The sequence below is a fragment of the Lycium barbarum genome, chromosome 6 (assembly GCF_019175385.1).
Source record: "Lycium barbarum isolate Lr01 chromosome 6, ASM1917538v2, whole genome shotgun sequence".
Classification (NCBI taxonomy): domain Eukaryota; kingdom Viridiplantae; phylum Streptophyta; class Magnoliopsida; order Solanales; family Solanaceae; genus Lycium; species Lycium barbarum.
Window position 1 is genome coordinate 94,280,447 of NC_083342.1, and position 72,089 is coordinate 94,352,535.

A 72,089-nucleotide genomic window follows, 5' to 3' on the forward strand; every position below is an offset into this window, starting at 1 on the left:
ACTTAGAAAAAACTTAAGCTATAAATAACTTAAGTTATAATATATAAGTTATAAGTATACATATAACTTAAACATATATATATATATATATATAACCTAAGTATATTGATATATATAAGTATATTCTTAGTATATTTTAGGTATATGTAGTATAACTTAAGCATATAACTTAATATATATACGTATATGCTGTATTGCTGTTAGTCAGTAAATATATAAACTTTACTTATAAACTTATATAACTTATGTAAATATACCTACAATATACTAATAAATACTATAATATATATATACTATACAAAAAAAAAGAGGTTTTGGACAGTTTCAAACCGGACCGGTCCGGTTTCCATTTTAAAACCGGTGGACGGTTCCGGTTTTTAAACCGGAAACTGCCGGTCTATTAACCGGTTACCGGTCCAGTCCGGTTCAAACCGGTTGACGGGCTTAGTTGTGCATCATAATGGTGCGTTTAACGACTTGGTTACGAGCGTAATGGAAAGCGGGAAGTTAAAATGTGAGCCTAGTGACTTGCGTATTAGTTATATGATTAATGCTCTGTCCATTAGGGGGAAATCCATCCTTCTTTTATAACGAATGATTGACAAATGGGATTATACATGCTTGTAATTGTTGCTGATCATTCTAGACTTGTTTTAAAAATAAATGTTGTCGAGCGGTCTCAAAAGGATTCCACTTCAGCAGCACCAACCCCACCCCACCCTCACCACATCCACAGCTGCCAGCCGATGACAATTCAATACAACATGAGGGCATAGGTGATCATTTAATGAATATGGGTGATCCTGATAGTGATGATAAAGATGTGATGGAGGTGAATGTCACGCCCCGAATCATGGCCTGGGCGTAACACAATACTCAGTGCCTGACTGCATGTGACAGAGCGAACTACATGGCTGGCTGAATCAACAAGAGACATGTACTATCATGGAATATGACTTAAAACATAAAAATTTGAATAAAGCATAGGGTTTAAATATAATGCTCACTACTGAAAATACTGTCTAAAAGTATAAATACGGAATTTGTTTGAAACATAATAAGTACGAAGCCAACACGGATATACGATATTGAACATCTGACATAACATGGTAGACCAGTCTATGAAACCTCTGAACATGAGTCTGTATACTAAACTGTTTACCGTGACAAGACCTCTGGCATACCTCTACTACCTAATATGACATGAACATGAAATAGAAATGTAACGACCCGTTTGGTCGTTATTGCATCTCCAACACTTTTGACCCTTTCCCGAGCTTGGTTAGCTCACTTTTGACCCGAGAGGACCGTTGACACGCTTCCCGAGGTGTTTAAATTTGATTCAGGTGACTGTTTCTGAAAATTGAGCTTAAAGCAAAAAAATGGTTGACTCAAGGTTGACTCAAAGTTGACTTTTGGGTAAACGGACCTTTTTCAAAAATTCATTGATTCCGAGAGGTCCGGATGGTCATTTAGAACTTGTGTGCATAATTCGTTTGGTTCCCAATACACTCGGGTGCATTTTGGGACCTGGGTTGGAAAGTTAGTTTTGAGGTATTGGGGGTTGACTCGGTCAATGAGACATCCAATGGAAATTCCGAGGCCACGAGTGCGTTCGTAGCGCGTTTTTATGTATATCTACATATTTGGTTTGTGTCCGGGAGGTTCCGGGATGGTTCCGAGAGTCGATTTCAATTTTTGAAGACACCAGATTTTTCTGGTGTCTGGTGACCACCGAAGCGGTGGCCGAACCGCCGAAGCGATGCGCGAAAATGATGGCCGAACCGCTGAAGCGGAGGCTTAACCGCCGAAGCGGTCGACGGGCCAGATTTTTCATTTAAATGCCTTATGAAACCCACCTTCCTCCCATTCCAAAAATTACATTTCCATAGTATCTTGGAGGCGATTTGAGGGGGATTTGGTCAGATTTATCATGAGGGTAAGTTCCCTAATCTTATAATCTCTTTCTTTTACCTTCCCTAGTAAGAATCCATGGTAGAAAATCCATAAAACTTGAAGAATGAAAGTGGGTTTAATAGGTATTCCTTCTAGGCTTTTAAATCTTGATTTTTTGGTTGGGTTAGCTCTATTAAGCATGGATTTGATGACTAGAATTTATTATTGCATGATTTTAACCTAGTAATAACTAGAATCAAAGAGGGTTTTCATGGGTTTTGGGAGAAAAAGTGTTAAAAACGAAATTGATGAATAGATGGAGTTAAATGATGAAATTGTTGATGTTTATGATAGATTATCATGTTTCCATACTTAGTAATCAATAATTCATGATTATTTCATAGAAATTCTTGAATAAAAAATTAGGGTTCTTAGATCCAAATTGGGGGTTTTTCATATAAAAAGGATTTTGAGAATTAGTTGAACATTCCTTTAATTTTAATGATGGGTTTGGGTTAATTGGTGTTGAAATTGGTATTTTGATCATAAAATTCCCGTTTTGCCCTTAAGTCCCGTTTTCCTATATTAAAGAGCGGGTTTGACCCGAATAGAATATAACCAATATGGTGTTGTTCTTCTCGTATTCTTACATAGAATCTCTATTTGATTAGAGTTTGATTGTGTGGATACTCACTGTGAGGGCAAGGAATTAGCTTGTGGTCCGTGATTTGCTGTTCGGCGTTCCAGGTAGGTTATGGCTTACCTTTGTGGTGAGACTTCAACTAGCGAAGCGTATATTTAGATAATATTGTCGGAGATTCATGTAAACCTTCGGGTATGAAGTTTGGGTTGGATGTTGCCTTAGGGTTTGGTATTGCTTGTGACTTGTTTGATCGGGCTTGTGGCCTGTAGACTCCATAGGACCTTGTTTGGTACGTTGTGTATAAATTGGTGGATTGTTTGTGAATTGAGAGTCAAACGGAAGGACGAAATTACTTGATATTGATACTAGTACTTAGTGTACACCTTGTTATTGGTATAGAAATCTTGCGATATTTAATCCTTATTGTTATGGAAATTGGAGATTCATTATGATTACTCTGTGGATCATTGTTGATGATATTGGTGCGCTTTGTATGGCACAGTGGTATATCATTTGTGATATTGGTGCGCTATGTTTGGCAGGACTTGAACTTGAGATCATTCACGGATCGTACTTGCATGGTTCCATATTCATACTCATATTCATGGCATATAGATTATTGAGTCATCCTAGGCTTGTGACACGGAATGACCAAGATGGAAATACTGATACTAAATTGTTAGGCTTTGTGATTGGTACTGATCATAGAAATGAGAAGGAAACATTGATGACTATGATATTGTGAGGCTTGATTATTAGTAAAATTGAGAGTTGTGACTCCATTGTGGTTTATCTTATTGCCTTGATGATGATATTACTTGTGCACCCCTGCGTGGCATGGTTGGTTGATACGATTCATTGATATTATACTTGCATCATATTCATACTGCATACATTATTTCATTAGACACTGAGTCATCTCTGGGCTGTGTGCGGAGTGACCTATATTCTTTTGAGACATATTTGATATTGAGTCATCTCTGGGCTGTGTGAGGAGTGACTGATATGGAACACTGATATTATAAGACTTTCAGATACTTGGTCCTCTGAGCTGTGTGTGGATTGACGGTGCTTGGACTTCGCGAGTCCCCCGTGGGTTGTGCTGCCGAGGTGTGGAGGTATTCCGCTATCGGAGTACAAGAGTACAGGCATTGCATTGCATCGCATTTCATTCATACCTCATATTGCATTGCTTTGATTATACTTCTTGGTTGATTATGACTTGGTTATAGTGTTGGTTATATTTCTTGGTTGTTTATGAGTTAGACTACGTTGGTTGGATCGTACTAGTAGACTTGTTTGATATATGTGAATAGTTGGGACAATTGAGATTAGTTGCTATAACACAAGGTTGGATATGAACGGTAATTACGTGGAAAAGCATAACTTGTACTCTATCGTTTACTTGTCTTCTTTTACTTTATTGTCTTTATATATGTCAACTAGTCTTAGTCGGCTTATGATACCTACCAGTACCGTTATTTTGTACTGACCTTCGCTTGCTGCATTCTTTTATGGATGCAGAGTATTAGACAGGTTCACTCTTTTCCATCGCGGCTGATCGGCGAGGCTGTTGTAGATTCATTCTAGGGTGAGCACGATGACGGCCGCTGCCCGGATGTTCTTTCTCTTACTTACTTGTCTTACTCTTATTTCGAGACAATTGTATTATGAGACTTTTTCATCTTCAGACTTTTAGTATTTAGTTAGTGCTCTTGTATGGCCATACCAGATACTGGGGTGGTTTATGATTACTTCCGCATTTATTGTATATTCAAATAACAGGCTTCGTTGCTTTATTTTCTTTCGCTATATATATACTGGGTTTGTGAATGTCGAATTAAGGGTTCTCCTACCGAGGTGGGATAGGTAGGTGCCCGCGCGACCTTGTGAAATTAGGTAGTGACAAAAAATAACACCACGAATGTAGTGAGCCTCACCCATGGCAGATACGTGTGAGATCCTAACGAGCAGTCTTGTCATCCGGTAAATCAGAATCTGCATCGTGAAATGCAGATCCCTGATGTCAGGGACGTAAGTACACTGGAATTGTACTTGTATGTAAGACAACTGAATGAATAAACTTGGACACATGAAATAATAAGAACTAATTGTAACTGTAAAGCTGGACATGAACATGAACATAATCTGACCAAGAATATAATAGAATATGAATAAATCATTTTAAGTGGGAGATCCTTAGTATAACCAACATGTAACCACCATGTGAGCACGTGGCGTCTGATCTCTGCCCGATCAGCTAATCCATCTCATATCTTGCGGGATACGAGACATGAACATGACATGACTGGATCCATAAAATAACCCGAACTGGGTAATATGAAGGAATCATCCTAACTGGGCGGAGCAATCCTTATCCTACGCTAGCATACATAGTTTCAGGTATTAAACCTTCTCGGTAATATGTGCAACTCCCAAAAACATGAACATAAGCATGGTTGGTTGAAAAGCCCATGACTTGTACAACATGACTTGTAAATTTTATGTATAATCTAACATGTATATAGATATATAATATAACTTGTATGAGGCATGGAAACATATAAAATCTATAGAACAAAATAATATTGGTTCCTGACTTGTATTTGAGAACCCATGGAGTTCAAAACATGATTATTCATGGATTACGGACATATTCATGGTAATCTAAATGATATTCATGAATACAAATAACGGGAACATGATTGAGCACGATAACATGTAAATATTGACATGTATCTAGGGTTTATCATGAATTGAGACATAATTTCATATCTCTAGAAATCGTGTTTTATGAATTAAACGTGGTGTGGGGAAGAACAATGATGTTCCCTCATGTGGATAGAAGCCTTACATACTTTAATTTCTCTAAAACACCCAAAGAAGAATCCAAACTTTGAAGATGAATCCCAAAAATTTGAACTTGAATCCTTGAGAAAGGTTTTCTTGAAAACCCTAGGATTGTAGAGTAAAATCTTATTAATAATCCATGTATAATCATTAGAATTACTTAGAAATATTTAGGAGGGACTTATCTTGATGTGGGCGGATGAGGAGAGGAGAGAAAATTCGTGGTAGAGTCTGAAGAAGTGAATAATAGAATGAAAAATTAAGAAAACAATGCACTTAAAAAGGTTGCAGGGATCGCACGCCATGGAGGACGCATTGCATGCCCAGCATGCAGCATGCGCTGCCTTTCCTGCTCAAGATTGTGATCGCACTTGCACAATAGGCACAAGAGCATAGCCAACGGTGTTTCCAGAATTTTTAAGCATGCTCATCATGGACTTTGCATGAAGCATCTTGGTGCATCATTGGATAACCTTTGAAAAAATTTCCAATGTGGAGAGTCTTTTTATGTATACTATGATGCAGCAAAGGCATATGGTTACTAGGAATTTCAGTTACCATTTTCATCAATCAGGAATAAATGCCCTGAAGCAGCTAATTGACTCGAGTTTGATATTGGATTTGACAAGTGGAGCAGGGCACATTTTCCAGCAAACAGGTACGATGTGCTGACCACAAATATTGTCGAGTTTCTAAGCTCAATGTTGAGGGATGAAAGAGAGTACCATGTGACTACCGTATTAAATTCCATTTCTAGGAGGTTTGTTGAAATTTTCAGGCAGAGGTGTGCAGATATCAACAGTTCAATCAATTTATTGGTGCCTTCAGCTGAAAAGACGATAAAGGAAAAGATGAATGAGGGTGACTCCTTGTTTTTCCATAATATAAATGAGGATGCCAACTAGTTCACTGTAGTCGGCAGTAGCCCAACTACCAAAGTCAATCTATTGAAAAAACATGTTCTTGTAGAGAGTGTGACTTAATGAAATTACTATGCGCTCACGCGATGACAACTTTGAGATTGAAATACGGAGCTGGATATGAGTATTCTTCACCCATGTATAAAGTTCAATCTTACATTCTTGCGTTTGCTGAAACTATTTATGTAGTCCCTCTTGAATCAGAATGTGTTGTCCTAGAGAAGTTTCCAAACATGTACATTCCTCCACCCTTTTATAAGCCCAAACTTGAAAGAAAGAGAATGAAGCGTAATCTTGGCATCGCAGAATCTTTCAAGTCCAAAAGAAGTAGAAAGGGGAAGAGAAACAAGTGCTCGATTTGCAAGGGAAGTGGCCACAAGAAAACAATGTGCCGATATTTCAGAGAGCATCATACTTGATTGCTTTCCATTTCAATGTATTTTTTGTTGTATTTTGAATTTTTTCCTCTGCTTATGTATTAATTTTTGCCTCTGATTTTCTAGTTCAATATTGATCAACTTTGCTTTAGTCTATCGTAGAAAAGAATGGGATTATAATATTCCAAACCGTTATTCTATAATACCACAAGTGTCGGTTTTCAATCGACTTTTTAGGAGGTCTATAACCCCCAAGCAAAACCCTTATGCATTTTGAAATGAGAAATGTAATAATTAAATTTTCAAAAAGCTACAGAATTACGTCTAATCACTCCAATATGAAATGCTACGTTCATGCGCCAATCCACTCGTCGATCATCCGTTGGGGGACCTTTCACTTACCCCATGAAACAGTCTATATATCAGCGGTTGTCTCTTGTCTCTTCTCACATTTGAAATATACTCAAACTCAAACTCCATCACTATTCAAAAAACCTTCAACCCTCCAATGGCATAGAAGAATCAGTGGTCATGCAGCAAGACACGCACGCTTCAAAACACCATCACCAGAGGTCCTCCTTCTCCGCAGTGATTTTGAGAGGCTCTTCAGTGGTCTTGGAGAAGATAGGGAGAGGACTGACCGGGTTCTCTGTAGGATCATGTGCCTTTTGCGTGTGATCTTGCAGATGAACAATGTTGATCTTGGTGCCATCATCACCCCCGCAACCCCCTACTTTTTTTAGTTTTTTAGGGTTTAATCTTTTAGTTTATTTTTATTTCATGGTAAGTTTTTCCAAAGCTTTCATTTATGAAAGTAGTAGATGAAAGTTTTTAGACTTTCATATATGAAAGCTTTTGGATATATTTGATGTTTTTGTTTGGGTTAAAATGAAATGAAATGTTGGGGCCAGTTTTGCTATACATCTTTCTTGTGATTTCTGCATTTTGTGCATGTGTTTCACTTCTGTCCTCTTTTGATTTCTACATTTATCTTTCTCTTCAGTTTCTGCAAAAAATGAGCCCTTCAATGTTAGATCACTCTTGCTTGTCAACCACGATCCGGTCTTTTCAAAAGCATGGTTCGAGTTAAGCGCTTGAATCCAAAATGATTCTCCCACTGCTTTTCATACCGCTCATGGAAAATCTTTCTAGGATTACATTGTGGAAGAAGAACCCAGAGTACTAGATGGTATTTTCGACGATGCATTAGCTAGTGACTCGAGGTTCAATACCAATGTGCTTATTATAGAGTGTAAACATGTATTTGAGGGGTTAACGTCGTTGGTGGACGTTGGTGGTGGCACTGGTACCGTGTCAATAGCTATATAGCTAAAGCTTTTCCTAATATAAAGTGCACTGTACTTGATCTTCCTCATGTTATAGGCGACCTCAAAGGAAGTGGGAATTTGGACTTTGTTGGAGGAGATATGTTCAATAAGATCCCACATGCTAATTCCATCTTACTCAAGGTACAGTTTAGCTACAAGAACCATTTGCTTGTCCGTGTAATTAATTTAACTGTCCTTACTCGAAACTGCCCTACACAAATTATTTACTATTATTCACTCCCATAGTGCTTATTTAGCTTGTATTTAGGGATAATATTTTCTACTTACCAAAACTAGAAGAAAATAATCAAGTAAGAAGACGGTTCCCTATCATGGAAAATATTCTCCTTTCAAACCAAACACACCCTAAATCTAGCTATAGTAATTTTCCTTTTAACATTTTGCATCTCTTTTTTCTTGATCGATCGTTCGAGACTTGCAAAAAATTCACCTATTGACTTTTGAATTGACCATTCCACCTCACCTTTTCAATCATTTTCTGCTCAACTTAATTCTTCAATATTGTTGAAACAGTGCGTGGAGGGACGAAGATTGTGTGAAGATACTGAAGAAATGCAAAGAGTCAATTCCAAATAAGGAAAAAGGAGGAAAAGTGATAATTATAGACACAGTGATGGAAGCTGATTCGAAGCAGAATAATGAATTTGTTGTTAACATAGCCCAAAGTTTGTCACCTGATGATCCAGGCCCAAGTCTACAGAATCAGGATACAGGCCCACATTATAAATAATTGTATTTTGCAGTTTAGTCCTTGTATTTCATTATGTTTTGAACCATGTAGATAGTCAAGTGAAGGTTCTAATTGTAATATCAAGAACTCATAATTCTCATTTTGGGATTCTGAATATATGAAAATCCTCTCTCTTCCTCTTCTCTATTCTAGGGTTCATTTCATTATATTTCCACATAAATGTCGATTCTCTGTATATTAACATGGTATCACAACGGGTTTTTGAGACGATCTCGATCTCCTCTATTGTCCGGTGTTACCCGTGAAGCATTTCGCCAGAAAATTTTCGTTGATCTGAAGTTTTTGCCGGAAATTTTTTAGAGTTTTTTTTGTGCTTTTCAACTGTTCTTTGAGAATCTAGAGGCAGCGTATATAATAGAAGACCTTGCTTCTTCAGGTTGCGAAGAAGGATGGTAAATCTATTTCTTCTATATTGATAGTTGATAGATCTAGGGTTTGTTCACATTCCCTTGAATTTTGCTTGAAATCGAAGTAGTTTTGTTTGAAATAGAAGTAGTTTTGAGTATTTTGTACCAATAACTGAGTATGGGAACCTCGACTACAACTAGCGGTTTCGAAGAGTTTACGATTTGCACAACTCACCCTTTCTATGTTCATCCTTCGGATAGTCCTGGAACTCACCTGGTTTCTCCTAAATTCGATGGATCTGGCTATGTGGTTTGGCGTGAAAATTTGTTAACTGCACTCTCAGCTAAGAACAAATTAGGTATTGTGAATGTAGCTGTAGTTGTGCCGACGTCCGATTCCCCTTTGTTTTCATTCTATGAGAGGTGCAATGATATGGTTATAGCTTGGATAACCAATTCACTTTCCCCAGAAATAGCTTCTACTGTTATGTGCTTTGATTCTGCAAAGGATATATGGGATGATGTGAATGAACGGTTTGGATCATCAAATGGTTTTAAGTATATACAGATTCAAAGGGAAATAAGTGCAACTTCTTAAGGATCTTCAAATATTGCTACATGTTTTACTAAAATGCGTGGTTTGTGGGATGAACTTAGCACAGCCTATGTAGGACCAGTGTGTACTTGTGGTGCATTGTCAAAATTCATAGAGGAACAAGAACAATTTCAATTTCTTAGTGTTTTGAATGAATCCTACTCCACATGTAAGAGCAATATATTGATGATGTCCACCCTTCCATCACTAAGCAAATCCTATAATATGCTTTAACATGATGAGAAACAAAAGGAAACTTCTGCACCTGTGTCAAGTTTCTCAAATGAATCAGCATCTTTTCATGCTTCTACTTCTCACAACCATAATAATAATAGGAATTCCACTCAGAGGTTTCAGTTTGATCCAACGAAACCACTTCCACCTCATTCCACACCTTATTTTGATCCAAAAAGGGGATACACACCTACTCCTACACCAAATTTTAACCTTTTTTGCTAATATTGTAAAATTATTGGGCACCTTATGGAGAAATATTACAGATTGCATGGGTACCCACTAGATTTTAAGTTTACCAAAAACAAGAGATCTGTTGCCTGTGTTCAGAGTGACATTCCTCCTCCAGAGCCAAGTTTCTTTCCTCCTAAGACTGAAAATGCTAGTCCAAGTTTTACCAAGGAGCAATATCAGCAGCTTCAACACATGTTCCAACATCATCATCTCAACCACACTCCTAATTCTGATGGCATAGATGCTGAGCACTCTGCATTTGCAACTTTTGCAGGTGTGTTCAACCATCCCCAAGTTCATTCTACTGCTTTTCATGCATGTGCAGTGTCAACTTTAGGAATTAACCCTTGGATAATTGATTCAGGTGCCACAAATCATATGACACCACATGAACACCTCCTCCACAATCTTACACCACTAGCCACACCCTTTTTAATTACCTTACCTAATGGATATAGAGTGAAGATCATATCTACTGGTTCCTTGCATCTTAGGCCAGATATGACCTTACACAAAGTTCTATTAGTTCCTTATTTTCATTTTAATCTTATATCTGTCCACAAACTTCTCATTCAATTTAACTGTATTGCAGTTTTTAGTCAAACTAATTGTGTCTTACAGGGCCATTCTCTGAGGAAGCAATTGGAAATTGGTAAAGCTGCAAATGGGTTATACTTCCTGAACACAAATTCCACACCTACCTCAAATGTTTCTGTTTTGCCATCTTTTAATTCTGATTATTGTCATATTTCCACTTCTGTTCCCTCAACTACCTCACATGTTTCACATTTTGCTCATTGTAATGCTTCTGCATCAGATGTAAATTTTCATTGTTCTCCTTGTATTTCATTAACTGATGCTAATAAAACTTATGTGTTTTGGCACCAAAGACTAGGACATATGCCTTTCAATAAGATGAAATACATTCCTGTATTATCTGGTAGGTTATCCTCTAAACAACAATTTATGTGTGCTGTGTGTCATAAAGCTAGACAACAAAGGTCACCCTTCCCAACAAGTAATATCAAATCTTCTGCCCCTTTCCAACTAGTTCATATTGATATTTGGGGTCCCTACAACACTCAAACTTACAATGGTTTTAGGTTCTTCTTAACCTTAGTTGATGACTTCTCTAGGATTACTTGGGATCATCTCTTATCATCTAAGAGTAATTCCCTTTTATTTATTAAAGCCTTCATTACCACGGTCAAGGTCCATTATCAAGTTCCTGTTAAGTCTTTTAGATCTGATAATGCATATGAGCTGGGCAGTAGTATTGAATTCCAACAATTTTCTCTAACAATGGAATATTGCACCAAACAAACATTCCACACACCCCTCAACAAAATGGGGTTGTGGAAAGAAAACACAAACACCTTCTAGAGGTGTCTAGGGCATTATTATTCTAGTCTAAATTTCCTATGAAGTATTGGGGGGATTGTGTCTTGCTTAATCTTTCCACACATTCCATTTTTTTCTCTAGGGATGTGGTATTTCATGAACACATTTTCCCATATCACACACCTTCCCTTTCTCCCTTTCCACCCCCACCTCCTATTTCACAGATTCTCTTTCTTCCTCCTCTGTCCATCCTACACCTGCTTCCCAACATTCTTCTCCTGCACCAGACTCTCCAGAACATATTCCTTCCATTCCTATCCATCCTCCTGACCCTCTTCCTGCCCTTGTCAACAATCAAAACATTCCAGCTCCCCAACCTTCTAGGTCCGGTTCTAGGATCAGACATCCTCCTGTCCATCTAGCTGATTTCATTTGAAATCATGTTGCTTCTCCTTCTTCCTCAGTTCCTGTTACTACCAAGGTTTCTACTGCTAAATTTTATATACATGAACCTCAATACTACCAACAGGCTGTGTCTAACCATGCTTGGCAAGAGGCCATGCTAAAAGAATTTCAAGCTCTTGAGGCAAACCAAACATAGGACATTGTTCCTCTCTCCTCTAACAAGAAAGCTATACGATGTAAGTGGGTCTATAAGATCAAGCAAAAATCTGATGGAACCATTGAAAAGTACAAGGCTAGACTTGTTATTAGAGGGGATTCTAAAAAAGAATGGATAGATTATCATGAGACATTTTCTCGAGTGGTTAAGCTCAAAACTGTAAAATGTCTTTTATCCTTAGTTGTTAAGAGGCACTGGATTGTGTTTCAGTTGGATGTCAATAATGCTTTCCTTCATGGTGATCTCCATGAAGATGTGTCTATGAAAGTCCCTCCCGGCATTCAAATTTCCTCTCATTCTGGTACCAGTTCTACCCTTTTGGTTTGCAAGCTCAAAAAGTCTTTATATGGCCTTAAACAAGCCTCCAGACAATGTTTTTCCAAGTTGTCTGAGGCTCTCTCATATAAAGGCTACATTGCAAGCAAAAATGATTACTCCTTGTTTACCAAGTCCTCTGGAGATTCTTTGGTTATTTTGATGGTTTATGTGGATGATATAATTTTAGCTGGTTCTGATTTGGCTGAAATGACTACCCTTAAATCCTTTCTTGATGATCAATTTAAGATTAAGGATTTGGGTATGGTTCACTGTTTTTTGGGTTTGGAGATTACCCCTCATGCTTCAGGGTATCTTATGAATCAACAAAAATATACATATGATCTGTTGGAAGAGTTTCAATGCTGCCATTACACTCCTGTTTCTACTCCCTTGGATGTGTCTGTTAAACTGTCCAGTAATGTTGGTGATCCTTTGTCTGATCCTACAATCTATAGGAGACTCATTGGCAAGCTTAATTTTCTCCAACACACATGCCCAGATATTTCGTTTTCTGTTCAACACCTCAGTCAATTCCTCAATTCTCCTAGAGTTCCTCATATGTTGGTTGGAATTCATGTATTGAGGTATCTTATGAATGCTCCAGACCAGGGTATTTTATTGTCTTCTTCTCCAGATATTTCACTTGCTACATATTCTGACTCTGACTGGGCTGCTTGTGCTCAGTCTAGAAGATCAGTTACTAGTTTTTATATCACCCTTGGTGGATGTCCAGTCTCTTGGAAGAGCAAAAAGCAACCAACTATCTCTTTATCTCCTGCTGGAGCAGAATACAGAGCTTTGAGAAAAGTAGTAGCTGAAGTAGCTTGGCTGGTCAGGCTTCTTGGTGACCTTGGTTTGGCTATCATATCTCCTATGCTCATTTTTTGTGACAGCCAGGCTGCTCTTCACATAGTCAGGAATCCAGTTTTTCATGATGCGCACCAAGAATATAGAGATCGATTGACATTATGTAAGAGATTGTTTGAACTCTAATCTTATATCCCTCCATTTTGTTCGATCAACTGAGCAATTGGCTGATATCATGACTATGGTATTGCCAGGTCCTCTTCATCACTCAATGCTGTCAAAGCTGGTTGTTTTTACACCCTCCAGCTTGAGGAGGGGAGGGGGGGTGTTAAGATAGCCCAAATTTTGTCACCTGATGATCCAGGCCCAAGTCTACAGAATCCGGATACAGGCCCACATTATAAATAATTGTATTTTGCAGTTTAGTCCTTGTATTTCATTATGTTTTGAACCATATAAATAGTCAAGTGAAGGTTCTAATTGTAATATCAAGAACTCATAATTCTCATTTTGGGATTCTGAATATATGAAAATCCTCTCTCTTCCTCTTCTCTCTTCTCTATTCTAGGGTTCATTTCATTATATTTCCACATAAATCTCGATTCTCTGTATATTAAAATTTGTTCGAGCACATCATAATATGAATATGCTAATGATGGTTCTTTATGCTGCCAAAGAGAGAACTAAAAAAGATTGGGAGAAACTCTTCATTGAAGCTGGTTTCACTGAATACAAAAAAATTCCCGCTTTTGGTTTAAGGTCTCTCATTGAAATTTACCCTTAGCTTGAACAAGTAGTCTTAGCAGGGAACACTACTAGAAACAGAGATTTTTCTCACCGATATTCCTTAGGAAATTTGTGCTATAAAACATGATTTCTCCACCTCATTCACATCGAACCAGTTCAATGGGAAAACGCATGGTGGGAAACAGGTTTTCATTAGAACGCAGGAAAACTTTCTAATTTTTCCATGTGAAAACACTACTATTTAGATTTTCCCCACAAATTCATGGGAAATAGTGATTTTTTAGCAGTGGAACTGCATTGTGAATTTATTAAAAAAAAAATGCATAATCTTACAGTTAGCTTATTGAGAGTGCTCGTTTCCTTGTTTTAATTGTAATGGTCTTGTGTTCACCAACGCTACGTTTTAATTGTGTGTTCTCGTTGTATTATATTGGATAATTTACTTTAAATGTATAATATTTTTTTTGTAACTTTAAATTTAGTGTGCCGCTTAGTGCAACCATTAAAGGCGTAAGCACTTTCTATCAGAAATTTCTCCATTCAGGAGACTCGAACTCCGAAATTTCTAGACCCTACTTAAGGGTGGAGGGGGATTACATCCATCTCACCAATCTCTTGGTGGTGTTGTATGAATGTTAAATGCATTATTACGTGTGACACCATGTAAAATTAAAGCAATTTTTTTCGCCAATTGATGCTACGAGTTAGACAAATGATAATTTACTCTTTCTCTGTATATATGAGTGAACCTATCATCTTTATAGTCTATTTATAAAAATAAAAAATCCAACTTTAAAAATAATTTTATGTAAGATGAAACGGAGGCAGTAATAATTGTACTAAAAAGATTTAAAATTCTTTTTCTTTTTGTTTGTTTGTTTCTTCGTTTTTTTTCCCCTCGCCACATGGGGTACCCCCTTCAAACACATAGACAAACAAGATATGGTCGGACGCCCATTTGCTTGGATATAATTATATTATAATGATAGTAAAGCAATCTCACCAAAAGATTTATTCAATTCATTGATTTGTTGGACCTACATCTTGCAAATCATGCAATATTTGTCAGCACTAACGACGAAGGACCATTCCAGTATAATTGAAAAATGAACGAAACAAAAGACTCACGTAGGCCGGTTGAATATGTCACAAGCTAGGGAAATAAACTGCCAAGCCACCAAGGTTATGATAGCATGTATATGGTCTCTACGTATTCTTTAACCGGATGTCTTGGATTCGAACGCGTGGGAAACACTTTTTTTTTAGTGGGCTTTACACGTGGTATGAATTAAAATGCGTTGAGGTTCCAATCAGGGCCGGCTCTACCTCTAGGCAAGTCAGGCATATGCCTTAGGGCCCCAATTTCGAGGGTCCCCATTTTACCAAGAATAAATTTTGTGCTAATTTTTCTTAAAGAAAATTGATTATTTATGATAATAAGTACAATATTTTTTTCAAATTTATACTCCCTCCGTTCTAAAAAGATTGTCCTTTTTTGACTTGACACAAAGTTTAAGAAATAAAAAAAGACTTTTGAAATGTGTAATCTTTACAAGCCTTAGATATTTGTGTGGCTGTAAATCATCTCATAGAATTAAATTGTTTCTAAATATAGGAAGGGGACAATCTTTTTGGGACAGACTAAAAAGGAAAGAAGAACAATCTTTTTGGGTCATAGGAAGTATTATTTTATTCTCTTTAACCCTTTTCAAATAGAAGAAATTAGAAAAACGTCGTTTTGTCTTCTTACATTTTGTCCGCTAACACTCACATTATTTTATTCTCTTTAACTCATTTTGTACTCTCTTTCTTCAAATTTCTGATATATTTACTCTGTCAAAAATTAGAGTCAATAATCGAAAAGTGTTGAATAAAGTGAATTGCAAATTCGTTTTTTTTCTTCTTAGGTTTTCAACCATTGCAACAAATATATTAAAGTGGGATATCAAGTTATCAACTTCTTGAATCAGATTCTATCATTCTAAATCTATTATTTTTATCTAAAATTTGTCAACTTATTATTTATAGAATTATAGTATATGTTAATAGTTCCTTTAATTATTGCCTCAGTGGAAAGATATTTTTCAACATTGAAACTGATAAAATCTTACTTAAAATTAACAATTAAAAATTATTCGAATAAATCGATTATAAAAAAAAAATCGATTATAAAAAAATATTAAGTAATAATTTTGCATCTAAAAAAGTTACAAAAATAGATTTTGAATAAAATATATATGAAGGTCGTTTAGATTTTAGGTCTCTAATTAAACTTTCGCTTTAGGCCTCCAATTATTTTGAGTCGCCCTTGGTCCCAATGTGGGCACCAAATATCAGATAAGAAACAAAAAAAAAAAAAATAGACTTGCCAAATATTTTTGTTTTACCTAAGAATTTTTGGTAATTAGAAAAGGTTAATTGATTTTGTGGCACAACATAAATTTTTTTTAGTGTTACATTAAAATCTTCCAAGAAATTTTTATTTTATACATAAGAAATCTTAAACTAAACACAAGAGATTTTTGTATCGCTTTCTTTTAAGTTATTGTGAATCATTTTCTATTCAACGAACCCAAGGTGTGGTCTGGCCCTTCTCAACTCCATGATCAAAAGAATTTGGAAATGTGTCATTCTCTTCAAACCAATTCTTGCACCCAATTCAAAAGCTAGATTTATTGGTACCACAACTTGATTGATCAGATGATCACTCAACTAATGATAATTGTGCAAGTAAATTATTTTTTTTATTTTATAAAAAATTAATCTACTATTATTTATTTCATACACAAAGTTACTCTAAACATTCAGGCAATACTTCTGCGCACTTTAACTGATCATGTGGCAATTCTTTTTGACGCCAAATCACAAAACAATAACAAACAAAAAAGAATACCTATTTTAACTGACCCAATGACTCAAAAAATCATGCCCTCTTGTTCTGTACAAAAATCGATATGGCCCCTCATTACCAGCGGGGGAATTTTGTCCAAGTTATGATGCATTTGAACTCAGGGTTTTTTTCGCCAAGCTATGATATTTTATGTTCATATTTCCTAATGTGATCTATATTATTTACGGAAAAGATCCAAAAATACCCCTGAACTATTGAAAAAGGCTCATAAATATCCTCTTTCCACCTTTTGGTCTAAAAATACCCTTAAGGTTTGTTTTTGGCTCAAATATACCCCTCAAACTAACAAAGTTAAAGTTAACTCTTTTAAAAAGCCAAATGACATTTTGTGATTGGACACATATATTATTTAATTTAAAAATTAAAAAATATGAACAAAACTGATTTTTTTTTTTTGCATTTTGTGAATTAATCAACGAAATATGTTTTTTTTTTTGCATTTCGTGAATAAAAAAACGAAATAGGAAATTATAATTTTTTTTGCATTTCGTGTATTGAAAAATGAAATAGGATAAAAAAATTAATTTTGTTCATATAAAAACAAAATTGGAAAATATATTTTGTCCAATTTTCCAATTTCGTTTTTATATGAACGAAAATAATTTTTTTTTATCCTATTTCGTTTTTTAATACACGAAATGCAAAAAAAAAATTATAATTTCCTATTTCGTTTTTTTATTCACGAAATGCAAAACAAAAACATATTTCGTTGATTAATTCACGAAATGTAAAAAAAAAAAAACAGTTTCGTTCATATTTTTAAATTTTTTAGTTTTTAATTTTTAAGTTTCCACACAATTTTTTTAAAAAAAATATGTAAATTACGGAATTTTATTATTGGCAATTTTTTTTTAAAATCTGGAATTTTAAATTACTGGAAATTTATTATTGACAATTTTTTTTTTAAAATTTGGATTTTTTTTTAAATTACGGAATTTTATTATTGACCAATTACAAATTGCCATTTGGCTTTTTAAAAGAGTTAATTTTAACTTGTTAGTTTGAGGGGTATATTTTAGCCAAAAACAAACCTTAAGGGTATTTTTAGACCTAAAAGGTGGATGGAAGGGTATTTTTAGACCAAAATATGGAAGAAGGGTATTTATGAGCCTTTTTCAATAGGTCTGGGGTATAGCTCATTAGAAACGACGAGATTTGATAGAAGATGACTGTTGTGCTTTGTTCATCACTCATCAAAGTTTGCCTTGATATATGATATCGATGTGAGATGTTGCTGCCGCCCGCAAGTGATTGGCGTGTATTGGATTGAGGAGTATTTTACCATAAGAAATGCAAAAGGAAAAGAATGTATAAAAATATAAAGATATCTCATGGGAATAAAGAAAGAAAAGAAAAATGAAAAGCATTCCACGGATTTGACAGCAAGACTTACCAAAACTTTAGCCATACGAATACTGAACCCAATATTGCAGCTCTGAAGGGAATCTCCGAATTAACCAAACATTTAATTATATAAAATAAAGTAATATATATTCTCACTTTAATTTATAATTCTTATAATTAAATTATTAAATTTGGTATAAACATGAAGCTGAATCCGGATTCGATAGGCCGTTTAGAATTTTCAATGCGTAGAGAGTAATATACCCCGCCTCCCCGCACCACCCCTCACCCCTGTCCAATTTTACTTGTCATATATATTAAAAATAGTAGTGCAAATTTACTTGTCCAATTTGAAAACCTAAGAGATAATTTACCATTTCATACATTTTTTTATTCTTATTATTAATTATTTGATTGAAAACTTCAAGAATTTGCTAGTGGTTGCATAATTTTTAAAATATAACGTGTTTCAATTATTTATATGATTTATAATAATTAGCGGTGTTATAGTAAAATCACCATTTTACTTAGTACTCCTTTAGAGGTATGTTAAGTCAAACATGAACAAGTAAAATGAACAATGGAGTATTGATCCTGCGGCTTTTCTCGTTCCTTGATTAATTTATCCTTTAGCTTTCCATTTTTGACAAACTTAAATGTCAACAACGTTCTATTAGGTTCTTTATGCATGACATATGTATATTCAACAATGCATCCAAAGAAACGACAAGACATGCTAGAAGATCAATGTTCTTTGTAATATTTAATAATGGGAAAAGGGTAAAAAATATCCCTTTACTTTGAAAAAAGGGCTAAAAATATCCTCCGTAACGAATTTGGGTCAAAAATACCCCTCTCGCGATTAAAGTTTTCAAATATACCCCTCTTAACAGAAATCTCCAAATCTCCCAAAATAACCCGATTTCATTTCTTTGAGAGAATTGGAGGGGAATAAGGGGATAGTATGGGTTATTAGTTAGTTGGGTTGGGTTAAATAATGTAGCGGATTTAAAAATGAAATCGGGTTATTTTGGGGGATTTGGAAATTTCCGTTAAGAGAGGGGTATATTTGAAAATTTTAATGGCGGAAGGGGTATTTTTGACCCAAATTCGTAACGGAGGATATTTTTAGCCCTTTTTCCAAAGTCGAAGAGGTATTTTTGACCCTTTTTCCCTTTAATAATCGCCATGAGTTGTTGTTGCAGCCTGCAAGTGATTATTTATTAGTGTGAAGAATTGAAGAATATTTTACCACAAAAAATACAAAAAAAATGAAGGGGAATATCTTGGGAATAATGAAAAAAGGGATCTCGTGAAGATTGTAAGATTAAAGATTAATTCAAGGATTTGATAGCAAGATTTACCCATGATATTTTAATAACATTGCTGACATGGAAACATCCAATATGCATCGAAGCAGAAAAGAGAACCATGGGAGCAAGAACAAAAGGTAACAATGGGTGCATATTAAGAGTCCCGGGCCAAAATGACATGTTTTTGTAGTCTGAAGATCAAAATAGCATGCCAAAATTTTTCTATACCCAAATAGATTTTTCGTTACACGTGCAACGAAATGTGAAAAACATTAACGTCTTCTGTCAAACACAAAAAAAAATGCATTTCGCTATCATTTTAATGAAATGGTGCTGAATCTTTATTTTATTATTTACTACATTTCGCCTAAAGCCCAACGAAATATTGCTGAATCTTTATTTTATTATTTTTCTAGATTTCGCCTGCATTGACTCGAATGGTCTCTGTTGGTTAGTTTCCTTTGCGTTATGTGACTGCATTTCTAGAACTCTAAATTGCTCCCAGGGAGTAATGTATTCTATGCATCTTTTCTTCTGTTTATTTATGGTGAAGGTATTTTAATTAAAAATTGTCATCATTAATGTTGTTAATGCCATGACTTGATGGTGGTATTGAAATGCTTACCAGTGGCGATACCTTGTCTTTGTAGTTGAGATTTGCAACGGTTGATGTTGAGTTACATGCAAAATAAACTACATCAAATTGAAGCCAAGTACAATACTTTGAGCAACTTGAAAATTTTGAATAGAGAAAACTTCCATGCAAATATTACTATGAACCATGGTGGAATAACCCAACCGGACACTTAAGCTACCTTGTGCTTGTCACGCCTCGAACCATGGCCTGGGCGTAACACGGCACTTGGTGCTTCGTTGCATGTGACCGAGCGAACCATATGGATTGCTGAATCAACATAGGGCATGAGCTGATGCGGAATTCAATATAAGAAATGGATAGTTTGAATAAAACATGAAGTCTCATAATAGTAGGTAAAATACTTGTTTAAAACATAATGCGGAAATAGTCTGAAATAACATGAAAATATTAAGCCAAAATGGCTCTACGACTTTGAATATCTGACACAACATAACTGACTAGTCTATAAAACCTCTGACATGAGTCTGACTGCTTAACTATTTACCGGGACAAGGCCCCGACATACCTTAACTGCATAACTAACATAAACATAAATATAGATAACACCCAAATAGAATGGGGCTTACCAAAAGCTAATACGAGCAAGTCCTAACGTGCTGATATGTTGTCCTGTAAATCTGCATCGTGAAATGCAGGCCCCCGGGCAAATAAAAAGGAACGTCAGTACACTTGAATTATACTGGTATGTAAAGCAACTGAATGAAGTAAAGCATGGCACATGAAATTGTCACGACCCAACCGGAGGGCCATGACGGGCACCCTGAGCTAACCTACCAAGCACCACAACACGTACATACATCTCATATCCATACTTGAGTGGGCCATCATGCTAACTCATAAATATCGTAAACTGTATAGGAAATAAACCTAAAAGATAATATACATATATGCGTCATCAAGATGGTCTCAAATACTCGAGCCAACAAGGCTACCAAAACAATGATACAACACAAGAGGGATCTAGAAGGTCACAGAACATCTATCTATACATATCTGTCTATGAGCCTCTACTGGAATGCATAACATAGCAAGGACGGGACAGGACCCCGCCATACCCATCTGTAGGCAAAAGAACCATACCAACTGGACTGCAATTCCGGAACAAGTGGAGTGCTCATGTACCAACGCTGAGATGGCAGCCTATGAGTCTGAACCGTTTCCATGTTTACCTGCGGGCATGAACGCAGCGTCCACAAGCAAAAGGACGTCAGTACGAATAATGTACTGAGTATGTAAAGTATGAGTAACAACGTAATGAAAGTAAGAAGATAACATAATATAAAAGAGATCAACATGTGCCTTTGAATGCCTTTTTAAAGCGGATGTCATGCATGCTTAGCTTTTTTTAAAAAAAACATTTTCATACATATATAATATAAATGTTAGTGCTACGGAACATGCAGCCCAATCCATAAATGTTAGTGTTGCGGAACGTGCAGCCTTCCATATATCATATCATCACGCGTCCGGGGCATCCAGCGTCCGGGGCATTCCACGTCCAGGGTAACATCATAACGTACCCACTGCAGTGATGTGCACATCTACGTACCCTACCCGGCCGACTATAGCGCGGCTCGGTGTGAGAAATACATACATATATATAAATCATGCATGAGAGCCCAAATAAAAGCTATAACTCTATCGGAGTGACGTAAGGTCGGTAAACCTCCGATTTCTATTATGGAATCATCATCATCTCTATATCTCACCTTGAAAGAACAATTATTATAAGATGAGATCAACAACAATGAATAAAATCAATAATCAGGGAACAAGCTCAATAATATCACGAGAACATCAAAAACTATAAGCTTTGGTATCTTTAGAAATGGAATCATCATCATTATCATCATCATCATAGGGAACTTTTATCAACAATACCATAGGAACCTTGAGAATTATGAGTTTCTTGCAATTTTTGGAAATAGGACATTATAGATACCATGTATGGGTTCACAATAAGGGAATCATGCCTTTAGAAAGAAAGGGTTAGCCTTAACATACCTTGTCGTCTCCTTAATTTACTTAACGCCTATACTCCCGAGCTTGTAAATCTACATTCAAGATGATTCGCACAAGGGTCAGTCATTGAAACGCTTATAAGGTCAAACTAGATTAATTGGTAAGCTAATGAAAATCGGACAACATTTCCCTTATATCTTCTACTTCCTCCAATCTTCAAAACAACTCCCAAAACCATAATAAAACATCAACAGTTCCATATTCAAAAGATTATATTCAAATTTACCAAATTCAATCCCAAAACTTCTTTTCATAATTAATCCATAACAACAACTTCAACACAACCGCTTATACACTTGTGTACGACACTTCTTTAATCATTATTATCCCTCATAACAAGATTCTGCTCAAAACATGCTAATAATTATAGCTCAAGTTAATTTACAACTCAAAATATCATCAAATGCATATTTGAACTTTTCCTCCAATTTCTTCTCCTCAAATCTTAACATAATTACCAAATAAACTCATAAGCATGGAACTAAGATGAAATGTTACCTCAATATTCAAGAACACTTCAATTACAAGGTTTCTTCACCTTAAAAATACTCACCCAAGCATCTTCAAGAAGAGGAGGCAAGTGTAAAGCTCACTTGGAAACCCTAAGCACTTTAATCTTCACCTTGATCTTTGATTTAGGCATAGAAATATGTTTGGATGTGTTTGGAGAGGTCTCTAGAGGTTTCTAGGACTTGGGTTATGTCTAAAATGATTAAAATGAAGAGGGTCATCATACTTAAATTCTGGAAATTTCCACTGACCTTGTATTATACGGTTCGTATAACATCATACGGTTCGTATTTCCGGTCGTATAATACTATACGGGCCGTATAATTGACCTCGTATCTCAGATTTGCTATCTGTTAATTGCATTGGAAAAAAGACTCTTTGAACTTGAATTTACAAAGGTTATGGATTCCATAACTATTTATATGCTAAGAGTCATACCTCCCTCAAGTTGGACCAATAATCCTGTCCAAAATTCTGCCAAGTTTTCCCAAAGTTTCGACAAACTTATTTTCTTCGATTCGCTTGATCCCAGAACCTTTAGATACTTGCTTAACACTTGTTAAAAGTCTTTATTAACCTTATAAAGGTTCCATGGCCTCTCCAGCTTACACTAGTTTACCTCACAAGCAATGCGAAAATTTGTAAGGTGTAACATCATATATACACGGTCCGTATCCTTGGCCGTATAACATTACACGACCAACATCCTGGCCGTATAAAATTATACAGTCCGTATAGTTGGTCGTATAATAGCACCTCCAAAACAGCCTTCTCTGGAAAAAAATTAAAATCCTTAAATACTGTCCATATCTCAAAATACGGACCATATCTCACTTATACAACCCATATGCCATATTTTCCAAAAACAACATTTGACGAAATCTTCCGCTTTGATTCACTTATTCTCTAATCCTTCCGTAACTTACCAAACATGAACTTAAACACTTTTAAGCATAAGTTAGGCATGTCCAATCTCATATAATCTCTGAACACAAATCAGACATCCAAACTAAAATAACTTACGTACGATGACTCTAAATGTATAAAACCACAAGGTATAACATTTTTCCCCCTTAGAAACATTCGTCCTCGAATGTTAACTTCCAGGAATATAACCGACATGTAACCACCACGTAAACACGTGGCGTCTGATCTCTGCCCGATCAACTAAGCCATCCTGTACCTTGCCGGGGTATAAGGCATGAACATGAACATGACTGGATCCAATAAACACAATGGGTAAACATGAAGGTATCATCCTAGCTGAGCGGAGCGATCCTTATCCTACGCTGGCATACGTAGTTTCAGGTTGTCTGAGCCTTCTTGGTAATCTGTGCAACTCCCAAAAACATGAACATGAATATACTTGGCTTAGTAGTCCATGAATTATATAACTTGCTTGTATACATGATTCGTGATTGTATTATAGCATGAAGATAGGTATATGATATAACTTGTATGAAAACATGGAAACATGTAGAAGTTCATGAAAATAACAGAAAAGTTCATATCTTGCATTTAAGAATTCATGGAATGCAAAGTATGAGTTTTCATGGATTACAGACAGATTCTCAATAACCAAAAGGGAATAGAAGAACACAATAACGAACTATTAAAGCAAACATGGTATGGTACATGTACTTAGGGTTATCATGAACATGTCTAAAACTCTAGTTTTGGTGAAACTTTGTATAATCATGGAATACCATGGCGTAGAGAAGAACAATGATGTTCCCACACGTATATAGAAACCCTACATACCTGGTAATGCTCCAAACTCGTAGTAAAGGTCTGAACTTGAAGAATTCCAAAAGCTTTAGCCTTGAATCCTTTAGATGGGTATTCTTAAAAACCCTAGGCTAGGAACAATGAATTCTCATTTAATATTCATGAATATACGACTGTTAACCGATTGGTTGTAGGTTCGAATCCTACTTAGGGAGATTTTAGAGAAATTCACTTTAGGATGATTTGAATAAACTTACCTTGATGTGTTCTAATGGTAAGGAGAGAAGAACTTCGTGCTAGGGCTTTGGGATATGAGAAGTGGGAAATAAAACTGAAATCCCATATTTATACATTTCACTGAGGCGGAAGAAATATGAGCACAATGTACGTCCCGTACATTATTGTACGTCCCGTACATTGTGGACGTATATAATAAGTCAATTTCTAGAAACTATGATTTTTGGTCTGTGAGGTACGTGGTAAAAAGTACGGCTCGTACAAATTGTACGCCTTAAAAGTGTCCGTACCTAAAATGTCAAATTTCAGTGGTTCTGTTTTCTCTCTGGTGAAGTACGCCTCGTACAAATGACGTAGAACGTCATTTTAACGATTTAAGGCCAATTCTCAATTCCAACACTTCCCGTCTTGATTTCTAAGTCTCGAATCATGAACGTAACTTAATTAGGAGGTACGAGGTGTTACATCCCATCTATAAAAGAAGAAAGATTTTATCTTCTTCTTTCTTTTCAAATTCTAATACACTTAAGCTACCTTTTTTATTTAATGAAGGGAATTGTCCTTTTTGCTTTAGTATTGTTTGAATCAACAAAATAAAAAAAATTAACTAAGTGCACAATGTTAAAGCTATGGAGCATCCCACAGTGACTATACATCCGGGTCCAAAAGAGTATGATGTGTTAATACTTCAGGAGCAGCATCGATCCAAGACTGTGTGGCATGGGAAGTTGACTGGACAGGACACGTTTTAAACTATACCCCGTGCGAATTTTGAATTCTGGAATAACCTGAGGCAGCACCCTTTACATCACCACATCCTTAATTACTTTGAGAGATGTGGATTTAGGGGAGTTTTAGAGGTAGACGATGTGCATTATGATGAAAGAATCATCACTGCACTTATCGAGAGACGACGTCTAGAGACGCATACTTTTCATATGCGCACTGGAGAATGTATCACATTGCAGGATGTCGAGGTCTTATATGGCATTTCCGTAGATGGTGATCCATTGGCACAGGCTGGTGTTAGACAAATAAGCAAATCAAGGTCTTCGGGCACCCATCAACTCCCGCCACCTTGATTTGAAAAGAAAGAAGAAGATAGACTCTTTATTCTTTTATAGACGGGAGCACGAACAAGGTAGCTTAAGTGTCCGGTTGGGTTAGTCCGCCATGGTTCATAATAATATTTGCATGAAAGTTTTCTCTATTCAAAATTTTCAAGCTGCTCAAAGTATTGTACTTGGCTTCAATTGATGTAGTTTATTTTGCATGTAACTCAAGATCAACAGTTGCAAATCTCGACTACAAAGACAATGTATGGCCACTGGTAAGCATTTCAATACCACCATCAAGTCATGGCATTAACAACATTAATGATGACAATTTTTAATTAAAATACCTTCACCATAAATAAAGAGAAGAAAAGATCCACAGAATACATTACTCCTTGGCAGCAATTTAGAGTTCTAGAAATGCAGTCACATAATGCAAAGGAAACTAACCAACAGAGACCATTCGGGTAAATGCAGGCGAAATATAAAAAAATATAAAAATAAAGATTCAGCAACATTTCGTTGGGCTTTAGGCGAAATGTATTATCAAACAACAGACATAAAGCACACGTTTAGCATGGTCAAATTACAATATTGGGGCTTGTTTAGTCGAACTGTTGAAGTATGTAGGTTCACTATTTGAGAACCTTCAGTACAACAAAAAGCAATCCTTGCAGGAGGGAAATAGAAAGCGTTGCACCAGTGTAAAAGAGGTTTCTTCCTGTGCACAACATAGATTCCTAGAATGTCAAATCTTGTAACACATGATTGCACAGTGTCCAGTTGGCTGACATAATAAGAGAGGATCCTCATTAGTAGTGAATTTGTTCAACCATGGATTAAGTGTGACAATCATAAGATAAAAGGAAGAAGAGGTTACCCTTATATACATATCTAACAATAGGTAGTTTCACAAGGCGGCTTCAACCCCAGTAACACTACCATCTGCTCCCTCATTGTTTGATGCATTCTCAAAAGTCTTAAGGCAGGGGCTACTTTTCATTATATCCACTTCATTATGAGAGGCAGAAGCTTTTGGTCCCTGGTAAGCTGTGGTTGGATTAGTTTCAGAATTCTGCTGTAAAAATCTGCTTGGAAAGCTCGGTAAACCAACTTCTTTTCTTTCACAATTGAGCACAGAAAACATTGATGACTTGGGAAATTCCGCAAGTTTTGAGGGCAACTCCGATGGATTATAGAAGAGCAGATGAGCTACAGTGCGGTCTATTGGATTCGTCTCAGTCTCTACATGGGGTAGCCTGACAATTCATGGAAACAGAAAAATGATGAATATGCTCACAAAGCCCAAGAAATGACTTTTGTTCCCTTAGATAATACGAAAGAAGGAAACTAGTGCTGCAATGTCACACCTATCCACGCTCATAATTAAAAGTAAATTCAAAGCTTACATAAAGGAGAGTAATCAAAGTATGGGATAAATTACAAAGCTGAGGTCAGTTCTACAATGCATGTGGCTATAAGTTGTTGCTAGGACATAGCTCTAATTCACATTCTTGTAAATTCATTCCCACGAAGATTAGTTCCTCACTGAATGGGTTCTTTTGGAAACTGATTATTCAATAAAGTACTGAAGTAAAGAATAATTCTACTGATTTCATATAGAAGCTGTATTAAACAAGACCGCACTGGCAAACATGAGACCAGAAAATGGAAATTGGTAGGATCTTTGTTCCTGTAAGGGGTACATACACATGCCTTTGGCTAACTACGGATTTGAGCTGAAAGATTTAAATAAGTTCAAGTACAACTTTGGATAGATGCTGAGGAATCAGCCCTGAACTAGAGAGGCTGCTAGCGGCAAAGGGCAATTTTAACAATGAACTTACAAATGCTGGAAGAGAACTTTGTGAAGAAAAAGAATGCAGTCTTTCGCACATCATGCATCAAACCGTAGAACTACAAAAGCAGAGATTAAGCAGATAATGCATCTTTGCAACAATTGCCAAATTATGAAGCTGTTTGATGAAAGAAACATTTGTATTGCATAAAATTCAATGATAAGTGGAAGTCATACCAGTAGTTCCTTCATCTTTGCTACTTTAATTTGGTGGTACTAAGTCAATTAGATGTTATACTTTCCCATTTCTTATTCAATACTGCAGCACACAAACTTAACTTCAGCTTTAGTTTGAATATAGAATTATGTATTTAATATTACTTAGATCGAGAGAATACTTTCTAAATATGAATAAAATAACTACTAAACTGGGCATATCTTTTTACGCTTAAACAAGGACGAGCAAGGAAGTATGCAGCAATGCACATGGATTTGATGTTTAATTAACCTTTACAAATAGTATAATATATTTCATCAAATTTGATGCATTTTCATATTGCTTTGAGCTATTTGTGCTTATCTGACCTTTACTCATCATGTTTTCTCTTGAGTCGAGGGTCTTTCGGAAACAACCTCCCCATCTTCCGAGATAGGGGTAAGGTCTGCGTACACTTTACCCTCCGCAGACCCCACATTGTGGGATTTCACTGGGTATGTTGTTGTTGTTGAATTGTAAATATATGTACACCCAAAATTGACCTAACGGTCTGTTCCTACACGCAATTTTTTCTGGAGGGAAGCTATTCTTCCCAGCAACATATTTGATTAATAGGAATGTTCAGGGCCCTGAACGTCCAAACACTCTGTCCAACCCTCGGGTCTCTGCCAATACCAAATTCACATGTAGCATTATCCTTTCAAAGTTTGGTTGCATTCGTTTGTCCATGTTCATCGACATATATAGGGAAAACTTATCATAGAGCAATTAAGTGCACATTTGTCCGGTATTTACCACATCAAACAGGGTATAGGTACTGTTCTCCAACAACAGACAAATATTGTAACTCTATGAATGTTACTTTTTCGAACAAAGTCGCTACTCCTTCCGTCTCAATTTATGTGGCATTGTTCGATTGTGCATGGAGTTTAAGAAAGAAAGATATTTGAAACTTGTGGCTTAAAATAAATCATAAGAATTCGTATGGCTATAATCTATAAATCATCTCACTAAGGGTGAAATGAGAAGTTAAATTGTTTCTAACTATGGAAATGTGTCATTCTTCTTGGGACAAACTAAAAAGGCAAGTGTGCCACAAAAAATGGACAGAGGGAGTATTATTTCAAAACTACTACTTACGAATAGAGAAAATTCACACGGGACTATGATCTTTTTTGAAACTGGTAACTGTCACACGGGACAATGATCTGTGCCACATAAAATGGGACAGAGGGAGTATTATTTTAAAACTACTACTTATGAGTAGAGCAAATTCAACAGGACTATGATCTGTGCCAACATAAGATGGAATAGAGGGAGCATTATTTTAAAACTACTACTTACGAGGAGAGCAAGTTCACACAGGAATATGATCCTGTAACCAATGATGAGTCAGTCCAGAATACTTACCGTAAATATAGATGGTTGATCCATGCCCAGACAAAGCTCTAACCACATCTAATTCCAATCCTATCAGTTCTATTTCAATTATTGAGAGTCAAAATTCATCTCGAAGTAATTTCTAGGAATGGAGTGGTTCGATCAAGACATGGAATTTATTTCTCTTAATGGAAGCACTGTTTGAGACCTGTTAAAAGAAATAGGATTTCTTGGCTGCAAGCATGCTAAAACTTTAATGTATTCAACCACAAATATAGGGTCGACCACCAATCTAGGGTCTAAAGAGAATAGACAAGGGGAGAAATCAATATGCTGGTTGGGAAACTAATTTATCCTTCCCCTACTAGGTCCCATTTTAGTTTTTCAGTCAATATAGTAAGTTAATCTATGATGATTTAACACAAACTTGGGATTTAACACTATAGGTGTACAAGTCAAAAATCCTCAAGTAAAAGTGACATATGATATTACTGTTGATAAGAAATAGACCTTTGGCCTAACTCAACCCTAGAAGCCAGCTCATGAGGGAGGATTGCCCGAGACCATATAAGAAATAGACCTTTAACATATGATATTACTGTTGATAAAGAAATACACCTTAAGCCCCATCATATATTGTCCACGCTCAGATGTCCAACCCGAGGGGGATGTTGATTCTCTCACATCAGTTGTGGGATGGATATTTGTTCTCTTTATATGGCTTGGGCAATCCTCCTCCCTTTAAGCCCAAGATCCATTTTTTACATGGTATCAGAGCTAGGCCCGCTTAAGTTTCCGATGTTGGGCCCTCATATTAAAAAACTGCCCATGCACCAGATGTCTAGCCCAAGGCGTGAGGCGGGGTGTTAAGAGTCCCACATCAGTGGGTTAAAGGGTGCATGATCTCCTTATATGGACTTGGGCCCTCATCACCTAGCTTTGGGGTTGAGCTAGGCTCCAAATCCATTTCTTACAACTGTAATCTAAGGAAGATTGGCCTTTTAACATATCATTATTACAGATACTCCTTAAACAGACATGTGTCACGTCCTTAGTCTTCCGCTAAGCGCACGTGCGGCACTTGACAACTCGCTCATGTTTTTGCACAACTTGCTCACGATCTTGCTATGCCAAGTCAACCTAGATTACTACACTCAAGATTGCTAAGAGAATGGAATTAAGAACGACAAGAAATTTGTTAAAAGAAGATTTTGTATTAGAGAAGACTTGATTGATTTTTATTTGATGGGTTTTACAAATGAATGACCCTCCTATTTATACATCTCACTAAGGGATAAAGTGCAAATATAAATTGTGTACAAGTCCCTCATATTTACAACATAAGTCCCTATTCTAGAAATCTCTACACAACTAGAGTGTTCCAAGGACCTTTCATGCAAATCCATGGAATTTTAGGGTCTTTCAAGGGAAATCTCCATGTCTCTAGAATCTTCCCATAATATCTAGTCTTCCTCTTATGTAAGCATTCCACATGACAAATATGTGTGCCAAGTGGCACCGAGGTGGTATGATGACATGGTGGGTCATCACACTCTCCCCTACCTGATGTTTGTCCCCCACGTGATGTTGCGACGACCGAGGCACATTGCTGCTGCATAAACTCTTGGATCTTGTCTTTAAATTTCCACAAATAGTATCGTTCTCATGTGACCTCCTCTGGTGATTGCCTCTGCTAAACCTTGTCTTGTTGGCACACAAGACAAGTCTACACATAATACTCTATGCCCTCTCGCATGCATGACCAATAGTAGACCGACTCAACCAAGGCCCTAGTGTGACTTTGGCCTATATGACCGGCCCACAAGGCTTCATGGCTTTCCTCATAATACGCCGCCTAATATCTCCAAACTTTGGCACGTAGACCTGTCGACCTGCGGTAAGCAATAGCCCATCTTCCACCCAAAAACACCTCGTCTTTCCTCGGGTGGCTAACTCCATAAGTTGTTTGTCTGCTGGATCATGTTACGTGCCTTCTTTTATAACCTCTCGGATGTCACAACTTGCTGAATGATGGCAGCAAGCTCATCCTTCCGGCTCAGAACATCGGCCACAACATTACCCTTGCCTGACTTATACTCCAACTCAATCTTTGTGATCCACCTCACGCTTAAGAGGCAAGTGTTTAGGTAGCTTGTCAGGCATAACATCTTTGTTCTCTTCGAGCGAATTATCTATCCAAGGCGGCAGTGTCTCTAACATCCCATTATATTACTCCAAACATGCAATGGTTGCCATGAAAGTTAGCTCCCCTTTCTTGAGTCCCTTGATAAGTTGCATAGCTAAAAGTTGTGCTTAGCCCTGTCCCTTTCACATAGTCACCGTAGGCAAGCTCCTCGCTCCAAGACCAATAGACGTTGTAGGTAGGGGTCGATCATCGCGTGGCAATTTCTAAACAACTCTTGCCCCAGAACAATGTCAAAGATATCCATAGAAGTGGCGGTAAAGTTTGTCGTATCTTTCCAATTGCCCAATTTGACACCAACACCATTAGCTACACCACGAGCATTTTGTGCCTCGGCATTCATGGTCTTGACGAGGGAGTTAGTTGGAGCGAGCTTCAACTCTAGTCTCCTCGCTGCAGCCTCGATCACAAAATTATGAGTCGCCCCAATGTCCACCGGTGCACGAGTGGGCTTATTGTTGATGGTGAGGACCACACATTGGTTGCTATTCTCGGTGGTTTGGCTATCTTGCTTCGTGACAGCTCCACATAGTCTGATCGTCCCCAATCGTGTAGTTCCCGAACTTTGTCCTTGCGTCTGCTCTTCTTTTCATGCACCATAACACTGAGGCTCCTTAGGTCGGGACAATTTCTGAAGTTGTGCGGCCTTCCGCATATGTAGCATCCCTTCTTCTCGATTTGCGCCTTCTTTTCGGCACAGCCCTGACGACCAGTTGACTTTTTGCCATCAAACTTGTTGGTATTTTGAATCTTGGAGTATTGTTGTTGCAACTCCTTGCTCTCGCGACGATTTCCCTTACCTTTGGCATTGTTACCCCTTGACTGATTGCCTTGGCCTTTGTCATGCTTGAAGTCCATCAAAGACTCGGCCTCCACTATGGCTTAGCCTATGTCTGCGACTTGACGGCATTACAACTCCTGCTTAGCCCAATTTTGCAACCCGTCTATGAAGGCAAACAAGTCATTGCTAGTGAGGTTGGGGATTTGAAATATAAGGGTGGTGAACTCCTTAACATAGTCATGTATGCTCTCTGTTTGCTTCAACTCCCTAAGTTTGCACCTTGCCTCGTACAAAACATTATTTGGGTAGAATTTCCACTTGAACTCGATCTTGAACTGATCCCACGTGCTAATGGCGCATAGACCTCTCTCAACATCGATTACCTTCCTCCTCCACCATAGCATGGCAGTTTCTAATAGGTACAACACAGCGGTGTTGATGTTGGCTTCATCGTCCCTCACTTTTCCATGCCTGAAATAGTTCTCCAGGTGCCAAAGAAAGTTCTCCACTTCTTGTGCATCACGAACACCTTTGAACACTCGTGGCTTGGGAGCCTCGATCTTATCCTCCCTCGTCACAACAACATTGATGGTTGCCGCAGTCACGCCAGCGTTGACCTGCTCCTCGAGTGCCTCCATCTTTGCCTTCATGGCATCGATAGTACTCAACGCCTCCATGACTCTCACTAAGGAAGTGATGGTTTTCCTTACCACAATCTCGGCCTACGTACGCCCTTTCAATTCATTTCAGATGTTTTCAATCTCTTCAAGAGTGTGCCCCACAAAAACGCTAAGGGTGTCTTCCACCTTCCCTAAATGTTGGCCAAAGATGTCGATGGCATCCATCCCCACATTAACCTTCACAACCCACTCTTTACCGAGCGAGACATCCTCGGACCGGACCCCCACGTCATCATCGCTCGCCTCAATGCTAGATGGCTCTTGGGATGCAAGCCCTTCATTTGGCACAACCTCTGGCGGCACCTCCTGGATCTTGTTGGCGGCGTTCCTCTTTTTGTTATGGTCTTTCTTGCCAACGGCATCCTAGGTGACATTGGCTTGGGTTTTAGCAGCATTGATTTCTCCGTCGTTTGTCATTCCCTTAGTCGCAACCTTCGCTCTGATACCACGTTGTCACGTCCTTAGTCTTCAACTAAGCGCACCTGCGGCGCTTGACAACTCAAATGGAATTAAGGAAGACGAGAAATTTGCTAAAGGAAGCTTTTGTATTAGAGAAGACTTAATTGATTTTTACTTGATGGGTTTTACAAATGAATGGCCCTCCTATTTATACATCTCACTAAGGGCTCATATTTACAACATAAGTCCCTATTCTAGAAATCTCTACACAATTAGAGTGTTCGAAGGACCTTCCATGCAAATCCATGGAATTCTAGGATCTTCCAAAGGAAATCTCCATGTCTCTAGAATCTTCCATAATATCTCTTCCTCTTATGTAAGCATACCACATGGCAAATATGTGTACCAAGTGGCACCTAGGTGGCATGATGACATGGTGGGTCATCACACATATCTATGCACTCCTTTCCCAATCTCATGGCTTGGAACATATATGATTTCAATAGAAGATTTTTGTGATGCAGGTCATATTATGAATGTTTTGTACGTGCAGGCTCGTCTTTTCAAAAACAGAGAGCTACTGGAATGAGACTTGCTAGATTGCTTCCAGTGAACAAGAACCATATTTCAGTTTTGAGTACTTGGGTACAAACCTGCTATTGGTGTTCATTTCTTCCTTGCTGACTTCTCTTCCACCCTTCCTGCTGCTGCAACTATCATTGCCACATTGCCTCAGTGTAGCACTTTGAGCCAGTCGGAACAAGCTGTCTCTGATACAAAGTCTTATTTTGAGGTCCAACTGAAAGGAACCATTCATTGGCCATTAAGTTTCTGTGAAGAAATAATACCATGATACTTACTTGGAGGTAGTGCGAGGACAAACCTTTGAGATAACATCCTGAAGAAGGTAGAGTGCCGCGTCTTCCACTGAGGGATCTTCAACTGCCAAACAAACTGTGTTGGATTCACCCTGTTCTAAAGGTGAGCTCGGGTCAACAGAAGGGATGCAGCTCATATTCTCTTCAACAGATCCTCCTTCCTTTGGTTGACAGCTAAACTGCCGCTGCTGTTTCTGAATGGCAAGCATGGCTCTCAATTGCTGTCGCCTTCTTAGTTTTTCAATTTTTTCTTGAGGTGTCATCATCAAAGGTTTTGATGAAGCATCTTGAGACTTGCTGAAATGACTTGAATTGCCTGGGGAAGATTTATAACTTGACAGGACATGCTGATGGCTTGCTTGCCCAGAATGGAACGGTGACCAGACAGGCATGGGAGAACAATAATTACCCGTATCCCCATAAATAGAAGAAGCAAAAAGAGGACCTGGAAAATGTTTGTGCTGCAAACATTCTGGTCCTTGAAGCAGACTTTGTTGACTGAGCTCTAAAGCAGGACAAGGTTGATTCGTTACAGATGGCATGCCAAACTTGTTCAGGTGAGGAGACAAGGATCCACATAATTCCTGCAACTGAGCAAATTCACCTTCTTGTTCTAATTTAAGTCGACCTTTCAATATTCTTTCCCGGTTATTTCCCTGTACACACGAAAACAACTAGAGCAACAATTTGATGTTCAAAAATTAAATGAACACAAATAATTATATCACACCCGCTCAAATCAGAATCTCAAATTTATTTTCACATGCAAGTGCAGAGGGAGGTATTTTTCTTTGTCCACCTTTCCCTTCTTTGAGGGATCACAATCCATGTCAATATAAGTAGAGTTGTGCGTGATTACTTCATGTTTTACAAAGTGAAGCCAATGTGAATCATTTAAATTATGTCCAAGATACTTCCACAACTTCACCAAGGCAAAATAAGTTTTAGTAGATTTTCCTTTGGATTTAAATTATGTCCAAGATTTGTCAGCAGCAAACTATTCATTGTATAAGAAATATGCCGAAATATTAATTTTTAAGGTAAATAATTTTATTAATAATGGAAAAATCTCCAATACACAAGCACTATACCAAAAGGTAGAGAATCTATAACGTAATATGATTCTCAATGAACAACACCCGATCTTCTACACCCACTGGAACCTCATGAATTCACAAAAAAAGAAATTAGAAACGAGAGGCTATTCCTTAAATGTACATGGTCGTACTCTACCCCATCAAAAGCTCTTTTATTCCTTTCCTTCTGCAGGATCCACATGAGTACTAGTGGGGCAACCTCCCAAGCTCTTCGACTTCTCTTCCTTCTTTTGAATTTTCAGCTGGATAGTGTCTTCTTCACTGTATCCGCCTTGCCCCTCGACCATTGCATCCCGAACCATTTCAAAAAATCACATCACAAGGGAGTTCCCACTTGACAATGTAGGAAGAGGTGGTCCATATCTTCACCTGAACATTTGAACGTGAAGCACCACTTGAAGCAATTTGATTTACTTTTAAAATTCACAATGCCCGCTACCTCAGGAAAGAAAGATGAAGAAAAATTGTGATAAAGCTTGCAAATCAAGAAAAAGGAAGAGAGGTCGAAGAGCCTAGAATGTTGCACGACTAGTACTTATGAGAAAGATGAAGAAAAATTGTGATAAAGCTTGCAAATCAAGAAAAAGGAAGAGAGGTCGAAGAGCCTAGAATGTTGCACGACTAGTACTTATGTGGGTCCTTGTGGAAGGAAAGAAATAGGAGAACTTTTGATGTGATAGAGAATTACTTATGTACACTTTGAGGAATAACCTCTCACTGCTAGTTTCTTTTTTGGTGCACCAACGAGGTTCCAGTATATATAGAAGATCGGGAGTCACTCGTAAAGGATATATTATGTAGATTCTCTACTTTCTCATATACTGCTTGTATACAGGAGATTTTCCACAACAACAACTACACCTCAATCCTAAACAAGTTGGAGTCAGCTATATGCATCCTCATTGGCCATGTCTCTCAAAAAACTATTAATAAAACAATTTACCTTATAAAAAAAAGAGTTTCTAGAGCATTTGAAAATCCTACCTCCTAATATAGATAAAGGAAAAAGGAGGAAGTACAAATCAACTGCATTGGGAAGCTCTCATTATTCCTGAAAGCTTAAGTACAACTGTGTCTTTGTAACACGCTTGATCCACTACACGTATTCTCTTTTCCATTTATGTTATAATTTTAAAAAGTTGGACACATGCTATGCATTAATTAACAAAAGATCAGAAATAATATACCAAATTATTTATTGGAGGAACCAAATTTTCTACAGATTTTTAGTAAACAAAGGAAGGAAAAATAAAAACGGCAGGTGAGAGAGAGGGCTATGTGCAGCATTGTCTTTAAATATATGTGGTCATAATTATCACAAAGTTGATAACGGTCTTTTCTTCCGGAAAGATGTCTTAATTGTTTTTTGCAGAATAATAAGGTTAACATCACGGAGCTATTTTATCCATGAAACTCTTAATTTGCGTTTCATACCTTCTCTTACTAAAAGCTATTTAAAGATCTGAAGAAACTAAAAAGATGATTTCACCAGCTATGTGAAGTACTTTTGCCAATTCTACGGAAAACTAGAGATTCTATTTTTTTCCAAACTCCTCCGTCTTAACTGGGAATGGAAGAACTCGATAAATGAAACTTTATTTTGATGTCTGATAAAAACTGAATGAGGAAATCAGTTAAGCATGACCAACAGGATATTGTAGCTCAAAAGCTGCAAGTACACAAAAAGAATTGGGACCCTCTTTTTTCTTATCAGTATAATTTCCAAAGATAACGGGATGTCAAATGAGGGGGAACTGTTGGCAGCAAGAGGGGGATGACGTAATATTACAAGTGACAATGACATCTCTCCTACAGACTCTTCTCTCTTTAATTTATATTATAGGGACTGAGGCACAGTACTTGTTGTATATGTGATGTTAGGGACTGAGGCATAGTAGTTGTTGTTGTATATGTGATGTTAGGCTTTGGTCCGGCTTAGGTAGAAGCTTCTTTACTTCCTCAGAACAAATACCAATCAATTAACTAGCACCATGAACCAAACAAATTATCGGGCATGTCTCTTGCCTAAATCCTCTTTGAAGGCCTCAATTCAGTTTCGTGTCTATTTTTTTTTTCTTTTCGTATTACCTTGATATTACTTAACCAACAAGGAGCAGAAGGGTGAAAATGAAAGATCATCCCTATGTAATAAGTGAGTCATTGTGGAATAATTCTCACTGGTGAACAAGGGAACATTAAAAAGATACCTTGCTAGAAGATCTAGCAGGGACTGTGATAGTTCAAGAATTAATGGCAAATTAAATGGTAGACCCTATCCCCCCTTTTCTGAAGCTCTCTATTCAAGCTACAGCATGTATCCTTTTTGCTTTAAGAAACATAAATGCCCCAAGCTTGAAAAGGAAATACCATCACTTACATACTGAAGAAAAATACTATTGGTTTGAGATAGTTTAGATCCAGTATCATTACCTTTTCCTTCGGTAAACGCATACTTTTGCCTCCATCATGGTCCCTAGCATCAGTGCATAGATGCACATCAGATGTGATATCATTAGCATTCTCTTCATCAACAGTGGAGGACTTCTCCTGGTCTAGCCTGTATTCTGCTTTAATTTCTAATCTTTCTGATGGGCTACTCGGAGATCCTAGTGTCAAACTCGGAGAGTCAATAGACACGGGAACAGACCTATCTGGGCTGCTTGTAACATCTTTACAAGATGACCATAGATCGAGCGTGTTAGGAAGGCTTGTATCTCCAAATATTGGATCGTTGTTGCTGCAAAATGTCTCTTGTGAGGAAATTGATCCGGATGAATACGATTAGGGATGATCTAAATTACATAAACTATGGCATTACAACAATCAGGGACGATCTAATTTACATCAAAAATATATATGTATATATGGAATTACGGTATACTGCACAACAGACAATATTTTAAGATATATTCCTATCTAGCATACTTTGCTACTGTATACTGCATAACACAATAATTAAGATGTATTTCTATCTAGCACACACAAAGTACAGTTAATGCAAAAAAATAATTGGAGACCATCGAAGTGGGTGAAATCATATAGGAGCGATACGAAGGGGAAAAGGAGACAATAGTAGGTTTTTTCCCAATTGTATAAAGAAAGGGAGAAATGATCAATCTTGGGTGAGCAAGGTTTAGTCAAATAAGGGAGGAGAGGGAGAAATTGGAGCCCGAAGAAGGAAGCTATGAAGGGTGAGGGGGGAACAAAGCATCACGATCGGATGCTTCACATTAGTTTTTTTTCCAACAACAATGGACTGTGGTGAGGGAGACAATGGCATCATTTAGCAGTCGAGGTAGTTTAAAAAGAGCGTTGGCGCAACCTTCATTGCGCTCATTCCTAAGAGAGCTCAAATTTAAGGAAGCTATTAGCCAAGCAGAGTGCACTTACAATTTAACTACTCTCAAATAGACTAAAAAAAAGTCTTAGATGAAATAGTATCATATTTGAATTATTTTTCTGAGGATGAACGGAACCAAGCATGCTTCAAGTAGCAAATGAAGCGAACACTAGAAGAGACTAGAGAGGAAGGAGATTCAGGCGTCCTATATGAATTAGACCTCAAAAAGGCCTATGATCATGTGCTTAGTAGTATCACACTGAACACTAGTATAATAAAAAAGACACTAAAGCCCAATTAAAAGGTGAAAACCAAGACACCAAACATCAAGAAAACATCGATACAGCTAATGCAAAAAATTCCTGATCTTGAAAAGTGAACGAGTGCCACTGCACTACCGTGCCGTTTGTCACGCATATTATTTCATTATTTCAACTTTAACTTGAAATATTATTTGCAAATCAATGTTGTTTTACAATTTAGTCCATTATTTCAACTTCAACTTGAAATAGAGAATTTGAAGTTGAAAAACTGGTTTGAGGAGTTTTTCAAGTGAAATAATGGTTTCAACTCACAGAACTTCAACTTTTTTTCCAAGTGAAATTCAGGTCCAAACTTCAACTTTTTTCAACTTCAACTCCAAACACTCCTATTTCAAAGGCAGCCAATTTCTTCAATTCATTTTGTTTTTCTTGCATCATTTCAGCTTGAGTTGCAGAAATTTCACTGTCAAGGTTTAAATTCTCATTGCAAATACAATGGCTATGTAGTTTCTCCGCCCTTTCTTTCGATTATGGCATAAATTGAAGTGTGGCCCTGTTATTCCGCTTTTGCATTTATCAACTCTTGCAAAACACTAACCAATTGTAGAAACTTTTGGCAGGTTCGGCACAAGGAATTGGTCATCAGAAAGCTCGAAGCCGCAGAAATGCTAAACTTACTGTCATAGTTGATGGATTTTTGTTACGTCTTCTAATTATTGAATTACAATCCTAGGAAGTCAGGCAGATTTCTAGATCATGATTTGACTGCTGTAGATTTTCTTGAAGCTTTTGTAATCCTATGATGCTTTATATAACCTAACCTTTAGGGTTCCAACGGGATTCTAGGGAGAAGTCCAAGGCCCATTACTTCATCTTTCCAAGTACATTAACGTGAATGTCCAACATGCTGGAGAACACCCATCATTCACTTCTACTTTTGCTTCTATATGCCTCAAATCACTACCCATCCTTTAGCTACCACAACCCCTCAAGCCCAAGACCCAAGTACAGTATTACATTTTTCAGTCCCAATGCACCACAGGATCAGCATCAGGACTGCTCTTTTTCTCAGTGCCAGTAGTACGTTAAGTGATTTCCCAATTAGCTGTTTTACCCAGAGCCCAATTGCATGTTAGTGAGTTCCCGAGAGTAACTAAATGCAATTTAGAGGGACGGACATATTGGATTACCTTTTTATAATTCCCTACAGCTTGTGCTTTTGTATAAGTTTCTCTATTTTTGTATAGATCTTGCTGAATATCCCTATTATATCAATAAAACATTATTTTCATCAAATAACTTTGCAGTTCATAAGCAAAATTTTCCATGTCGCCTGTCAAAAAAAAGCGCCCCCCCCCCCCCCCCCCCCCGATGCCAAAAAAACAGTGTGTCAAAGTGTGTACAACATATTCAAGACTATATTTCAAGCGATACACAAGTCAGAAAAAACAGATAGAGAAAACTGATGTCTGTATTACCTAAATATCTTATCAAGGTCATCAAAACTTCCAATGTTAGCCCATCCATAATCAATAAAATCACCTTGCTCCAGTTCCTCATTCTGATGGTGAAAAACTCGAGAATCATCACCAAGCCGATTTCTCTCATCTGATCACAAAGATAAACAATTGAATCCAACTTGTAACTTTTGTTTCTTTTTTTGATAAGCAATAAGTCCAATTTTTAACTATGACTGCAGGTTTATATCCTGCAGAAGGCTGGAAACATTAGCATTAGCACCTCTAAGACGTTCATGTTTTGGAACTTCTGTCAGATTATTAGATGCCTCAGCACCCAAGGAATCTTGATTAGTCTTTGTCGCATTGGTCAATGACAGGTCAGCACCCAAATCCACCCTGTATCCAGCTGTGATAGTAGCTCCACCAGTGTCACGTTTGGAACTGCGATCTTGTTTAATATTACTCAGATCCGCTTTAGTTGTAAGTTTCTTCTGATCAGTAGGCTTGATGTTAGAAGCTTCCATGTCCCATTCCTTCTTAATGTTATCTCCATAAGCTGGAGCTTTCCCTTCACTTCCATCAGGATATGGCACTGTGTGGTCATCGCTCTCACCAGTCTCGCCCCATATTATATCAGTTAGCTGATTTAAGAGAGAAATATGTCAGAAGTAATGCATGGATAATGACTTAAATTAAAATTGTAGAGCACCTAAATTCATAGAGAAATGCATATTAGCAGCACACTTATATGTGTAGGTGAGTGATGCAAACGAGGAGAGGAAAAACACTACAGTAGTCAAGTTACCAGTTTCAAAAAAAAAAAAAAAAAACCACTACAGTAGTGAGTATTACGCCATTTTCATTATCTCACCTGCTACTAGTCCTTTCAATCAGATATGAAGCAAATACTATCTTAATCATCAAGGGAAGGCAAAGGTGACACTAATGTGATTATAATTCACAGACGAATTTTATTATCCCATCAAATCTTAGAATCTGGAAAGGCAACAACAACATACCCAGTGAAATCCCACAATGTGAGGTCTGGGGAGGGTAAAGTGTACGCAGATCATACCCCTATCTCGGAAGACAGGAAGGCTGTTTCCGAAAGACCCTCGGCTCAAGAGAAATCACAACGAGAAAGGTTAGATAAGCACAAGCAGTTCAAAGCAGAATGCAAATGAAACTAAAGAAAGCGAATAAGTCACAATAAAGCAGTCTGAAAAAAAAAGGGAACAGTAGCTACCACAGATAAATAAGATAATCGAAGAACAAGAAACCACATATAGTAGCAAGAAACAAAGGGCAATAGACTATAGATCGAAACAACGACTACCTACTAGCCTTCTACCCTAATCTGAGTCCTCCAAAACCTCCTATCTAGGGTCATGTCCTCGGTAAGCTGAACCTGCGCCATGTCCTGTCTCAGCACCTCTCCCCAATACTTTTTCGGCCTACCCCGACCTCTTCTGAAACCATCCATAGCTAACCTCTCACACCTCCGCACTGGAGCATCTGTGCCTCTCCTCCTCACATGCTCAAATCATCTCAGCCTCGCTTCCCTCATCTTGTCCTCCACTGATGCTACTCCAACCTTATCCCGGATATCTTCATTCCTAATCCTATCTCGCCTGGTGTGCCCACACATCCATCGGAAAGGCATACTAGCAAAACAGAAAAGCCCTACCAAGGTCTGCCAGGCTCAAAATAACATCGACAAAGCCTCCACAAGCACCTCCAATCAACTTAAACAACTCGAAACACCAAAGGTGTGCCGGCAGACCAACCACGTTCACAGCCATGACGCCTCTCCTTCTCTGATTATAACACCCAGATTTCTCACACCATTTTCTAGCAGGAGATAGCTACCCTCCATCCATCTTGAGCCCTCACCCAACACTCGGCGAACCGGATGACATAGGCGTCACCTCCCAAGGCAGAAACTTTCAGGCCCAAGTTCACGCCCCATGCCTCAACTGCCCAAACAATAATCATCTCCTTAGAACCAACCTTGTTCTCAAATCCCCCAAAAAAACAAGTCTTTAGAAAATCCTTTCTTGTCTCGATGTGGCTCCCCGAAAGTCTGAAGGTGGGTTCGAAGCCATTGTCGACTCTTCTGCACTGGCCCACTAAGGACAAGGCTGGCCACTAGAGAGCCTGTCTATACGACTGGAAATCCAGCTTTCTTGCTTCTTGAGAGAAGTAGGAGCTTCTCTCTCTGCACTATATTATTATTTAGTAAGTGTATGTACTTTTTATAAATAGGGCTCAGCGTACTAATGTGGTTTACGCATCTTAATAACATTTTCCCATACCTTTATTTCTCACATGGTATCAGAGTATTTGTAAGAAATATTCGGAGAGGAAAACTCAGTCAAGTCAAATAGTCTCGTCAACTCTGTGTTCGTTAGTGTTGTGCAAAAACCAACACCAACACAAAGTTCACCACCCTCCAATGAGCAGAACCCAATCAACCTTCCCCACTCGCCCACTCGCGCGCCGGTTATAGTGGGAGCAAGCCACGCGCCGAGCACGTGAGGACTATTATGATGACTTTCGAAGTTGATTCTTGGTTCTTGGGGTGCGCCTGGAGACTCCAAATCGACCCATAACGGTTTGGTTATTTTTCAATTGTTGGAACAGTATTTTCCAGCATTACACTTGATTTTTGTCGGCATTCTTCACTGTTCGGCAGAGTTTTGACTCTTTCCAAGTCGTTTCAAGCATCTGAAGAGTGTAACCCTTCCAGATCCACTTTGCAATTTGTTTCCAATAGGTTTCTTGATCGTTTGTGCTTTCTAGTAATTCTTCCTGCAATTTCTGTTATTGTTCTCTTAGATTTGCTCTTTGGGCTGCATCCTAAACCTCTCTTCAATCCAACCATGTCTCCCAGATTTGATGTTTTTAATTTTAAAAATGTGGTAGTTGGAAATTCAAGTCCTATGATTACTTCAGAACCCCTAATGGAAAGATAAAAAATCGAACATCCTAGTCTACGGAGAATCGACGAGGAGGAGATCATTTTGGAACATCTCGACCTAAGTGTAGTTATCGTAATAGGCTTGGACACACTCATGAAGTATGCTATTCTTTGCATGGACGACGACCCAAGAATGCTTATGTTGCTCAGGCTGAACTGCAGGTAATCAGCGGGGTTTTCTTTATCTGAAGGGGATTATATGAGTTCCTTCAATATCGACCAATTAAGCAGACATATCCACAAGTAGCCTCAGTTCCTCAGCCTAATACTTCCGTTGTTGGTAATTCTGTTGCTTGTGTTCCACGGTCTAATACCCTTGGACTGTGAGTCGTGGACTCCAACGCTTCTGATCATATTCCTGGTAACAGGTCACTTTTGTCAAATATTATTTACTCACGGTCTCTTCCAGTTGTTACTTTAGCTAATGGGATTCAAACAAAAGCAAAAGGAGTTGGACAAGCTAATCCCTTTGTCCTCTGTCACTCTAAACTTTGTTTTTTATGTGCATGATTGTCATTTTACTCTTGCATCTGTCAATCTTTGGCTCATGCCCTAAATTGTGTCATAATATTTCTCGATGATTATTTTGTTAATGCAAGACCACAGCATAGGACAAATGATTGGTGCAGGACATGAATCATAAGGCCTCTACTACCTTACTGCTCCTTATTCATCCACAGCATGTCTAGTTACAGATCCTCCAGACTTAATTCACAAACGTTTGAGACATTTGAGTTTATTCAAGATACAAAAAGATGGGTGTGTGGTTTGTCTAATCTGTCCACATTAGATTGTGAGTCGTGTCAACTTGGCAACCACACTCGCACTACTTTTCTCCGTAGTGCCAAGAGTCTTGCAGCGTCTGTTTTCTATTAATTCATTATGATATTTGGAGTCCTAGTAGAGTCAGTTCAACCTTAGAATTTCGTTATTTTGTTAGTCTCACTTATAATTATTCTAGATGTACTTGGATTTTCTTAATGAAAGATCGTTTTGAATTATTTTCTTATATTCAAGAGTTTTTGTGCTGAAATACAAAATCAATTCGGTGTTTCTGTTCATACTTTTCGTAGTGATAACACCTAAAAACACTAATTCTCCTAATTTCAGTAGTTCATGACTCTCCAAGGAATTATTCATCGGACATCTCGTTTATACACCCCTCAGCAAATGAGGTAGCAGACAGGAAGAAGAGGCACCTCATTGAGACTGCTCACACTCGTCTCATTCAATTCCACATTCCGCCGCGTTTTTGGGACGATGCAGTTCTCACGACTTTCTATTTAATTAATCAGATGCCATCATCTTTCATTCAGAATTAGATTTCCTATTGCGTATTATTTCCTCAGTCACTTTTATACTCTCTTCCCCCTTGTGTCTTTGGGAGGACATATTTTGTTCATAAATTTAACCCCTAGGAAAGATATATCAGCCCCTCCTGCTCTCAAATGTGTCTCTTGGTTTTTCCCAAGTTCAAAAGGGATATCATTGCTACTCACCTGATCTTTGTTGGTACCTTATGTCAATCGATGTCACATTTTTTAATTCTCGGCCTTGCTTTACTTCGTCTTCCAATCATCCTATATCTTTGACGTCTTACTATACCAATATTTTAGGAATCTACGGTTACTTCTACAGCTCCCATTGCAGTGCCATCTTCGTCTGCATCCAACATCAAGCCCAAATGATTCGCGTCCTGTGCCAGACCCCACACCTCCTGCAGACTTGTCTCCTCCTAGTCAATTGATTGCACTTCGAAAAGATATACGATCCACCCATAAAATTAATCACCATTATACCTTTTTAAGTTAATCATCGTCTGTCATCACTTCATTATGCCTCTATATCATCTTTTTTCTTTCTCCCATCCCTAAGTCTACAGGTCTTACTTTCTCATCCAGGATGAAGAAAGGCTATGATTGACGAGATTTATGCTATACACGCTAGTGGTGCTTGGTAGCATGTTCCTCTTCCTTTTCTTCCTTCTCTTCAATCATCAGTTGGTTGCCGTTGGTTTTACGCGGTCAAAGTTAGTCCAGACGGCCGAGTTGGTCGATTTAAGGCTCGCCTCATACTCAAATATTTGAGCTTGATTACAGTGATAATTTCTCTCCCATGGCTAAAATAGCATACGTCCGTCTTTTTCTATCCATGGTTGTTGTCCGCTATTGGTCTCTTTATCAGTAAGACACTAAGACATTAAGAATACTTTTCTCGACGGTGATCTTTGATGATGAAGTTTATATGGAGCAACCACCTTGTTTTGTTGATCAGAGGGAGTTTAGTAGCCTTGTATGTTGATCGCCCGATCATTCTATGGTCCGGAACAGTCTCCTCAAGCCTGATTTGGGAAGTTCAGCACAGAATTCAGATTCAGAAGTTTGGCATGACTCGTAGTGAAGCTGATCACTGTGTGATTTATCATCATTCTACTCCAAATCTGTATTGATTTGGTGGTTTATTTATGCTGACAATATTATCACTGGCAATGATCCGGATGGTATCACTAATTTGAAGCAACATCTCTTTCAGCACTTTTAGACTAAAGACCTTGGCAGACTGAAGTAATTTCTAGGTATTGAGGTTGCTCAATCCAGATCAAGCATTGTTACTTCACAGCGAAAGTATGTCTTAGACATTCTTGAGGAGATAAGAATGACAAGATGTGGACCCATTGACACTCCTATAGATCTAAATGTTAAACTCTTGCTAGGATAGGGCCTAGGGGGAGCCACTCGGTGATCTTGGAAGATATAGGCGGCCAGTTGATAAGTTAAATTATCTCACAGTGCCTAGACCTGACATTTCTTTTCATGTGAGTGTTGTAAGTCAGTTTATGAATTCTTCATGTTATAGTCATTGGGATGCAGTTGTCCCTATACTGCGATATATAAAATCAACTCTAGCCAAAGGACTACTCTTTAAGGATCGAGGCCAGGAGCAGATTGTTGGATATGCATATGTTAATTGCGCAGGATCAGCTTCTGATAGATATTCTACATCTAGATATTGTGTTTTAGCAGGAGGTAATTTGGTGTCATGAAAGAGTAAGAAACGTAATATGGTTGCTCGATCTAGTGCAGAAGCAAAATATCCAGCAATGGATGTAGCAACTTGTGAGCTAGTGTGGATCGAAGAGGTGTTTATAGAATTAAATTTGGAGAAATCAGTCCGATGGAACTTATGTGTGATAACCAAGTGGCACTTCATATTGCATCAATATCCGGTATTTCATGAGGACTAAGCCCATTCAAATTGAATGTTATTTTATCACAGTAAAGATACTCTCAGGAGATACTGTTACAAAATTTGTGAAGTTAAGTGATCAGCTTGCAGATATTTTCACCAAGTCCCTAATTGGTCCTCGTATTAGTTACATCTGTCACAAGCTCGGTACATATGATTTAAATGCACCAGCTTAAGGGGGAGTGTTAGAATATTAAAGTATATATTGTCCCACATGAAAAAGGATTGTAATGGATTGTCTATAATAGGGCTCGGTGTAATAATGTACTTTACGCATCTTAATAATATTTTCCCCTGCATTTACTTCTCACAACAATTCTATCATATCTTTTTTTTTTATGAAGTAAGGTGTTACATCTATCAGATCTTTTTTTTTCCACATCAAAATGAAATATGTTGCTTTTGAATTTTTTACTTTGTTAGGGAACAGGTGCAGAACAAAGAACTTGAAGTCAAGCATTTACATGTGGATCAGGTTGCTAACATATCACCAAGCCGCTTCCATGTCCTCCTTTTGAGTGGACCTTCTAACAAGTTGGGTGTGGTGACGTCACCACCAACTTTTGGGGGGTAAAAGAGGACAATAATGACTGCTCCCTGTTTTTTATGACAAGGCAACCCACAACCGCTACTCTTCGGATGCGCACAGGGTAAACCCCGTTCTAGTGTAATAGCCCTGTTGACAATATGTCTTAGTATATTGCAGAAATAAATCAGATAACTGCATTATCTCTAAGAGATTTCTTCTGTTGAAAATCAGTTTATCAGTAGCTAACTTTAAGGATTTCAAATTATTTTTTTAGAGTCCTCTATGGCTTGAATTTAGGAGTTAGTTTCCTACTTCTTTGTGGTTTGATTTTCTAGATAAGTCATTAGCACATTTTTCTCTTTTTTAGTTAGGAAGTGCAGCTATGAATGTATGTCTCTGAGTTATTAATAAAATAATTCCCTTTGACTGCATTGTCAGTATTTATTTTCTCTCAGACTTTCTCTGTTATTTCCTAATTTCTTTGTTAAAAAACTACAATTGGTATCTAGAGCCATTTTCTTGAGGGACCTGTGAGTGAAGAGATGGATTCTGAAAATAGGTTTTCTCAAATTGCTCTTCTTGTCGTTGACGGTGAGAATTACCATCTCTGGGCAGTAAGAATAGAGACTTATCTCGAGGCTTTAGATCTTTGGGAGACCGTGGAAGAGGATTATGATGTTCTTCCACTGCCAAATAATCCCACCATGGCCCAAATCAAAAGACAAAAAGAAAAGAAATTCACAAAATCAAAGGCGAAAGCAACTTTGTTTGCTCGGGTGTTTGCAAGAATTTTCACGAGAGTTATGGCTCTCAAAACAGCAAAAGAAATTTGGGATTATCTGAAGGAAGAATACACAGGAGATGAAAGAATACAGGGCATGAAGGTGTTGAATTTAGTAAGGGAATTCGAGTTGCAAAAAGATGAAGGAATCTGAGACCGTCAAAGAGTACTCAGACCGTCTTCTTGGCATTGTAACAAAGTAACATTGTTTGGCACTAAATTTAAAGATTCAAGAATAGTTGAAAAAATTCTTGTTACAGTGCCTGAAAGATACGAAGTATCCATAATTACCTTGAAAAACACAAAAGATCTCTCCAAGATTACCTTGGCAGAATTGCTAAATACATTGCAGGCACAAGAGGAAGGGGAGCCTTGACGTAACTGGTAAAGTTGCTGCCATGTGACCAGGAGGTCACGGGTTCGAGCCGTGGAAATAGCCTCTTGCAGAAATGCAAGGTAAGGCTGCGTACAATAGACCCTTGTGGTCCGGCCCTTCCCCGGACCCCGCGCATAGTGGGAGCTTAGTGCATCGGGCTGCCCTTATTGCAGGCACAAGAGCAAAGGAGGCTTATGAGGCAAGATGGTATGGCTGAAGGAGCCTTAACAGCCTACCACAGGACTCAAAGCAAGGGTAATAATTCAAAGAAAAATTACCCACCTTGTCAGCACTATGGAAAACAAGGTCATCCTCCATTTAAATGTTGGAAGAGGTCAGATGCACTGTGCAAGATCTGCAACCAACTTGGTCATGAAGCAATGATTTGCAAAAGCAAATCTCCAAAATATGAAGCAGATGCCCAACTCACCAATGAAGAAGAAGAAGACCCCTTATTTGTGGCAACATATTTTTCAACCAAGAAATCTGATTTTTAGATGATTGACAGTGGCTGTACAAACCATGACATATGATCGAAATCTTTTAACGAGTTGATGTCAAGGGGAACCAAGAAAGTCAGAATCGGGAATGGTGACTATATTCCCGCGAAAGGAAAAGGGACCGTTGCAATCAAAACAAGTTCAGGTACAAAAACAAGTTCAAATGTCCTTTACGTGCCTGATATTGATTAAAATATGTTGATTGTTGGCTAGCTAGTGGTAAAAGGATTTAAATTGTTATATGAAGACAAGTATTCTCGAATCTTTGATGCCACTAAGCATGAGATTTTACGAGTTAAAATGAGAGGTAAAAACTTCTCAGTTGAACACAAGCCAGAATCTTTTGTTTTGTTGATAATCAAGAGCTACAACTTGGAGAAATGAATCAAGTTAACTGCAAGACCAAAGATGAATCGGCAGATTTATTCACGAGGTCAATTCTAGACAAGACTACAATCTACAATTCCTGATCCAAGGAGGAGTGTTGACAATATGTCTCAAGATATTGCAGAAATAAAACAGATAACTGCACTATCTCTAACAGATTTCTTTTCTTGAAAATCAGTTTATCAGTTGCTAACTTTTAGGATTTCAAATTATTTTTCTTAGAGTCCCCAGTGGCTTGAATTTAGGAGTTAGTTTTCTACTTCTTTGTGGTTTGATTTTCTAGATGAGTCATTAGCACATTTTTCTTTTTTTTTTAGTTAGCAAGTTCAGCTATAAATGTATGTCTCTGAGTTATTAATAAAATAATTCCCTTTGACTGCATTGTCAGTATTTATTTTCTCTTGGACTTTTTCTGCTATATCCCTAATTTCTTTGGTAAAAACCAACAAGCCCGCAAACCACACAGGAGAGGTAAACCGCACTAGGCAAACCCCGTGCAACGAGCTCGACCGAGAAAGCATGCAGGCTATTTCGAACCTGAGACCCCCCATTTGGGGATCCTCTGCTCAACCAACTCGGACACCCCTACGGGTCATGACTGCTCTCTGTTATTAGTTCCCTAGTTTTCAGGGAGCTTTTATTGCTTACTAATGTTGGTTTTTAATAAGGAATTTTAGGGCAATAACATAGAAAAACTTAGAGAAAAATATTGGCAATGTTGTCAAAGGGAATTATTTTATTAATAACTCAGAGACATACATTTATAGCTGGAATTCCTAACTTAAAAAAAAAATGCTACTGACTTATCTGTAAAATCAAATCACAAAGAAGTAGGAAACCAACACCAAATTCAAACCACAAAGGACTCTAACAAAAAATAATTTGAAATCCCAAAAGTTAGCTACTGATAGATTTACTGCAAATTTTTTAGAGATAATGCAGCAATCTATTTTATTTCTATAATATCCTGAGACATATTATCAACAACTAGCCTTATGATTCTAGTTTGGTTATTTCTCTGTTTTGAGATATTCGGGAATTGGGATTGAAGCTGGGCTTTCATTTTTTATATGCTCTTCTCATCAATGTATTCTAATACACACTTTCAACAGTAAATCAGCCTTTACCTTTTAGTTACTAGGCAGAATTGTGGACACAGAAGCAAAAGGTAAGGCAGAATGCTATAAGGGTGATATGCCCAATCATCAGCATTGTGCAAGATTCTCAAGTAAGTCATATTACTTGTTGTCTCTCTTTATTAATTCACCTTCAAAATTTTGAAATAAATCATGAGCTCAGTGGGAGCTAGAGCACCACTCTCAGCTTGTGTCTGATCGAAATCATCGAAAAGCCACTAAGGCTAGAGCTCACTTCTTCCTTGCTAGACCAATTGCCATGAATGAATGAAGAGGCTTGGCTTTAGCTAGAGGGACAGTTTCACCGACCTATCAGACTTGCAATAATCACTGAGAATTGACTACTGCCAAGCTATGCAATATTTGCATTGCTTGTACAGCCAAATCCTAGAAACAGGAGAGACCCCCACACTGAAATTGGAGTTTTTTTATATAAGATACTAAATTCAACATATAGCTTGGATAATGGATGGTTACAAAGATATACATCCTTCATTGAAGAGGCCAGATGAAGATTCACTTCACAAATACTCCATCATGCAGTACGCTCATTTGATGCATTCTGCAGCTTTATGATTTTGTTTCTCATAACTTTTTATCTAGCTCTACAGTTACCAATTTCAAAACAAAAAAACAAAAAAAAATTATCTAGCTCTTTTTTTTTTTTTTTTTGAAACTGGTACTAATAAAAAAAAAAAAAATTATCTAGCTCTCAAACCTGTGAACACTTAGACACTTAGTTAGATCCTCGGTCCCTAATTTTAGCTAGGTTATCTTATCACAGAAAAGGATTCATTGCCACTAATTAGGAAGAAGACGTTTGGAGAACATGATAGCATCCACGGTGGCATACACATATTAATACTTTGACGGCCTTCAACGGAAAAATCAAGAAGATATTTATTGAAATTTTTACTGGTTGTAGCTTTTTTTAAGACCTAATTATTACTAATAACTATCCTTTTATTTAATTATAATTAGTAGCTAATTCACTTTTCTAAATTACAATTGGTAGCTCTATCAAAACACATACTCAAATACATATACCTTTTTCTATTCCCACTCACTATCCATTTCAGATTTTCCATCCTCTCAAAACCCTAAAAAACTTTCTCTCTCCCTCCTCACTACAACTGCCCCGCCACAGTTTCGAAGCTCCGGCGACGACTCTAGCGGATCCCAACCAAAACAACCGTCTCTCTCTCTCCCCCTTCTCTCATCTGGACCGGCTTTGAACATTTGAAGACGAACCTCAGCATCATCGTAGATGGCATGGTGAAACGACGGAGAGAATCAAATCTGGTCTATTTTTCGCGTCGGCGCATCCAAATACAACTAATTCACTCGCAGACCAACTGATCTTCCACATATTATACATCATCATTAATCTTTTTTTCATTTTGTAGCTGGCTCAAATCTGCGTATTTGAGTGTTTTTTGTATTTTTTGAGTGTATTTGTTAACAGTGTATTTTGCTGAATATATGAACAATGTATATCTCAGATATGGCCGGAAAATGGCTCAGATTTGCGGATTTGAGTGTTTTTTGTATTTTTTGAGTGTTTTTGTTAACAGTGTATTTGGTTGAATATATGAACAGTGTATTTGGTTGAATATATGAACATTGTTTTCAAATACACGAAAATTTAAATGTATTTGGCTTCATATGTAGTTTGAATGTACACAATGTATTTGACATTTTATTGAAATCCATTCAAATACATTGAATATATGAACAGTGTTTTCAAATACACGGATTTTTCAATGTATTTAACTTCATATATAGTTTGAATGTACGATGTATTTGAAATTTTGTTGAAATGACATCAAATACAACAAAAATCCATAAATGTAGCTATAGAAAAAATATGTATTTGAAAACAAACAAATACACTCGTTAAAATACATATGTTCATTAAATAGTAATTATAGTTGGTAATATTGAAAAGGTAGTTACTAAAGGTAAGGACCTGCTAAAGGGTAGTTATTCATGTAAGTTAAACAATTTTATTGTGGAAGGAAAGCCCAAGAACGAGCACGAGAATGTGGCGAAGAGTAGACTAAGAGCTATATGTATTTCCTATCCAAGTTCAAACCCAAGAGGAGGAAGATTGGGGCCCATATAGAGCCCCAAAGGAGAGCCCAAAGAAGCTGGTTTTTCATGCCACGTGGAGGCCCAAAGAGAGCCCAAAGGAATTGCCACATGGAGACCCAAAGGACCCCAAAGAAGCTGATTTTTCATGGCCAAAATGCTAAACCTTCAAGCCCAAAAGGGCTCAAACCCACGCCCAACATAGGGGCTGGAAAGTTACGCCCAAATTGGGTCTTTTTGGTTCATCTTTGGGCACTTTTTCTTGTCTTGTTAGGGAAGAGTTTGGTATTACTTTTACATGCTTTGTTTAGTTTAAAGTTCCTAGTTAGGTTTTATTTCCATAAAACTGGGATTCGAATCCCACACTATTTGGGATAGGATTCCCCTATATAAAGGGATGGATTTTGTTATTTTTGAGTAGACAATATTATTATTATTTGAGAGTTTCTCGACAATGGATTTATTTTGCAACCTTACAAGAAGCATTCTTTAGAAGGTACATTAATTCTTAACTTGATATCTTTGGTTCTTATTCGTAAATTAAAGAAGGTAATTAGTCTTATACTAATTATTGTGTCTAATTTCTTCGAAATAGGGGTCTAGATCACCTTTTGATCTAAGTTATTTTATGGACTCTATTAGTATCATAAATCATAATTAGCTTTAATCCGCTAATTTGAATATTAAAATCAATTAGGATTCTTAGCACTTAATCTTGAAATTTGGGGATTTTATTCTCGAATTTCGCATATCTTTAAATTCCGTCTTTAATCTTCATATTTTCGCTTCCGCATTATTTTCTTATTTTTATTCAAGTAACCCGATTCTTATCAGAACATTACAACATGTTTCAGAAATAGAAAAACATCTCATTTCAGTAAGCTATTGACAATTTTTATATGGAAAAGTAACATATATCTAAAGCATAAAATGATGATTCTATTGAAGAGTTAGAATTTAAAGATGGACAAATAATTGGGCAAAGAGAAAGCCCTCTGTTCCACCTTCATTAATTCATAGGTTGAGGTAATTTGTCATCCAACACCCTTGTTACCTCATCTTGACACTCCAAAAGCTACAAGGCAAAATCACATTTAAACCCATACCATAGATCAAAGACATTCAACCATTAAGTCAAATTTTCTTAGAAACACAACTGAATTTTGTGAAAGGTTAACCTTTCTTTCTGTTCCACTAACACCTGTTTCCAAGATTCCTCATAACGAGTCATATCTACGATACTTGGCCATCTAAAAGATCTAAATCACTGATCCAGCTAACTCCCTCTTCTGCTTGATTGGTATTGAATTCATCACAATTAGAAGATAACTCACACACATTCTAAAATAATATGTTTTTGTTGCTACCAGCAGTGGCGGACCCAGGATTTTGAGTTCGGGGGTGCTCTATTAACTATTTATATCTGTTTACTTTATATTTTCTATACAGCTATACACTCCGTGACTGAATTTAATGGGTGCTGGAGCACCCAAAAATTGTACATGGGTCCGCCACTGGCTACCAGCAATGCGCATGATTTTGTTTCTCGTTTATCATGTATCAATAATTCCAAGATGAGCAACCAGAATTTCTAAAGGCTAAACTATCTCCTTAGGACGTGCTTTTTACACCTCAGGCACTTTGCTTTAGTGAGGATTTAATGCAGACACGAGGCGCAAAGCCCAGGTCTCATTGTGGATGAGCTGTACATCTAAGAGGGTATCACAAAACAATAAACATAGTTGGCAAAGTGACATTTTCATTTTTACAAAAACATTTAGGAATGAATTTGTTAATAATGAGAAATGAAAGCTACGAACTTAATAACTAGCCACTGAACTTAAAATGTAACTTTGAATCTGGTCGAAAATTAAAATGATTTTCGAACTTAATTAAAATGACTTATAATTCATATAATTTGATTTATTTACAGTTTGACGTAAACAACAATTTACTTATTTCATGCTCAAAAAAAATTGTTCTCTGCGTTAACAGTTCTTTCCTCTTTTTTTTCCGTCATTTGTGCATTTCTTCACTGAAGACTACACTTCAAATTGTGCTCTGTACTAAAAGCCCCAGCAAACCTTGTCATATTTCTACGAAGTTCACCTTTAACCTACTGCGACTTTCTATACAATAAAACAACATGTTTAAGACACTTCAGTTCAGATTATTTCACCATATCTAGGGCCACCTATTTGAGATTATTTCACCATGTTTTGGACCACTTTAGTTCAGATTATTTCATCTATTTTAGTCATATTTTCTCAATCAGTTTCTCATAATAATCAGTCCTTGCTAGCTTTGACAAAAAAAAATTAACCGTTCTAGCTTATAACCAAGTATTACTTTATCAAACTAGTGATGTTGAATAGATAATTATTATCCCTTAATGATGAAGAATGTACATTTCCATAGTCTACAAACCAAGCCAAACTGGCGCTTTTTTTTTTTTTTTTGAGGACCGAACTGGCTCTTATGTATCCTTATGTTTAGGGAGAAATTGGCAAATAGCTCCTTTTTGAACCGCTAATCGAGCTTTAACCAGCGTTTGAAAACTAATCACACATTAGCCACTTTTTAATGCGGCAACATGATTTGGACTATCATACCCCTAAACTAAAACATAGACACCTTTAAACTTTGGCGCAACTTAAAATACAAGCTCCAGGAAATGTTCCTGGAGAGAGAACTGACACGGTTCAAACTCCTAGCAAAATTCTTAGTATTTCAAACCCTAAGAAAAATTCATGGAGTCTCAACTTTCAGTTCTCCATCAATCGTTCCTGAAATCTCAAACTCCAGGGACTTTCTACTGTGCTGGAGTTCCATTTGTCAAAGTTTTAAGCTCTAGCACTGTGTGCTAGAGTTGTTCCATGTTTTAGTTAAGGTTATATTTTGTCCCTATATTATTTCCGCCTTAAAAGGTGGCTACTTTAAAGGGTGACTAAACTTTAATTACCGGCTCAAAAACTGGCCATTACATCTATTTTTTCTTATATTTACCACTCAAACTAACTTAGTTCTCCAATTAATCTCACTGACTAAGTTAGTCCAGTAACATCAACCAAGCTCTTTTTAAGCTATGATTTCACTTAAGGGAATAGATTGTTGAACAACAGCTTACTTTTTGGAATTCCAATTTAAATTGCACATATCTAACAGAATTACAGAAGAAGGAAAGAAAGAAAATCCAGGACATTGTTATTCAATTTAACAATAACAGGTTTAAGGTCAGCGTACATCCCACCCTCCCTAAGATCACACTGGGCATGTTGTTGTTGTTGTTCAATTTTAATAAAAAATAAAACTTGGTTGTGATAAAACTAATAGCTGAATAAGGATCCAATGCAAGCCTACTGGTAATAGCTTTGAGTTAAAGAGAAATATATAATTAATGAAAGACATCAAACGGAAAGGAATAAAGAGCACCACATTCAGTTTATTTCATGGAAAGAAACTTAACGCACCTCTTGGTCGTTCCAATCAAACATATCTATAAAACCGACAATGTGTATCTACTCTTAAGCGCTTCAAATTTAGCTCAAACATGGCCGATTTTTCTTCACTGGATCAACTTATACATTTCAACCAAAACAAAAAACGAGTCACTGAAAATCAATATTCACAGAGGAAACTAATATTCAGACAAGACGTATGTCGGAGATTCACATAGTAATTTTGGCTTCTTTTTTTTTTTTTGGCGGGGTACGAGAAGAGACTCTGTGTTGTGTGTACAGAGGAAGTTTGTGGTTGTGTTTGGACTTATGGAGCGCGTGGGACCCAGGTCTACTTGAGGCGAGTGGATTAATTTGTATGGAATTGAGTCTTTACACGTGCTAATAAGCGTATCTAAAGTTGTGGCTACTATTGTCTGATCTAATACTGAATTTCTACTGGTTTTGTTTGTCTATTTCACCTTTTTGGGCCACAATTAGAGGTCCAACGGGAAAAATCGACTTAAATGGAAAATTTTCCATAAATACGATACGTATAAAGGAGCATTTCACATCAACAGTTGGAGATTGACAACCTTTGATTAATCAAGCATTCGAGAAATCTTGCGGTACTAATTCTTATTTTGGTTAATTATCCATGATTATTAGAAGCACTAGTGTGTGACTTAATTTTCTTGTCTTTTGTCAAGAGATCAGCTAATTATTGTGCTCGTGTGTTAGTTCGAACTTCGGTTCTGTAATAACCCAATTTTTAAATAAGGGTTTAGTTGGTAATTTTAGCTAAAAGAAATTTAAAAGAAAAGAAATTCGTAATTAGAATTAAAGACAAAATAGAAAAAGAAGCAATTTAGTGGGCCAAGCCCAAAAAGGAAAAGGAAAAAAGAGAAAGAAAAAAAGGGGGCTTTAAAATTCTGATGGCTTAGCCATCAGACGTGGATCACTAAATTGCTGAAAGAAAAAAAAAAAAAAAAAGGAAACATGCCAACAGAAGGAGAAAAAAACCAGTGGAACAAAGGAAAAGAAAGGGAGAAAAAAAAAAGGAAAAGAGAGGATAAAAATAAAAACTTTCATCCCAAATCATCAAGGTAATGTCTCTAATCTTTTATTTAAGTTTATTACATAATTATGGGTGAATCTTTATGGTGAAAACATGGGGATATTTTGAGGAATTGAGAAAGTTTAGCTCTAGGATTTTTCAACCAAAATCATTGATTTGAAGGGGAAAATAGCGTCGGATTTTAGACTTCTATATATCGTTGGAATCCTCTCATTAAGGCCTTTCCGAGAACATAAGTCTTGTCGGGTTTTGAACACATTGACCAGATGGCGTTTTCGTCCTTTAAAATTTGACTTTAACCGTTTAAGCCTCTAAAAATATAGAAGTGGTTTACCCTAAGGGTTTTGACCATTCTAAATCCATTTTTGTGTAGTTTGAGGCAATCCAGAGACTCGAGAACGCAGTTTTGATTTATTGGGAAGTGTGCTTGAATTGTGAATTTGAGGTAAGCGAGACTTAAAGCTTTGGGTACTTGCTTTTCAAAACCCGTTTTAAAAATATGTTTCGTCTGCCTGGTCCATGTGTTGGGGCGAGCGTATGCTTGGCAGAATCGGTGTTCCTTAAGGCCAACCGCATATACTTTATTTTCAAATAATCCAAAACTCTCTTTATAAATTATTTTGTGATGTGATATAGCTGTGAGTCATGATATTGGGGCATTGTGTATGCTTCCCTTAGCATTGTGTATGCTCTTGATTATATTGGGCATTGTGTATGCTTCTTGATGATATTGGGGCATTGTGTATGCTTCCCTTAGCATTGTGCATGCTTCCTGACATATTTGACACATTGTGTATGTTGCCGTGGATTCATAGTGTTGACTAATTCTTTAACTGCCACTTATGACGGTTCGTAGTGTAAATTGTGTCGAGATATATAATATATTTGATAAACAGTGGTTTGGACCTTGGTTGCTATTATATAATGATATATTCATGTGCATAATATTTTTGTGCTTGTTGTGTGTTTGTATTTTCTAACACTTGTTCCAGGGGTATTTGAAGTGGCGGGTCGAGGATCTTACTGGTTATATTTATGTATAACTCACTCCTTACCTGCATGTCCATGCAAATACTGGCTGGTAATTGAAGACTTCGTGAGTGGATTCTGTTGCTGAGGTGAGCCATCGCATTATTCATGGAGGCAGCCATTTCAACTTTACCTAATTTATTTCTAGTTATTTCTTTTATTTTGGGTTTACATGCCCGACACTCAAACTCATGTAACTCTGTTAGATGCTCCATGACCTTAGCGTGGGATGTGGGCTAGAGATTCTTTTATCTTAGCGTTGGTTGGTTTTCATAAATCGATTATGGATTTGGTTGGCGACTATTTCGCATTTTTATCATTAATAACGTTGTTGGACCTGCACTTATTTTCTTTTAGTGCTTTTGTAAATGATTAAGAGTATGATATATGGTTCGCCTGGCGGGTGGTGTTTGCTGGGTGCCAATCACATCTAGCGGGTATTTTGGGACGTGACAAAGTTGGTATCAGAGCCTAGGCTTTAAGTCCCGGGTCATGGAGCAGTGTTTAGTAGAATCTTGTTCATGGGTATGTAGGCGCCCATACTTATGACCTTGAGGCTATTAGACATCTAGGAAGTTTTCCCTACTTTCACCTTGTTCGTGCGTGAGTTGAATCAAGTTTAATCTTATAATATTTATTTCGCAGATGGCTAAGAAACGCGCATCTTCATCTGCTAAAGGTGGTGCTGGACAGAGTGCTACCCGCGGCGGTAGACAAGCTAGTGCTCATTAGACTAGAGCTCAGACTAGGACTCAGGCCACTCCTCAGCCTGAAGTTGTGAATAGGGGTCAGCCCCGAGTTGCGTCAGAGCAAGTGCAGGAACAAGTGGTTCAGAACACTCCACCGGCACCAGCTGCTGCCCCTACTATTGCTATGCCCGCAGATGTAGTGACCAGATTATTGAATGTGTTGGAGGCATTGGCACCTAATCATGGTGGAATTCCAGGTCCTCAGGCTACTTCACAAGCATAAGCTCAAGTTCAGTTGAATGTTGCAGCTAATCAGACACCTCAGTTGGCTTCTCAACAGGTTGTCCAGTCTGCAGGGCAATCTAAGGAGTTTAAGAATTTCATGGATCTTAAGCCACCAGAGTTTGATGCTTCACCAACTTCTATTGAACCTCAGAAGTTCATTGATTGTTGTGAAAAGATATTGACTACGTTGGGGCTGAAGGAGACTCGTGGCGTGGAATTTGCCACTTTCTTATTCTCAGGGTCTGCAGAGTCTTGGTGGATTTCGATTCAGAGAGGTAGACAAGCAGGGTTACCACCTATTACTTGGTCAGAATTTTTAGCACTGTTTAAGGACAGGTTTATTCCATTAAGCAAGCAAGATGACATGAGACGTTAGTTCAATAATCTGCGGCATGGAACTATGACCATTACAGAATATGAGGCTAAGTTTACAGATTTATCCAGGTATGTACCTTATTTGGTAGAGGATCCGAGAGAGAAGGTGAGACGATTTGTGGATGGAATTGAGCATCTCTATCGTGGTCCTGTGGTACGAGATGTGCGATATGGTACCTATTCAGATGTAGTTGACACTGCTCTCCGTTACGAGTCCTATCTAGAGATGGACAAAGTTGAGCGTGAAAGCAAAAAGCCACGTAACACATGTGGGTTTAGTGGTGCTCCATCTGGGGGCAAGAGTGGTTTTTATCGTAGGCAGTCCAGATCTACTCAGTCAGAATCAGTGGTGCAGTCTTCTAGTGGTTATTCCGCTAGACAGGGCCAGTAGCAGATGCAGAGGAAGGGTAATAGCTCATATCAGTCAGGTTATCATTCAAGGTGTTCTAACTGTGGTAGAAATCACAGTGGTCGTTGCTTTGGGGCAGATGGGGATTGTTTTACTTGTGGTGAAAAGGGGCATATTGCTAAATACTGTCCTAAAGGAAATTCTGGTGCTAGTCGAGCTACTACACACCCGCAGGGAACTACTACAGCTACACAGGGTCAGATTTAGCCAGATAGGACCGCTCCACAGGGTGCTCGTGGACAGGGTCGACAGGGTGCACAGGTTGCTCAGGGAGGGGGTGGACCGCCGAGATTCTTTGTTATGACCGAACAGGATGTCGAGGCATCTAATGCAGTAGTCACATGTATTATTACTATTGGTTCTCATGGTGCATATGCTCTTATTGATCCCGGTTCTACATATTCGTATGTATCTACTTCTTTTGCTATATTCTTAGAACGGGGAGTTGAGTCTATTAATGTGTTGTATATGGTAGAAACCCTAGTGGGGGGAGTATATTAGTGGATAGAGTTTATAGAGATTGTGTGATATCTGTTTAGGGCAGGGACACCGTAGTTGATCTATATGTGTTACCGATGTCTGCTTTTGATGTGATTATGGGCATGGATTGGTTGGCATCATGTTATGCATCGGTTGATTGCTATGCTAAGCTTATACGTTTTAATTTTCCTGGAGAAACTTTAGTGTGGAAACGCATGACTCCTGTGACTTAAGGAAAAATAATATCTTATGTAAAGGCACGCCGAATGATTAATCATGGGTGTTTTTGGTTTTATTGCCACCGTTCATGATACTCGAGCGGAGAATGTTACTATTGATAGTGTTCCTGCTGTTCGCGAATTTGCGGATATTTTTCCTGAAGATTTACCCGGCCTACCCCCGATGAGAGAAATCGAGTTCAGTATTGATTTAGTTCCAGGGACTCAACCTATCTCTACTCCTCCATATCGTATGGCTCCAGCTGAGTTGAGAGAACTGAAGGCTCAACTCCAAGAGTTACTTGATAAGGGGTTCATTAGGCCTAGTGTATCGCCTTGGGGTGCACCTGTGTTATTTGTGAAGAAGAAAGATGGCACGATGAGAATGTGCATTGACTACAGGCAACTGAACAAGGCGACTATCAAGAATAAGTATCCATTGCCTCGTATTGATGATTTGTTTGATTAACTGCAGGGTGCTACTTATTTTTCCAAAATCGACTTGAGATCAGGTTATCATCAACTGAGAATCAAGACTGAGGACATCTCCAAGACAGCTTTTCGTACAAGATATCGGCACTTCGAATTTTTGGTGATGTCATTCGGGCTGACTAATGCCCCCGTAGCATTTATGGACCTCATGAACAGGGTATTCAAGCCATACTTAGACCATTTTGTGATTGTGTTCATTGATGATATTTTGTTCTACTCTCGGAGTGAGGCTAAGCATGGACAACACTTGAGAATTGTGCTACAGACACTTAAGGAACGAAAGCTTTATGCCAAGTTCTCAAAATGTGAATTCTGGTTGAGCACAGTTTCCTTTTTAGGAAACGTGGTGTCCCGAGATGGGATTCAAGTTGATCCAAAGAAAATTGAAGCAGTTCGAGATTGGCCTCAACCCACTACTCCCACAGAGATACGCAGCTTCATGAGACTAGCTGGATATTACAGAAGGTTTGTGGAGGGTTTCTCGACGATAGCTGCTCCATTGACACGTTTAACTCAGAAAGGTGTGGTATTCCAGTGGTCAGATGAATGTTCAGAAAGCTTTCAGAAATTAAAGACTGCATTGACTACGGCTCCAATTTTGACCTTACCTACTGATGAGGGTGGTTTCACCATTTATTGTGATGCATCTCGAGTCGGGTTGGGTTGTGTCTTGATGCATAATGGTAAAGTGGTAGCTTATGCGTCTCGACAGCTAAAGAAACACGAGAAGAATTATCCAACTCATGACTTAGAATTGGCCGCAGTTGTATTTGCACTCAAGATCTAGCGTCACTATCTTTATGGTGAGCCGTGTGAAATCTATACTGATCACAAGAGTTTGCAATACATATTCAAGCAAAGAGATCTGAATTTGAGACAACGACGGTGGTTAGAGTTACTTAAAGATTATGATCTTACTATTTTGTATCATCCTGGTAAGGCGAATGTGGTGGCAGACGCCTTGAGTAGAAAGTTCATAGTGTGCTTATTTCTATAATATCTGATCGAGGTACACAATTTACTGCTAAGTTTTGGAAGTCTTTACAGAAGTCATTGGGTTCACAGGTCGAGTTGAGTACAACTTTTCATCCACAAACTGATGGACAGTCGGAGCGAGTTATTCAGATTTTAGAGGACATGCTTAGAGCTTGCACGATTGATTTTGGTGGTCATTGGGACGCACGAGGACGATTGATTTCATCCCAAATCATCAAGGTAATGACTCTAATATTTTATTTAAGTTTATTACATAATTATGGGTGAATCTTTATGGTGAAAACATGGGGATATTGTGAGGAATTGAGAAAGTTTAGCTCTAGGGTTCTTCAACCAAAATCATTGATTTGAAAGGGAAAATAGCATCGGATTTTAGACTTCTATATATCGTTGGAATCCTCTCATTAAGGCCTTTCCGAAAACATAAGTCTTGTCGGGTTTTGAACACATTGACCAGAGGACATTTTTGTCCTTTAAAATTTGACTTTAACCGTTTAAGCTTCTAAAAATATAGAAGTGGTTTACCCTAAGGGTTTTGACCATTCTAAATCCGTTTTTGTGTAGTTTGAGGTAATCCGGAGACTCGAGAACGCAGTTTTGATTTATTGGGAAGTGTGCTTGAATTGTGAATTTGAGGTAAGTGAGACTTTAAGCTTTGGGTACTTGCTTTTCAAAACCTGTTTTAAAAATATGTTTTGTCTGCCTGGTCCATGTGTTGGGGCGAGCGTGTGCTTAGCAGAATCGGTGGTCCTTAAGGCCAACCGCATATACTTTATTTTCAAATAATCCAAAACTCTCTTTATAAATTATTTTGTGATGTGATATAGTTGTGAGCCATGATATTGGGGCATTGTGTATGCTTCCCTTAGCATTGTGTATGCTTCTTGATTATATTGGGCATTGTGTATGCTTCCCTTAGCATTGTGTATGCTTCCCTTAGCATTGTGTATGCTTCTTGATGATATTGGGGCATTGTGCATGCTTTCCTTAGCATTGTGCATGCTTCCTGACATATTTGGCACATTGTGTATGTTGCCGTGGATTCATAGTGTTGACTAATTCTTTAACTGCCACTTATGACGGTTCGTAGTGTAAATTGTGTTGAGATATATATTATATTTGATAAACAGTGGTTTGGACCTTGGTTGCTATTATATAATGATATATTCATGTGCATAATATTTTTGTGCTTGTTGTGTGTTTGTATTTTTTCTAACACTTGTTCCAGGGGTATTTGAAGTGGCGGGTCGAGGATCTTACTAGGTTATATTTATGTATAACTCACTCCTTACCTGCATGTCCATGCAAATACTGTCGTTGAGAACGAGGCTGGTAATTGAAGACTTCGTGAGTGGATTCTGTTGCTGAGGTTAGCCACCACATTGTTCGTGGAGGCAGCCATTTCAGTTTTATCTAGTTTATTTCTAGTTATTTCTTTTATTTTGGGTTTACATGCCCGACAGTCAAACTCATGTAACTCTTTTAGATGCTCCATGGCCTTAGCGTGGGATGTGGGCTAGAGATTCTTTTTATCTTAGCGTTGGTTGGTTTTCATAAATCGATTATGGATTTGGTTGGCGACTATTTCGCATTTTTATCATTAATAACGTTGTTGGACCTGCACTTATTTTCTTTTAGTGCTTTTGTAAATGATTAAGAGTATGATATATGGTTCGCCTGGCGGGTGATGTTTGCTGGGTGCCAATCACGTCTAGCGGGTATTTTGGGACGTGACAAAGTTTGTATATCTAATCATATATATATATATATATATATATATATATATATATATATATATTTCCATTTTGAGTATCTGTTTTAGTATTTTGCCCCCAATTCTTGAAACCATAGTATATGCCCCCATTCTTGAAACCATAGTATAGTAGTGACACCTATACTATAAGGGCTCGTTTGGTATGAGGGATAGGGATAAATAATCCCGGAATTATATTTGAGAAGAGTTTATCCCACGTTTGGTTGGGATAAAATCACGGTATAACTAATTTCGGGATTAGTTATCCCAAGATTGTAGTGTTATTTTATCCCTGTGAGAGGATGGAATAACTAATCCCCAGATAAGTTATCCTGGAATAACTTGTTTCCAACCAAACGACCCCTAAGTATGCAATATTCCATTTCTGTTCACCAATATCCTTTTTTATTATTACGGAATTTACTTATAATATTATAAAATTTTAAATATATAAAATATAATATCAGTATCCCAGCTAATATAATCAAGATATATGTTAGCATGATATCATGCAATATATTACTGTCGACTGAGTTATATAAACACGCAATATATCATATCTCGTCTTGCAATATACCTTTTTTAATTTAAATGAATTTACTGTGATTTTTTTTATTCAAACATCTCATTTTCGGCAAGTATTTATCTAACGCCTCATTAAGATGTTACCTATTAAACATGTTTTGCCGATATGTAAATATGTGTGGTTCGTACTTCTTTTCAACACTAGTTTCACGAGGCCCGTGCAAACTCAAGATATAAAAGTAGATATTTTAATTAAAAAAATGTAATTTTTTTTAGTAATAACTAAATTTAAATTAAGTATATTTTCAATATCAAAAAAAATTCATTTCACTCCTTTAATATTTTAACTTCCGAATTCGACCAAACCCGTAGCCGACACTCTAACTCCGCCCTACTTCAAACTTATTTTGTGTTTAAAGATGAATTATAGTTAACCAAAGAAGATATTTTAAAGATAATCCTATCTTGACTGATAACAATATCTTCATTTCCAACACTATATGGCATCATTTAATAATTTTAAAACTATCTGAAAATTATTTTAGTAATAATCTTTTTAAATACATATGAGCTCATTAAGTATAAATGTAAAGTAAAAGAAATGTCTACATGTAAGTAAATGAATTTTCAAGAAATCCTCAAATTTCATAATACAAATATAAAGTAAAAGAAATGCCTACATGTAAAAATCTATAATAAGCAATAAATGAAAAAGGAGAAAACAAGAGAGCAACAAGAAGCAAGAATCTAGCGAAGAAATGGCTAGGTTAATAGATAAGATAGAGGAAAGTAACAGGGAAAATAAAGTGCAATGGATGTCGATATTCCTCCCTTAACCAGGGGTCTTAGGTTCGAGCCTGGGTTTGGAAAAATTCTTAGTAGGGACGCAAGAGCCAAAGAAAATGCTTAATTTTGTTAAGGATCTCAAGGTCCTAGATCCATTGGATTTTTCTTGTGGTAGGTTCAGAAATACTATGGTGCTTGACTACCTGAAGATAAGTTGACTTTGTGCTAAAATTACCATTACTAATGAGGTCCCAAATGATCTTATCCTCTTTGTCAATGTGGGCTGGAAAGAAAGTGTCAGAGATAGCATGGTGTAGGGAGGGTGGAAGGACATAAGGAAAGTTTTCCAAAGACAAGCTGCCATTTGAGTGGAAGTCTTGCACTTTGGAGTTATAAACACTAAAGGGCCATGGATCATGTAGTGTTTCACAAATAGGTTCAGGACCAAGGATTCAGTTGTCAGTTAAGAAATTAACTTTGTTCCCTTTGTACGCAACCCATCTGTTTCCCTTAGAGCATACTTTCCACCCCTCTAGGATGCCCTTTCAGGTCCTGGAGGCTGGAGTTTTCCTAATGGTGTTAGGCCTACAGTGCTTAGAGATAAGAGTTATGGCCCAAAGAGTGGTGGAATTAGAGTACATCCTCCAGGAAAGACTAGCAAGGATATTAATATTTTTATGCTCAGCTTTCTGCAACCCAAGTCCTCCTCCTTTCTTTGGCTTGGTTATGTGATCCCAACTGAGAATGTGGAGCTTTCTTTTTTCAGAGGTGGTACCCCAAATAAAGTTTCTTTGTAATTTATTAACAACATTTGTGGTATGCTTAGGCAGCTGAATGTATTGCATAACATGGCTAGGGATGCTGCTTAGACTAGCTTTAGCTAGAGTAGTTCTTCTTGCCATGTTGAGGAATTTAGTTTTCTAGCCAGCCAGTCTCTGATTCATGTTGTCAATAATGAACTGGAAATCACTATGGGTTGGTTTAGAGTGGAACATGGGAAAACCAAGATACTTCCGAAACTCTGTGCTTTGCTCGATGGCTAGGATAGAGGAGCATTCCTGAATAATGTTGTTTGAGCAGTTGGCACTGTAGACAGCCTTGCTCTTACATGGTTGGTCTTTTGACCTGAGTAAAGGCAGAATTCCCTAAGAGTGAAGGTGATGACTTGGCAGCTCTGGTAGTTTACTCTTGTGAACAGGGTTAAATCATCAACAAAGAAAAGACGAGATAGTTTGGGTCCATTGGGGGAGATACCTATTAGGGTCCAGAGTTTAGAATGGACTTTTTTATCAATTCTTCTAGACAACATCTCCATGCAGAGAATGAACAGGTAAGGTGATAAGGGATTCCCTTGTCTAATACCCATGTTGGGTGTGAAGAAATCAGTCATGTTTCCATTTACAAGGATTGGGATGCTGGAGGAGGAAACACAAGAGATGGTTAGATTTATCAACTCAGTGGGAAACTTAAATTAGTGGAGAGTGGTTCTAATGAAGGACCATTCCAGCCTACTAAAGGCTTTTTCAAGATTAATTTTAAGAATAACATTACCCTTCTTACCTTTAATCTTTTTAAAATGGGTGATGTATTCTTGAACTATAATGGCATTATTAGCAGTCCTTCTATTAGATAGAAAAATAGCTTGAGTAGGGCCAATGATATTGGGCAGATGGGGTTTGAGCCTATTCATAGTGATTTTTGTCACAATCTTGTACAGGGTGTTGCATAAACCAATGGGCCTGTAGTTCTTAAAAACAATGGCGTTTGGGCAGTTTGGGATGAGGCAGAGAAAGGTTTTACTAACATTAAGGTCCATCCTATGGGAAGCAAAGGTGGAATGAATGAAAGCTCCAACCTTAGGTTCTCGAATGTGCCAAAACTTTTGGTAAAAGAAAGGATGCAGGCCATCTGGGCTAGGTGCTTTCAGTGGTTTGAAGGATTTAATGCCCGGGCTGATCTCAGAGTTCTGAAGGGGAGAGAACAGCTGGGACTGAGCAGTGGAGGATAGGGTATGGTTAAGACTCAGAGGGGTTGAAATATTTATATTGAAGCAGTCCTGCTCAGTAGTGAAGAGCTGGTGGTAGTAAGATTGGTGGTTGACTTAATCTCTTCAGGGTCATAGATCCAATTCCTACACTATCGTGCAAACAATCTTGTTTCTTCCCCTCCTATAAATGGTGGATGAATGAAAGAACCTAGTGTTGCTAATCTCCTTCACTTAATCAGCTAATTATGGACTTAAGCTTCCAAAACTCCTCCTTATTTTTCAGAATTTCGTTAAATTGAGCATTGAGGTCAATTTCAAGGCTTTGGAGGAAGGTGCTAAAAGGGATTTGGGTGAATTTTGAATTCCAGCTAACATAGCTAGGAGATGCTGCTTTTTGCAAAAAATATTGTCGAAGGCATTTTTATTCCAAATTTTACGTTCTTCTTGAAACTTAGAAATATCTCTCGCAATGTGTTCATTCCTACTAAAACAGTAATTTACCAAGGTGGGAAAAGTGGGATGTGAACACCGCATGGTTTCAAACCTGAAGGGCCTAGTATTAGTCACATTGGAAACCATAGATGTGGACAAGAGCAAAGGGCAGTAGTCTGAGTGGGTTCTAGGAAGATGGGTGGATGTGGTGTCAGGGTATTAGTGAATCCACTCATCATTTGCTTGGCATCTATCAATTCTTTCCATTATAAGGTCCTGCTTATTGGTGTATCTCTTATTAGTCAAAGTATACTTACTACACTTGAAACCAAGGTTAACGAGCCTACATTGATTTATGCATTTCCAAGATCTATTAGCTCTAGAGTGGTTAATACGATTTCCCCCAAATTTTCTCTATCCTTAAGGACCTCATTAAAGTCTCCTCCTATCAGCCACCCACCCTTCCAGTGATTAGCAATGTCAACTAAACTATTCCAAAGAGTAATCCTATTAACATAAGTATTGCTAGCATAAATAGCAGTGAAAAGCCATGAGACTTGGGTAAAGAGTACCTTAACAGACACATGGATGCTTCGCTCAGTAATGGAGATCTCTTCCAACCTAACCACACCATCCTTCCACATGACTACCATACCCCCAAAGTGACCTCTAGTTGGTTGATGTGCTGCAAAATTTTGGCACATGTGACGCTTTTGGTGAAGAGTTTTACTTGTTTTCAAGCAAGTTCGTGTCATTTTTACGTGTTTTTTTTATTGGATTTCAGGTATTAAGTTTTTTGATGGCAAAAGTTGGAGAAGTAGGTGAAAATGCGAAAAGAAGTGGAGAAAATAACAAATCACTGAAGAGGAAATTTTACGGAGCAATTAGACGGCCCGTAGAACTTTCTGCAGAGCATCAAATGTACCGTATAATGGTCACAGTAAGCAGTTCACCAAAGGTCCATCCTGCAGAACAATTATACGGACCGCATAACATTTGACGGTCCGTCAAAGTGTATCGTAGAAAAATGCAAGAGACTGTTTGACTGTTGAAGGGCAGCAAATTGACGGTCCGCATAACAGTTTTACGGTCCGTAGAATGGACCCGACGGACAATTTTGTCTTTTCACTTCTCACGACTTAGGGTCTTATAAATACCTGGTATAGGTTTCTTGTATGATAGACATCAAATTTCAATTTTTATTCTTCTTAGCACTAAATACTCATAGTTTTGGAAGTCTTTTGGATTACAAACAATTGCAATTAATTTCTCCTGAATACCAAGCAATCAACTCGTAAGCATTATGATCTCAATTATTTCTAATTGTTGTTCTTCTTCTTTTATGAGTAACTAAATTTCCTTGCTAGGGTTGTGAACCCAATGATGGGTGTTTTGTGATTGGATTTGTGATTGATATATGCATAATGGATTGTTAGGGTTTATTTATTCTTCACTCTTCATTCATAATTAATGGTTGCAAACATTGATTAAAGCCATAAATCTTGATTTGTTTGGGAAAACAATTAGGGTTTGGTAAGAATAAATAACAAGAACTCAAAGCTTTAAACTTTGTTTAATAAATTCAGTTAGGAATAAGAAGAATTTACTTGGCATAGTTAACCGTGCTTCATATCACTATCTTATATTTGGGAAAATCATAGAAAGAAATAATCTTTATTTATTGGGAAATAGTAGAGATTCACATAGAGGTTAAGTGTATTCATATAGCAATCCATTAGAGGTATATCGAGATCAATACCCATGATCATACGCCTCATCTAAAGGGGACACAACTTTGGTTTCTTTTATCCTAAATTACACTTCAAAGCAATTAGTTAGCCATTAGTCCTAAACAACCAACTTTTACCAAAATCATCGGATTAAGACATTAGACCTAATTTAAGCATCCTATGACTTTTGTAACCTTTTCACACCATATTCCCCGTGGAATTCGACCCCAACCTTGTTGGATTACTATATTTGACAACGTCCGCGTTATACCATTAATAGGTGTAATTTAAGGGTATCAAATTTTGGCGCCATTGCCGAGGAATATGGTTTTGAAATTATTAAATAGTGTTTGCTTTGATTAAAGTCTTTTGCTTATTCCATCATACCTTGTTTGCTATTCTTTTTAAACCAGGTGAACATGAATCAGAATCAGCAAAAACAACCTGCTGGTAACCAGGGGAATCGATTGAATAATCAGGCGAATGAATCAGATGAAGAGAATGTTTTCGCTGATCTTATTCCAGAGGAGGACTATGTGTCTACTATTATTCATCCTCAAGTTGGAGCTGCAAGCGTAAACATTGATTCCTCCCTATACTAGTTGTTGAAACTGAGGGCTACTTTCGGAACTCTACCGAGAATGACCCTCAACGTCATTTGCAGAATTTTATGGATGTGTGTGCTAATCACATCCAAAACAACGTTTCACAAGATGCTATTTGGCTGAGATTATTCAAATATTCCTTAGCTGGAGATGCAAGAGCATGGTTCGACAAGCTGCCCTGGAATGCTATTACTACATGGACAGAGATGGAAGCAGTCTTTCTCAAGAAATGGTACCCTCCTAGAAAGAAGGCTGAGATTCGTGACAAGATTTATGAATTTAAGCAGTGACCGGGGGAACAGTTATATGAAGCTTGGGAGAGATTCAAAGAGTATTTGCAAAAGATTCCGAATCATGGTTTTCCGAAGAACATATTAATGGATAATTTCTACTGAGGGCTGGATCTAGTGAAGCAATCAGTTGCTAACAATGCAGCTGATGGTTATTTCATGAATAAACCTTACCGAAGAGTGACCAACATACTTGACAGGCAGACCACTCACAATCACGCTTGGCACTCAAACAATGCTGAAATTGTGCCTTATGGTAGTGCCATGATCCATAATATGGTAAAGGAGAATCTAGATACCCAGCAAACATTGGCTGAGCTTGTAACAAATATTTCCTTCCTAATAAAGAAGTTTGATGAAACCCAGATTAAGAAGGTGAATGTTTTTTGGATGATGCAGGTATGCCGAAAGGGATGTACTAGACCTAAGAGGGTCCGTTTCATAAGGGACCTCCTATGCAGGTTGAAGATGCTAACTACGTGAATAACTCTCAAGGGGGTTATCAAAGACAGAACTACCAAGGTGGTTACCAGAATCAGAATCAATGGAGACCTCAGCAAGGTCAAGGTGCTTATAACAACTCAGGGAACTAGAACAATAATTATGGTGGTGCTAACCAAGGGAGCTACAACAACAACAACAATTTTGGGAACAAGAGTTCCAATCCTCATAGACCACCGAAACGGCAGTCAACAGAGCAAGGTAGTTCGAAGGTTGAAGCAATACTTGATAAGATTTTGGAAAAATCAATCTAAGTCTGAGAGGACTTTATCTGGGCTAACAAAGACAATAGGTTCCCATACAACAGCTATTCAGAAGCTCGAGTCACAGATGCGAGACATTTCTAGAGAGCAGCACCCTCCAAAAAAGGGAGGACTTTCTAGTAACACTGTTCTGAATCCAAAGAATGGGAGAGGCGGTATAGACCGTGTATTTTCCATCACTACTACGAGTGGTAAAAACTCCAAGGGGCTGATAAGAAGGTTGTTGATCTTGTGCTGATAGATGAAAAGGAAGAGGTGCAATATGAAGCACCAATGATTGTTGATGAGAATCTTACTGACAAGAAGGTTGATGATATTCCAGAGACTTTGAAGGAAGCTGATGACAAGAACAAGCAATCTGTAAAAGGTGCTCTCCGCTCTTTGACTCAGCTTTTCAAATCTAAACCTCCCTTTCCTCAGAGGTTGGTGAAGAAGAAGAAAGATGCCAAGTTCGAAAATTTTTATGATCAGCTGGAGCAGTTGTCTCTGAATTTTCCCTTCTTGGAAGCTATCAAGGAGATGCCGGGTTTTGCTAAATATTTGAAGGACCTACTGACCAAGAAGAATACGGTGCAACATGAAACCGTTAGTTTGACTCACACTATGAGTTCCATCATCTCAACTACTACTATTCAGAAAAAGGGAGATCCTGGGGCGTTCACCATTCCTTGTTGTGTTGGGCATCATGATTTTGCTCATGATTTATGTGATAATAGGGCGAGTATTAATTTGATGCCACTGGCTATATACAAACAATCAGGTTTGGGGACGCCAAGGCCAACTACTATGAGGTTACAGATGGCTGATAGGTCTATCAAAAGGCATGTTGGTGTGGTTAATGATGTGCTCGTGGGGGTTGGTGAATTTATGTTGCCTGCTGATTTTGTGATTCTAGACTGTGCTGTTGATCGGGACATTCCTATTATTCTGGGGAGACCTTTCCTTGCTACAGGGAGACCTCTGATGGATTCGGAGAAAACAAAATCAAGTTCCGAGTCAACGATGAAGAAGTAACTTTTCAGGCTAGAAAGGGGATGAAGTTACCAAGTGCTTACGAGCGCATTTTGGCAATTGATTCATTTGCAGTCGTTGATGAAGCGGTGGAGTTCAAGATGGATGAAGAAAGTTTGGGTGAAACTCTAGTCGGTATTCTTGTGAGCTTTGATACTGAGGACATGGAGGGTTATGTGGAGACAGTTAATTCGCTTGTTGGGTTGGGTTCATATTCTTACCACCCAAATAAGCTAAATCTTGATCTGGAAAATAGAACAACTCCTCCAGCAAAGCCTTCGATCATTGAGCCACCTAAGTTGGAGCTTAAGCAACTCCCATCACATCTGAAGTACGAGTTCCTTGGTCCAAACAATACATTGCTAGTGATTGTTTTAGCCCTACTGA

General features: G+C 37.7%; 1 protein-coding gene, 1 non-coding gene and 1 pseudogene across 4 annotated transcripts; 1 reads left to right on the forward strand and 2 right to left on the reverse strand.

The window, feature by feature from the left end:
• Positions 1–6,395: 6,395 nt before the first annotated feature.
• On the forward strand, positions 6,396–14,068 carry LOC132644221 (myricetin 7/4'-O-methyltransferase 2-like; annotated as a pseudogene).
• Positions 14,069–26,271: 12,203 nt separating this feature from the next.
• Positions 26,272–56,115, reverse strand: LOC132644873 (protein LNK2). 3 transcript variants are annotated; one of them, XM_060361522.1, is made up of 9 exons: positions 55,802–56,115; positions 41,325–41,424; positions 40,586–40,946; positions 40,324–40,453; positions 37,673–37,979; positions 34,151–34,801; positions 33,921–34,066; positions 26,690–27,068; positions 26,272–26,596 (listed from the first exon to the last, which is right to left on the reverse strand). In XM_060361522.1, the coding sequence occupies exons 2-8, from the start codon at positions 41,376–41,378 to the stop codon at positions 26,720–26,722; spliced, it is 1,998 nt and encodes a 665-aa protein (XP_060217505.1). In that variant the 5' UTR covers positions 41,379–41,424; positions 55,802–56,115; the 3' UTR covers positions 26,272–26,596; positions 26,690–26,719. The 3 variants fall into 3 exon arrangements, with proteins under 3 accessions (XP_060217505.1, XP_060217503.1, XP_060217506.1); XM_060361520.1 differs by having other exon boundaries at positions 34,151–34,819; XM_060361523.1 differs by lacking the exon at positions 41,325–41,424 and having other exon boundaries at positions 34,151–34,819; positions 55,802–56,112.
• Positions 56,116–69,892: 13,777 nt separating this feature from the next.
• Positions 69,893–69,998, reverse strand: LOC132600931 (small nucleolar RNA R71). Its single transcript, XR_009567387.1, has one exon. It is a non-coding gene; the product is annotated as a small nucleolar RNA R71 (small nucleolar RNA).
• Between the last annotated feature and the right edge of the window lie 2,091 nt (positions 69,999–72,089).

Bases quoted from the DNA above. Each gene is read 5' to 3' on its own strand.
- LOC132644873 (XM_060361520.1), bottom strand. From the start codon at position 41,378: ATGATCTGCGTACACTTTACCCTCCCCAGACCTCACATTGTGGGATTT. The intron at 40,947-41,324 runs GTATGTTGTTGT...CTCTTAAATCAG, and splicing joins ACATTGTGGGATTTCACTGG to CTAACTGATATAATATGGGG. The intron at 34,820-37,672 runs GTAATGATACTG...TTGTTGCTCTAG, and splicing joins TGCGTTTACCGAAGGAAAAG to TTGTTTTCGTGTGTACAGGG.